The 56,980-nt window shown below is 37.8% G+C and overlaps 2 protein-coding genes across 6 annotated transcripts; one reads left to right on the forward strand and one right to left on the reverse strand.

The window, feature by feature from the left end:
- Window positions 1-11,666: 11,666 nt before the first annotated feature.
- Window positions 11,667-27,804, reverse strand: TMEM33 (transmembrane protein 33). Its single transcript, XM_090266937.1, has 7 exons — window positions 27,742-27,804; window positions 24,755-24,849; window positions 24,110-24,297; window positions 23,327-23,394; window positions 22,235-22,368; window positions 17,021-17,104; window positions 11,667-13,168 (listed from the first exon to the last, which is right to left on the reverse strand). The coding sequence occupies exons 1-7, from the start codon at window positions 27,784-27,786 to the stop codon at window positions 13,039-13,041; spliced, it is 744 nt and encodes a 247-aa protein (XP_090123063.1). The 5' UTR covers window positions 27,787-27,804; the 3' UTR covers window positions 11,667-13,038.
- On the forward strand, window positions 27,634-51,171 carry LOC150020193 (uncharacterized). Of its 5 annotated transcripts, XR_016509115.1 has the most exons (6): window positions 27,798-27,998; window positions 30,564-30,693; window positions 39,720-39,805; window positions 40,267-40,434; window positions 42,315-42,425; window positions 50,189-51,171. XR_016509115.1 is itself a non-coding variant. In XM_090266939.1 (4 exons), the coding sequence occupies exons 1-4, from the start codon at window positions 27,785-27,787 to the stop codon at window positions 50,195-50,197; spliced, it is 420 nt and encodes a 139-aa protein (XP_090123065.1). In that variant the 5' UTR covers window positions 27,634-27,784; the 3' UTR covers window positions 50,198-51,171. The 5 variants fall into 5 exon arrangements, 3 of the variants coding, with proteins under 3 accessions (XP_090123065.1, XP_090123064.1, XP_090123066.1); XR_016509114.1 differs by lacking the exon at window positions 30,564-30,693 and having other exon boundaries at window positions 27,634-27,998; XM_090266939.1 differs by lacking the exons at window positions 30,564-30,693; window positions 40,267-40,434 and having other exon boundaries at window positions 27,634-27,998.
- The last annotated feature ends 5,809 nt before the right edge of the window (window positions 51,172-56,980 follow it).

Below are 56,980 nucleotides of genomic sequence, written 5' to 3' on the forward strand. Positions count from 1 at the left end.
AACATCAAGTTTTTAACTAAATTCAGATCTGACATAGGAATTTTTTTAAATGATAAAACTCAGTGCCAATGAAGGACATTTGTATTTTGTGGCTGCCCAGCATATTTTGAACATACTTCCAATATCTGGGGAATTGCCAACCTTGTGGGTTTACCTCTCCATGGTAGATGTTTGGAGTTTGCTTTCCCAGGCTCCTTTGCAGCTAGAGCCCACAGATGTGACAGAGGCTCTAAGAAACCATCTTCAAATTGAAAGAAAAAATGGGAAAAGCAAGGCATCTCATGGAATACACTCTGGCGAGGGAGGAGATGTAAGGCAAAGATACATCTAGTTTCCAGAGGTAATAGGGACAGAAGTCCAGGAGAGTGTCCCAGTAATAGTGATGACTGTCTCCAATAGAAACTGCAATAAGAAGCTGCATCCTTCCATGCCTGATTCTGCCCTCCTGGATTTTGTTAGCCATCCAATATGTTTTTTCAAAAAGTCCTTTTCTATTTAACTGACTAGAGTGGGTTTTGTTAAGTAATCCATGAGCATTCATTGAGTGTCTACTATGTTCTAGGAACTGGCTTTTAGCAATGAAAAAACAGAAAATGATTCTTGTCCTAATGAAGCTTACACTCTGGTGGGGGAGACAGATGATAAAATAAATAAATATATGATAAGTACCATTGAGAAAAATAAAGCAGGGGGGAGAGAAGAAATGTTCCAGCTGGTTCTGCTATTGATAGCGGGCAGGTTTCAGAATTTGAGTTTGCATGAGGTGGGGGAGGGGAGTCCTCATGGGGGTCAGAACCCCCCGATAAAATATCTAATGCAATTAAATCTTTCCTCATTACACTGATACTTTTTCTACTGCCTCCTGGATCCTCCTGGATCCTCTCTCCCTCGCCGACTACTGAGCAGTAAATTTATTCGGCACTGTTTCTGGTGCAATTGTCCATCCAGTGCCGCCCCCACCCCCGTATTGCTCTCGATTCCTGAGCCCTGGAGCAGTTTCCTACCATTCCCTTCTAGCTGCTTGTTTTAAGTTGCTTTTATGAGATATCCCCCACCCCCAATTTTGGCAGCTGCTCTGTGGAAGTCCGCAGGTTGTCTGACGTTGGGTTAAGTTTGGATGACTGGTACAGTCCCTCCCTGCTTCTGGATTTTGTAGTTCCGCCATCTGTAGCAGGGCCCCCACCACTGTGGTCCGTGATCACTGTGCTTTGCGCAATGTACTTCCGCTCATAGTTTTCCTCAGTGTCCGGGGCATTTCTGTGCCTCCCCAGCATGGCTGAGGCTCTCGGTGGCCTCTAGACTTTCCCCGCCTCCCAACATGGGAGAATTGTGAAACTTTCCACAAGACTGCCTCCCTGGCCTCATGACATGTCCTCTAAAGCTTCTGGTGAGCCTACCCTACCCCGACAGCCCGTTTTAGTTAGACTGTGTCACTGTGAGGCCACCAGGCCCTTTTGTTTGAATTCTGTGAATCTCCACTTGGCCTATCTTGGAGTGGACCCTGGACAGTACTGTTGTCCTCGCCCAACCTCTGTCCCCCGCATCCCTGGCGCTGGTTGTTTTCTGTGCAATGAGTGAACAGGCTCCGTTTTGAACTGGCCCTCAGGAAATGGTCAGGAGTTGTTTGGCAAGGAGGAGGGATGAGAGCTGTTGAAGAACTGAAAGTTAATTATTTTTCTTTTTAACTTATTTTATATTGATAATAAATGCAGTGGAAATGAAAAAAAAAATCAACCAATGAATGCATAAGTGGAACAAGAAATTGATATTTCTCTCTTTCGAAACAATAAATGCACTGGCTGGTGGAGCTCAGTGGATTGAGCACCGGCCTGTGAACCAAGGGGTCGCCGGTTCATTTCCTGGTCAGGGCACAAGCCTGGGTTGCCGGCCAGTCAGGTCCTTGGTTGGGGGGATGCGAAGGGTGGCAGAAGGATGTTTCTCTTGCACATACCACTCTTTCTCCTTGCCTTCCTGTCTCTCTAAACACAAATAAAATCTTTAAAACCAATAAATTTAAAAAATTTTTTAAAAAGCCCTAGCCTGGTAAGCTCAGTTGGTTAGAGCTTTGTTCAGATATGCCAAGGTTGCAAGTTCAATTCACAGTCAGGGTACCTATAAGACTCAACCGATGAATGCATAAATAAGGAGAACAACAAATGAATGTTTCTCCCTCTTTCTCCTTTCCTCTCTCTCTAAAATCAATGTTAAAAAATTAAAAAAACTAATAATTATAAAAATAAAAAACAAATTATAAAGTTACAGTACCTGGGTAGGGGAGAAAATGGGACGTGGTCATTATTACTAAACAGTACTTGGAAAATTATGAGTTATTTTCTCACTGTTTGGGATATAAATAAGTAGGAAATAATGATACTCAATTTATTCAGCAAAGCACTCCACAGAATTGTTCTAAATGACAGATGATAACAGCCAAAATGTTTTGAGTCCTTTTATATGAAGCACTATGCTAAAACTCCGTGTGCTGGCTCATTTTGTCATTTTATAATGTATGGGGTATTAGTACCATTTTACAGGAGAAATAAGAGATCACACAGCTAAAGAGGGATTGAAACCAGGTCTGTCAGACTTCAGAACCCCAGCGCTTGGCCACGCTTTACTGCCTTCCTGTGATGATGGTCTTACTTCCTCCACTTGGTACGTGTCTCACTTAGGATAAGAATCAAGTCATTTCCAATTTTTGGCAGATTCCCTAAAGAAGACAGAATTGTAATTCTGGGCCTCACACTCTGCACATTATAGATAATTTTAGTTTTGAGCATTTTGTAGACTCTTTTTGCATCCTTTTTATGCATTCCTTTGGAAAAGTTTACAAAGAGCACGTATTGGAGGGGACTTTTAATGAGTTACTGATTTTGAAGATGTACTTCTGGGAAGAGCTCTTACAGTTAGAGGCTGATCTGATTTTACTAATAGCACTTCTTATTTCTGTCCCTGGAATTTACCTGAAAGTAAAAAAAAAAAAATCTATCAACACAGGGTTGCGTACTTTACTGAGGGAAAAAAAGAAAAAATTTTTCTAACAGGTCCAAAGTTTCTTTTTATGCCCAGAAAGGTGATGTAAAGAATAGCAACATAAATTTTAATCAATACCAACTCATGAAGTAGGATCTTGAGGGAAGTTCTTTAAATTTCAAGGATCCCAGAATCTCCTAAGGTAAAATGAGAAGCATAATATAAAATGCAGCTATTTGTTTATACAAACCTTTATAGTGTACAAATATGTTCACCTCAAACAATCCTCAACACAATTCTCTACCCATTCGACAAGTGAAGACACTGAAGCCCAATGAAACAAAGACAATGTCTACAGGTTGGAAGGGCTATTTGTGGACTTCCTGACATTATCCTGATATGTGTTTGTAACTCCTTGATCATCTTAACATTTGAGCTGGTATATCAATTGAATCCATCACCAGAAAGGAAACCAGAGACATTCGAATTAAAAAAAAAAAAAAAAAAAAAAAGGAGCCCAGAGGATGTGGTGAAACATTTATTTACTTTTCCCACGAAGTTTCTCTTATCAGATCAGAGTCCAGTCAAATAGACATTAGGCACCTTTCTCTCTTGGCTCCTGTCTCTCCACAATCTTCCCTCTATTTATCCTTTCTCTTAAATCTTTCCCTGTCCCATCTCCCATTAGGTTCCCACCTCTATCTTGATGGGCAATAAAGGATTGTTCAGGTCCCCTCTATCTTTGGAGAAAACTTTGGGTCCTTTAGATTCTTCAGAATAAAACTCTACCAAACAAATCTTTCTTTGAATGTTGACTGGTTCTCAAATCTCAAAGCCTAACTTTGAATTGGTTTGTTTCTGTTGGTATGGCCAACTAGACACACCTGAAATAATCCTGCAGCTAAAATCAACCTAAAAATGTTATACAGTAAACATACACACATACCTTAAAAGCAACTTCAAGAAGGCAAAATGTTAAGAATTTTCAGAATGAGTGAATGCTCACAAGTAATCTGTTCTAACTACTAGTAAACTTGGGGTAAGGAGAGGACATTGAATGCAGGAGATACAGAAGGCCCACACAACGTGGGGAGTCCAATAGGAGACATTTGCATAACCACTGCATTTGAAGTCTAATGAGGCAGCAAGGAAGGTTGCCTTTGTCTACCTTGGTGCCAGGTGGAGAGAAGAAAAATCTCCCCTAAGAAGTCACAACCACAAGCCAGTATTCATAACATTGTGCCCCAAAGCTATACTTCCTATAAAGGAAAAAAACCTAGAGCTAAAATTTTAGTTTAAAGTGGTCCCAGTTTTATTGTGCCCCACAGCACTTGGCAGAAGCACATGTAAATCCTGACCTCAAACATTAAGTATGCACCTTCAAATTTCTAAAGCTTAATGAAAAAACAAAAACAAAACAGTAGCAACTGTGTATAAATTCCAAAATGGTAGAGGGGAGAAATGGGATAGAAAAATCCAATCAAAATAAAACCCAAGCAAAGATTAAACAGAAATGACACTGACATCTGTGAGTGATAAAGTATCAGTTCAAGGAAAGAATGTATTTGGTATAAATGGTTATACAATATTTTTTTTCTTGACATGGTAGATTCATTTATAAAAGAACTTATTGATAATCAAAAAATGTTCATTTACATTAGCATATCTCCTCTTATCCTTGCTCAAAACTTTGAAGACATGTAAAATTTTAGGATAACCTTCTGAGGTTGGGCAAATGTATGGAGGCATTTCCTAAGTATTGAATCATTTATTCCACAGCTGTGAAAAAGAATGAGCTTGCTGTATGAATACCCATTATGATGGTAACCCCCAAAACACCCATGGCTGCTGTTTCCTAAGACTGTCACTTACAATATAAAATGCATCCTCAGTGAGCATGGTTTGAATGAGGGTTGTGCTCTGTAATGATTTCCTTCGTTAAGTCATCAGTCAGGAATTCCCACTGACTCCTCTGTGGAATTTTGGTTTCTCAGTCTTAAAATAGAGGCAAAAAGTCTGGCTACTTGTTTCACAAATATAATGGAGGAAATTATTAACTTACTTAGGCATCTTGAAAATGAATAGTAGTGTTAATGGTCTAAAAACTTTTATAACATTAAACAGTTGAAATCATTATAAGCCCTTTATAACCTTGATTAGGTGGTTAATGTAAAAACCAACTGGAAATAAAATCAAGAGCTCAGCACTGTGTCTTTCCTCCCCCACCCCTGTGGTTTATTACGTGCAAAATGACAGTCACCAGAATTATTTTTCAGAAAGCTTGCCACCAGGGGGCAGTTTGCTTATAAGTAAGATTCCAATATCTTCAAATTTGAGAATCTGCTAACAGTATATAGAAAATAGACATTTTAGAAACCTGCTTCAAGGTTACTTGTACATTTTAATGTCAAAGCATTAAAAGATACTGATATTATTTAAAGCATATTAGTACTATATAAATATGTAGTTAATTATAACTTCCACTACCACAAAACCTTTTTAGAGCAGGTATAATGAACATAAAAAACCAAGAGTGGTAATAAGCCTTACATATCCTTTGACTTTACCACAATATTAAAAGGCAAGGAAAAAATACCCTCTGGTAGGTTTTAATTATTAGGGTAAATATTTAATTAGTACTCACTTTGAAAAATACTTTATTCCCAGAAATATATCCATAACTAAAAAAGGACACAAATTAAAATATTTTTCTAAAAGTTGTTCTAACATTATAAGAAATGTTCTGCTTTCATTTTAAAATTAAGGATTGTCCTCAGGAAAGGGAAATAAAAAGTTCATATAAAAAACACATTCAAAATAAGCCCAACAGTACAATAAGCCCAAAAAGGAAGATTAGCCTTTTAGATAAAGGGACAAAGTGTAATTTCTAAGGATTTCAAAAGATAAATCATATGCTTTGGATATTACTAAATTGAACTACAAAACGTGAACCTGATAATTCAGTGTCAAGGACCATTACTTCAGATTGGAGAGACCTGTTCATACAACTGTATCTTTTATGTTAAAAAAAAAAAAAAAAAAAAGAGAGACTTGGAACTCTAGGTACTAACGGTTGTAGAGTTCCAAATTTTAAGAATTTTATGAAAACTATACTACTAACTACTGGGTATTTTTTAACGAATATAAATTTGAAAATAAAACTGGGAATAAATTGACCTAAATCTCACAATTATTTGGAAATATTTACAAAGCAATTTAATGAGAACAATGGTTCTAACATTAAATTTCTTTCTTAATTTAGTGTCGTAGCCCCAAATTACTCATCCCCTCCTTTGGCTAACAGCTCTCCCTTCCTTTGAACTGACCTGCCCCACTATTTCTGATAAGACCGCCCAAGTCCCACACTTCCTTGTTTTTAAGGAAAAATCATTGGACAGTTTTCCCTTTAGGAGAGTATAGTGTGGCAAGGCAAAATCTCCCTTTCTACCACTTTGCCAAGAGGATGGTGGTCTCCTTCTCTGAGAGCAGAAATACAGGGAGAAGTCTTCCTTCTACTGAAAAATACTCGTATTTCCCCCTCTTCATTTTATGCCTTATAAAATCATGTATGCCTTTTCATATCAGGGCACTGTTCTTAATCACTTCTAGTCATCCAGTCTAAAAGACCTATTTATTGTTTTAATATTAATCTTAAAGAAGATTCCTATCTGAGACAAATAATGAAAATTTTACTAAGTGATGTGAAATTACTTAAACCAGAAGGGAAAGTGAACACAGGTGAGAAGGCAAGGTTGGAGGACTGGTAAGGCTGTGTGATCAAAGGAAGTTTTCATACCATTCTATTTTTATATATGTTCAAAACTCACCATAATACATTTTAAAAAGCACTTTGTTGACACATCGCCTGCTTAGACTAACAACTCTGAAGGATCCAGCTGACCACTTCGAGGCGTCTATTACACCAGCCGTGAGGATAAAGGAAAGAACATATGAATCAACAATGTATAAGTCCCCAAGACTCTACACCATTAAATCTTTAGGAAATCCGTTTTCCTAATACTCTTTTCCCCTTATGTGGATAACTCATTTATTAATTCAATATTTACTCAACTATCACAATTGTCTTTATACAACTGATTTCCATAATACCTCTTAGATTATAATCTCTTGTGCTGTGTTTTGCTTAGTTCAAATTTTTAAAAAATCGCCACAGAAAACAAATATCTGCCAACTCTACACACCTAGAAGGAAAATAAATTTTTTTGTGTTGTTTTACTACTTTGGACATACTGTATATTGTGAATCATTTTAGGATTTTAAGTAACTCATACACTAGAGGCTGTCAATCTCAGTAACTGAGAAAGTATACAAGGAAGCAGGCAAGCAGCTGAGAAATCCACTATAGTTTTTTTTCCACTTTCACCTTAGACCATTATTTTTTCCAGTTTTCTATTAGACCACAAAATTATACCACTTTTATTCTTTGTGATGAACTGCGGACAACAGAAGTGTTCACAGTCTCCTTATTCTGACAATAGGCAATAAAGTTCATGGAAAGCTGAATTCTAACTGTAAATGTTTTCTGCAACATAACATTTTCAAATCTGTTTAAATCCAGAGAGGTTTTTTATTACACAATTTGATTTTTACATCAATAAAATCTTAGGTATAACAATACAGATAAGGGAACAACAATTTAATTTGTACCAAAATAAATATTAGATACACAAAGCACATACAGTGAGAAGGGGCACAATAAATTACAAGTGGAGATATTATTTTGGTCAATCACCAAAGAAAGCCCTTGCCACGTTCAATTTCACACCATCAAATTTATCATTCTTGCTGATTTAAGCAGAACACAAAACAAATATGGATCCCAATGCTTACTTTCACAGGTACCAGCATGGATAATTTACTACAGTGATCCAATTTGGAAATCAGTAGGGACCAGTAAATCGCTGCATAAAAGAAAGAGCAAATGAGGTCCTTTTTCCTTAGTGTCAGCAGGCTATGATTATTATGTTTATTAGATTTTCTTGAAAGGACTTCACATTTTCTCAAATATTGAGGAGAAATATATTTCCCCTCTGAGCCCTACATTAGCATTTATGTGCTTTGGTCTTGAATACAGGGGAATGATGAATTTTTCAATTTATTTTATAAATTTATACAGTCTGGATGGTATTGGCCCGAAGAGTATAACTCCCCAACCTATACAATATTAGATATTAAAAATGGATTCATGAGAAGTTACTAAGAAATGCTGACATACTGTATATACAGATTTTTTAGCTCAGTATATCCCATTATATAGAGCACCAGAATAACGCATTTATAAATCAAGCAGTTTTTTTTATGACTCTAATCCTTGCGACTCCTGTACATTTGTTCCAATATAAGACATCACAAATGTCACCTGCCCAAGACTTTGCCCATTTGGTCTCAACTTATGTAAGCAAAAATTCATGTCAAAAGCAATTATTTTATTTTAAAGTTTTGTCTTTGTTTTTAAGTTAAAGTTTGGAATTAAACTGTCATGACCCAAGAGAAAGAAAAGTTTTAAAAATACTGAGCACATCAAAAAAGTAGCTTCAGAAGCCTAGGAAGGAAAAAGTGAAATGATCTGGGGGCCTTTTTCTCCTGGAATACGAGCTAATTTCTAAATTCCAGAAAAGATATCCATCAATAATTTTTTACTATCACTTTCTAAGAAAAAGAATCTGCTTTAGATTTTAAAAAATACTGTCCTTTATTCTCCTCTCACATCAACTAAGTCAATGTAGGTCAGTTTTCCTAGTTGCTCTGCGAGGAAGACAACTACCCTAGAGTTAATCTCTCACACAGGAATGTGCTACCTTTTAAGAACCCACTTGAATGTCACCTTAGAAGATAAACATGTCCTAGAATAATTACTACTACCAGGAAACCACCCCAAATTTTTACTGAATTTACTTGGGTGACACTGGGTAATAAAATTTTATAGGTTTCAGGCGTAGAATTCTATAACACATCATCTGTATATCGTATTGTCTCCAAGTCAAGTCACCTCCCCAAATTTTAGTTACTCCTTTTTCACTCTTAATTCCAGAACCCATAACAACTTTCCCCCCAGAATATTACAAGAGGACTTCTCATTAAAACAATCTCTGGAAACAAGTCCCGGATATATAAAAACATATGCCTTTGGTACACTATCTGTTGAGCTATACTATCATAAAGCTTCTGAAGAATTCTCCTAATCCTAGAAACTTCAATGAAGTATTAAGAAAAACTCGTTGTCTCTGCAACTCAAACTGAACTTACGAATCTAGATACCATGCCTAATATACAAAAATTTCATTATGTGTTTGTATTTCTATAAAAGTTGAAATTTTAAGCAGCTGAACTGCCTATACCCTCTAATACCTACAAAATAACCATGAAAAAAATTTTAAGTATCATTTTTCTACACACCTGAAAATAATAAGGAATAATTCTATAATTGATGTGTTTAGGTGATGTAGAAACTTACAATAAAAAGAAGAAAAAAAGGAGACCATGATATGAATGATGCCACTCACAATTGTGGCCTATTTTATTGTTTACCTAGAAAACTGATATAAACAGGATACTTCTTCCAGCTTTTGAACATTTCAATATTTTAAATATGTACTTGGAATAAATGCTTGCTAAATATTTGTTGAATATTGAGTTATTACATATTTTAAAAGGTCATGGAATTAAGATCCTTAAGTTTTGTGGCTGACTCAGCTCTGTTAGTGACTTTTAGCGTTCCCACATGGCACGTAAACTTGGGGGCTACTTGGGGAAAGAGTGCCACCTACTGATCACAAACATACCTACCTGTCTGTGGTTACTTTCTCCCTTGAGGTTTTTGTGACAGAATAGGTAGCAAAATCAGTTGAGATCTAGACAACAGCTTTGAGGCTAGCAGATCCTGAGGGGGTTTGGGCAGGGAAGAATCTTAATAATAATTATATTAATCAAAATTCCTTAGCATTAGATAAAAGTATCTTTACCACAATCCTTCAAAATTAATTTCATTAATTCTGATCTCAAACTTTTAAAAAACTAAGTCAGTTCTACTTGTCTCATTACACATATACTCATTTTCTTTTCCAGGATGAATAATACTTATGTCCTAAACCTACAAACCTAATCTGAATGTGTGGTCCTGACTTTTAGGAAGAAAGGAAGTATTCTGATAGTGTTATAATTCTTAGTTACACAACAGAACTCATAAATCTTTCATAACTTCTGGTTCAATATTAACATGTCTTGATTCTCCCTGTAAGGAAGATTCCTAAATATCTAACTTTTATTTTTAAAAAACAAAAGGCTGTCATTCTTGCTTACTTCCATTTAAGTACAAATTGTTATTTAAGAAATTTCTCTTTGGAATAGAAAAACAACTAAAAAAGTGAGTACTCATTTATTAGTAATAAACTCAAATCCTATGGCATGTGAATATGAAAAAGAAGAAATTTCTATTTGGAATGATGTCAAATAAAAGTTTAAATTCACAAGGAATCAAGTATAGAAACAAAATACAGACTCACTGCTAGATAAAGCAGGTTTTGTATGAGGCTTCCACCTGTCCAAGAGAGTGTAGTATCTTAAAGTGCTAGAAGAATAGCACTATGCCACCTGCTAAAGTATTAGATATTCTGGATAGTAAATCAATTTGTTAAGCCTATAAGTAAACGTAAGTCCAGCTATGGCAGCTATTTTTCCTATTGCATTCATTCTACAAATTGCTATAATATTTCCTTAATTTTAATTTGATATGGTATACATGTTACACAATAATTTCAGATGTTATATCAGCTGGTTGTATGTATTCATATCACAGAATCTGTGACTATAAGTTCATGCAAACTAGACATCTAGTAATGTTCAAATTGTGAAATTTACTTTTTCATGAGTGTAGGAATATTTAATTTATATATCAAGCCTTCCTTTAAAGAACAGCCAAACATGAGCATGTCAGAAATATAATCCTGTTTTTGATTAAAAGCCTCAATTTTTAAAGCATGGTGTTTTACATCACAAAAGTCTAAATGTTAAAATTCTTTCTGTTAGAACCAACATGAATTTTTTTCTTAGAAAATCTGTTTAACTAACAGCAATTTTCAAAAGAAAAAAGAAAAACTCAAAACACAAGCACATTTACAGGTCATTAAAAGTATGTAATAAATAATCATGGTAAAAACAGAGCACATAAAAAGAATATTAACAAATATAAAAACGGGTGAAATCTGAATAGATCTGTACTTTAGTTAACAATATTGTACCAGCGTTAATTTCTTAGTTTTGATAAATGTTGTATAATTATATGTAAGATGATAACAAAGGGAATCTAAGTAAAGGGTATACAGGAACTCTGTACTACTTTTGCAACTCCTCTATATATCTAAAATTAACTCGAGATTTAAAAATTTGTAAATAAACAAACAAAACAACAACAACAACAAAAAATACCCTAGCAACTTAGAAATAAATGTGTCTTCACTGCCAAAATTTCTCAATATAATTCAGGACATAAATTTTAAAAACATCTTTAGATATCAATAACATACTGTTTATCTAATATTATAGTCACTTTATTGCTCTAGAAAATTTAGTTCTTAAAATCATCAGATTACATATATAGTGATAATGAGGCTAACCACACATACACATACCCACACAAATAAACAGTTGTATATTATGAGGCTGCTTCTCTTAGTAGAAAAATATTACAAAGAGAGCTGGTTATGGTTGAACTATCAAGTAAATATCACATTTCAATAGATTGGAAAGTTGAACAAAAAAATTGATGTTACTAATAAGTTACCTTTGAATGTATTTGAGAAATCCAAATTACATGCAGACAGAAGAAAATTGGTTACAAAAACCATTGTATTACTCTGCACTAGAATTTTTGCTATGTTTTAAACATTTCTAATCATGCAACAATAAATATCAAAATAAATTTTATAGCTGATAGAAGCTCAACAGGATTTAACATATTATACAACTCAAATCACAGCTGCATAATATATCTAATTCACCCAAACTTATCCATTATGAAACTGAAATGTACACTATTCCCTTAAAACCCCTCTTCAGGCACCATTCCCAATAAATTACCTTACCTATAAACATTTCCATTTAACCTTTAAATCAGATTTGATGGGTAAAGAATCTACAGGATAATCTTCATTATTATTTCAGAACAGATACTAAGTATAGCCATATGATCCATCTTCGGTTACAATCCTTTCAAAGGTACCTGAACTGCTGCAATTGTCTATGAAAATTCAAGGCTAAGAAACTGAGAAAAACGGTGGTCAAGAATTTGATATAGGTAGTTGTGTAAACTATAATAACACTAATAACCTATGTGTTCACACTGTAGAAGAAGGATTTCCTAGCTAAGGAAGCTGTATGACTACTGCTTTCTGGTGTAAAATGGTTAGGTGATCTCAAATATTTACCTAATTGGCGAATAACAAGCTTACAGTTGAGCCTTTTAAAAAATCTTCAAATCTACAGAAATATTAACAGAAATAAAATTTTGGAAGGTAAAAGCACAGACACATACAGAATTCCTCTTATAACAGCGCATCCAAAATTACAACAATTTGAAATCAAATACAACAGGAAATGTTGTTTAAATCATCACCCAAATTCATAAATGGCAAAATACTGTCTCAAAATATACTGAATTCACATATGTAGATGTTACCATAATGAACTAATGCCAGACAGAAATAAATTCAGGTTCCCAATTAGGTTGAAACAAATTTTAGAGCTATTGTTACAAAGAAATAAACATATATGATAAAGGCACAGCAGCATCTAAAAAAAATTTGATACATTTATTACAAAATACAAACTTCCTTAACCATTAACAACACAACAGGGTAGAATTTTCTTAGAAACTTTTTTTATAAAGGCTTGATTGAATATGCCAGGAAAATGTTATTTTTCCATCAAGATGAATTTATGCAAATTGGATTGAGGTCAGTTTTACACCTGGAATTAACAACCCCTAGCAGAAGTATCAGCTGCTAATAATGCTTATTTATATTATATTTAACTTAGCTGGATATTAAACTACGCAACTGTTGGTGCCAATCTGCTTATAAAGGCAATGCTCTGGAGACAAAGTCTTCTCACCAACAGTGGGCAAGCAGGTTTCATTATTATATGTTCAACAATAATCCTCAATTCATTAAACAAGGTCCTGCAAGATAAAATAGTTTTCTTTCAGAAACACAAGAAAAAAAGCAACAGAATGCAAAGCAAATGCTGAAGGAATTTCCCACAGACATTAAAGAATCTGAAGTAAAAGAAATAACTAGAATGAACTGCCAACAGTTTTCCCTGGAAAACACAAAATAAAATTCTCACATCAACACTTGTCTTTTTGGGGAGAAAAGTTCATTTAACAAAAGCATTCAATAAATGGCTATCTCTGAAGGGCTGAGGTTAGGGATGATTTTTAGTTTTATAGTAGAATCACATCATCTTCACATTTAACTCAGGCAAATTCAACTAGTTCTAAAAAAAAGAGGGCAAGAAAGTGAAAATTATATAAGATGGCAATCCCACACACTTTTTCCTTAAATGAACATACTGCCTCTTAGAGCTTTCATTTGTAAAATAGGAGTATGTACTTCACAGAGTAATAGTGAAGTTTAAATGAGAAAACACAGAAGATGCTCAATGGATGTTACTTTCCAGTTGGATCATTCCACTGATCAAACTGACACTTGTCTGCCTTCAGACTAAAGCCCTCCAGAATCTGGTTTCGTTCAAATTTTCGGCTTCTTCTCCTGTTCCTCTCTGCCATGACTCCCATGTTTCAGTTATGTTGTATGTTTGTGCCCAAAATAGATCATAGACTTTGCCTTTGCCTTAACTGTGCTGGTTGCCTACAAAGTACTTGGTGACATACTGTACACATCACACATATATTGTACAAGCTAGTAGACACAATATCATATATACTGTAACTGATAAGTAATTTGAAGGAGCAGCAAGGGTAATTTTTGACTATTCACAGTTTTCACCTATGAGCTGACTCATCCTGTATAAGACAACTCTTGCTCTATCTTTCTGTATCCTCTGTGTTATTTCTATGGTTAGGAAAAAGAAGTCATCTAGTGTTTCAAAAAAATAAAAAGGATGTAATATGAGTTCATGCAAAGACAGGAAAAAAAATTGGAAATACTCATACTTATCCAAAAGCCTGCCCCTTCTTGTATGTCCTCTCGTCATCACTGCCCACTACTCCCAACTCTCTTAGGTTCCCAGGCTTGAAACCTGGAGATCTTCTTTGTCTCCCTCTTCTTCCCCAGACCCTACCTTCCTACCCTCCTAAATATCTTTCACATTTATCTCCTTTTCATTTACCAGGGAATTAGTTCAGGCTCTGGACTACTCTAACAGCCCCCAAACTGGTCTATCTTTTTCTCCTCTTGTGAACCTGTAATCCATCTTCTGGAATGATATTTCTAAATCAGAGTTTATCATGTTCTTAACCCCTCCACATTTGAAATTTCAAGTGCTCTTCCTACTTCGAAATAAAATTCAAACTTTCACGATCTACTCCACCTACCTTTCTTGGCACAGATCTTTATTATTTTCCTATATATTTCTCCTCAGCTCAAGCAACATGTAGTACTGCTATGCCAAGCACTTTCAGGCACCCATTTGCCAGCAGTAATACTTCAAAAGACTTGACTTATATTATCACCTCCTCCATGAATTTTCATCCATCTCCCTCTGTTCTCCGTACTTTCACAGCAGCACCTTCATCATCATATTGCCATATATAGCTGTCTAATTCACTTAGCTTTAAATTACTAGAAAGCGGATATTTCAATAGTACAAAAATGAGTTATCACTAACACACAATCCTGTCTTCTGAATAAATGAATCTAATGAATAAAGCTAGAAGGTACAGGAAAAATACTCTAGTCAAATCAGTCCCCTCAGGCTACAGATGTGGCTGAAAGAGGCTGGCCCAAAGTCACATGGCTACTTCCTTTCTTGGTTCTATCCCTGACACAATCTAAATGAAGCCACAGAGTTACTTGGGACAGGCACTGACAACAGAACTTTCAGTGATGACCAAAATGCCACCAGCCACAAATGGTTTTTGAGCACCTGAAATGTGGTTAGTATAATTCAAGAACTGAGTTTTGAATTCCATAAATTTTTATTTAAACGGTCAAACATGGCCAATGGCTATTGTATTAGCACAGCTCTGGACAGTCTACACTAGACATCTGCAAGTAGTGATACCACTAACTTGAGAATAAATATCATGATAGTTAAAAATTGTACCAACTGGCCATAGAGACAGTCTCAAAACCCTTAACAAAGTGTAGTGTGAAACTGCGGTTTTACAGCACATATATCGATATCTATAAGCGCAAATATTTTCCATTACCTTTCCACTGTTTTGTTTAAAATGTGTGCTTATGTGCGATGTCTGTTACCTTGATCCACTGCTATCCTTTCTTTTTTATTTCACTGGACACTTCTCAATAAATATTTGTTCTGATCTTATTTAAGAGGATGTGGGAAACTGTGAGTAGAGAAGAGGCATAAGAAGCAGAGAAACAAAACAAATCTGTTGATAAAAACAGACAGCAGGGAACCAGAAAATGTCTGAAGTGAACACACGCACCAGGAAGAAAAAGGGCGAACACTCATGGAACCAAGTAAAATGGAAGGTTTATTTGTGACAGGGACTCATTAAGAACCTATGACTAAAGTAAATAAACTTTATTTTGGGAAATATTGTGAGGATATTGCCTAAGAAAGCATAAAAACTCTCAAAGGAGAAGAATCAGAATAACAGAAAAAGGAAAATAAGCTATTAAGAACCTAATAGAATCTAAGCAGTTTTTAAACATTACTTTATTTCTCCCCAAGTTTTCTCCTCTACCAATGAACAAATTAAAATGTAAATAACTTGTCTAAAGTCACACACCTGGCAAATGATGGACCACAGCTCAAATTTAGTTCTTTTTACTTTGCATGCAAAAATACAATAGAGATCATGCTATTGTACTCACTGGATTTCTGGCTTAATTCTGCTACATGCTTAATTTATTTTAAACTTGAAAACAAAAACTATGTTAACAATGTTATCTGAACAACACATTTAAGATGCTATTAAAAACAGCTACTCCTTTTAGTTTTACTCTAACTTTTGAGATAAACATGCATAATTTACTGTAAAATAATTTAAGCCTCCATTCCTGAATGCTGGAGTAAGTCACTAAAATAATTTTCTTCTTTAGTTTTCCATTCCAAACTGTTCTGCACAAGGCTACCTGAGAAGATTATGATGATCACATCAAAACCATCATCCCCATCTTCTAAAAGATAATTTCCATACTTCCTACTGTGACACTCAGGAAATTTTTATGATATGACTCCAAGATACCATTTTATTTGTTGCTCCAATCATCCACCATTCAAAATCTCCATTAATAGTCAAACAGGTCTACTCATGCCCTTTAGACATGGCTGTACCTTCTCACGTCTCAACTTATACTCCTACTGTCATCTTACCTAAAATGTTCACCCATTCTCACCATCTATTCAAAGGCTTTATTCCTTCCAAACAAATTAAAGTCTCTATCTTGTGAAACTCCCCTGGACTCTTCTATATTCTGGCTCAATGATTTCTCCCTCCTGTGGACTACAGTACTGATATGGTAAGTAAACATACGACAATTAATCATAAATTGAGTTATGAATACTACATCCTGTACTATTGCTTCCCTCTTTTATTATCTGACATGTGTTTTGTTTCTTCAACTAGGAAAATTCCTTAAGAGTGGGACTTATGTCTTACACATCTTTAAATTCCTTACGCTTCAGTACTCTTTTAGAGGTGGTCAAGATAACTCCAGTCTCAGTTTTTGAAAAGAAATACAACCAACCACCTTCTCACCAACCCTAGATAGTTCTAAGGCCTTGAACTTAAATGTACAAAAAAAGTGCTTGCTCCTAAATTCTAACATAAAAGCTAAATAATATAAAAGTCACAGGTTTTAACTAACCACCAGCTTACCGACAATATGGATTTCTTCGAGAGGAGTATCGGAGAGTAAGAAATCTGTAGTATATAAAAGGCTGGAGCAAACTCCCTTGACCACTAAAATAAACAAATACAAAAGTAATAAATATACATTATCAATTCATACACATACTCTCAAAACTTAAAGGCAATTTAACTGGAGAATGTGTCTTTACTCATCAAATGATCACAGTACTACCGATCATATTTAAATCCAAGTTATTCTTAAAAAGGAAATACAAAATGTATATATGATCAATAGAGTAAAATGTTACTGTTTAAATTTATATAAACATGTATTCATGCATGTTTTACTTTTTAATTTTTAAAAGCTATTAAATAAACCAGAAATTTATATAAATGCTCTATATAAATGCTTCCATAATTACTAATAATTGATAATCAAGTTTTAAAACTTTGTAATGTATTAAAATGTAAAAAGTCATTCCTTTTATATACACAACAATAAAAAAACACTAATAAAAATCACACAGGCTCACTTATAAATTTACATACCCTATTCTAATTATTTTCCTTAGTTAAAAAGCACAATTAGAGTACTTCAAGAGTCATATATATGTCTATGAAATTTTAAGCCTGGAATTCTTTCCTAGTAAAAGCTACCTATATTAAGATATTTACTCAAATAACTACAAATAAAATACAGCAACAACACAGACACGTAGCAGAGCTAAGTAAATTATACTATGCTAATTAGATGGCTTTAGTATGCAAGTATTTAAAATCCTGATTCTGAAAGCTATACAAGTTTGAAGAAAGCAGACTATAGGACTATATATATGGCTATATGTTTTTGTGAGGAAGTACATTATGATGCAAAATGTTTGGTTCTTCGGTTAATTTTTTAGCCTCTTCTTCTAAATTGCGTGATATTATTACCTTCACAGTAAAAGTAGTTCACACAATTACAAATGTATCATTAATTTTCCCCAAAAAATCCTGTGATCAATCTTTAACTTTTAAAATTGAAGAAATAAATAATATACATACTATAGAAGAAAAGATAGGAAAGAATATTCAATGAACAAACAAATTTTCTATCATCCAAGTTTACAGCAGCATCTCTATCCCTCAAGAAATTATATACAACAAGCATATCTAATAACTGACACTGATACAGTGCTCACTTTATAACTCACTGAATCCATTTTAACAACTTTAGGAAGGAAGTGGTATTATCACTGCCACTTTATTTTTTAAGATTTTATTTATTTATTTTTAGAGAGAGAAGGGAGAGAGAAGTAAGAGAAACATCGATGTGCAAGAAAAACATCGATCAGCTGCCTCTCACTAGGCCCTAACCGGGACTGAACCTGCAACCCAGGCAGGTACCCTTACCAGGAATTGAACAGGTTACCTTTTGGTCTGTGGGATGACACCCAACCCACAGTTATACCAGTCAGGGTTCATTCCCATTTTAAAGATGAAGAAACTAAGGCAGGAAGAAATATATATATGCCCTCAAACACATAAACACTCCCCAAAATATAAATGTGGAACACCATACAGTTCTTAACAAACTTTTAAAATTTATTATATCTTGGAGATCATCCCCTATAACAACACATCAATTTTACCTCATTCTTTTTACAGCTTCAGGTATTCTATCTTACACATGTACTATTACAGAACAAGCTGATGAATAAATAAAGCTATGATGGTCATTCTTTTGTCTCTGAACATGTGTGCATGTATGTGTATGGTAAACTCTTATTTTATGTTCATTCAAAAACTCGTACAAAGCTTTAAGCATTACTACTACAAATTTAACTTAATAAAGCCTTTTAATATTAGGTACTGCTTCTACCAAGGTTTCACTTAAAAAATAATAATTTGCCCTGGCTGGTGTAGCTCGGTAGATTGAGCACCAGCCTGTGAGCCAAAGGGCCACCAGTTTGATTCCCAGTCAGGGCACATGCCTGGGTTGCGGGCCAGGTCCACAGCTGGGGGCACGTGAGAGGCAACTACACATTGATGTGTCTCTCCCTCTCTTTCTTTCTCCCTTTCTCTCTAAAAAGAAAATCTTAAAAAAATAATTTTTTTAATGGTTTTTAATTTTATAGTTTGCATTATATCCAAGTGACATACTTAACATCATTAATACCTTTTCCTATTAGGGGTTAAATAAAACTTTATAACTTTATTTTAATTTTTTAGAATAACAAAGTGATTTCTCTATTTTCATATTTCTGGTAAATTCTCATCACCTTTACAGTCATCTTGAAAGGTTAAAATCACTTTGTACATAAGCAGTAGTTAAATAAAAGATTAAGTAGCACAACTGAGTTAATGTACCAGTACGTCAAAACATTTCACTCCAAAAAAAATTAACTGCAGTTTCCAAAATGAAGTGTTTGTTTAAGGGCGCATGACATCTCAGCATTTCATTATATTAAGCTGATTTAAGAGAATAAATTATCTTGCTTGTTAAACAGAATTATCAGATGTAGGTATTAATTATCTTCATACAAAGTAGTTTTGGTATCTACATTTTAACTCTCATCCAGTTACATGAAGCAAATCACAGAACTTGGTGACCCAAGACCAAGAAGTGAACCAAGAAAAATAAGAAAGAGGGCAAAAAAACACCTTTACTAAAAGTGTTTATTAAGTGCCTCATCAGAATCACAAAAGAAAGATGAACTAACTCTTAGGGCAAAAGTTTGAGAGTAGAATACAGACAAATACAGCTGCTCAAATCTTACATTCCACATGAGTTGGAAGGATTTTAGGAAATTAATTATTTCAACTACTACTAGTATTTTAAATGTGGAAAATCAAGGCTCAGAAGGTTAAGTTAATGGTCAAATCAACTAGAATCCAGGTCCCTAACACCCAAGAGTAAGTCTTTCCCATTATACCATTCCAGACTTTATTTAGGTTATATTATCTAGCTAGGACCTCACAACTTAAGCAATATCTGGTGATGCTGGATTTTTCAGAGGAAAACATTACTTAAAAGAATGGAACAGATACTTCTATGAAGAAATCTATAAAACTCTTACTAGTTTGAAAAGAGATTGCTAAAGAAAGTAGTAACTGTCAGGTATTTTCCTCAGGCAATAAATATTAAGATATTTCATAAACAAAAATGTTATAAGATTATGGAAATTAGTAAGATTATGGAATACAGATAGAATAAACACTTTAAATAACAATCTCTCAGTGGTCTATTAAATATAATAGACTCAGCAAAATCAATTCAGGTATCGATGTTAAGAGAAAACACTGACACAAAGTATTTTGAAATGAATGTCCATCAACAAGGGAATGTGAAATAAAATGTAGCATACTAACACGATAGAACACTACAGCCACTAAATTAAACAAATAAGAACTCTGTATGTCAACATAAATAAGTCACAAAAACAAGACTATAATAGAGCAGAAAAAACAAGATGCAGACAATGCATTACAACTTTTGATATACAATAAAAACAAAACCCCACACCCATAATATATATTTTCTATTTGCATAAACATTTTTTAAAAAAGATTTTATTTTTAGAGAACGAGAAAAGGAGAAAGAGAGGGAGAGAAACATCTGTGTGAGAGAAAAACATTGATCAGTTGCTTCTCATATGTGCCCCGACTGGGAACTAACATACATTCCAGGCACGTACACTGACTGGGGATCGAACTGGCGACCTTTCACTTTGTTGGACAACGCCCAACCAACTAAGCCACACCAGTCAGAGCTGCAAAACCATTTTTAAAGGACGACATACATGTACACATTATCAAACTCCTTACCCTCTAGGTAGGGGAGGATAGCATTACTACTGGGATTCACAGTCAAATGGTATTTTAGCTTTTATTTGTAGTGTCTGAATACTTGTGAAACTAAAAATTGAAAAAAGCAATAATCCAGGCAGAAATGTAGTTTTAAAACTTAAATGTAAGAAACAACAAGTGCTGGCGAGAATGTAGAGAAACGGGAACCCTACTGCACTGTTGCTGGGAATGCAGACTGGTGCAGCCACTATGGTGAACAGTATGGAATTACCGCAAAAAGCTAAAAATGGAACTGCCTTTTGAACCAGCGATTCCACTGCTGGGATTATACCCAAAGAATCCTGAAACCCCAATTCAAAGGAACTTATGCACCCCTATGTTCATAGAAGCGCTGTTTACAATAGCCAAGTGCTGGAAACAGCCTAAGTGCCCATCTGTAGATGAGTGGATCAAAAAACTGTGGTACATTTACACAATGGAATACTATGCAGCAGAAAGAAAGAAGGAACTCCTGCCATTTGTGACAACATGGATAGAACTAGAGAGAATTACACTTAGTGAAATAAGCCAGGCAATGAAAGAAAAATACCATATGATATCACCTAATACAGGAGACTAAGGAACAACACAAACAAATGAACAAAATTCAACAAGGAACAGAATAACAGTTATCAGGGCAGAGGAGGGAGGGAGAAAGAGAAGGGGGAGATGTAGGGGAAGGGTTTAGTCAAAGAACATGTATAAGTGACCCATGGACATGGACAATGGGGTGAGGAATGACTGTGGGAGAGGGGGTGGGCTGGGGAGTGGAGCAATGGGGGGAAAATAGGACAACTGTAATGGAAAAACAATAAAAAATAAATAAGAAAAAAAACCTTAAATGCAAGAATATTAATGGAGTGGTTGATACTCTACTTTTCTAATATTCTCATTTGTAAAAATACTTTCTAGATTCATGCGTTAAGTTCTTTTTTGCATTACTCCTATAATTAAGATACAAAAATGGAGGTGGTAATAGGCAATAATTAATACCAGTCTATAATTTTTTTAGATTTTTCTCTGGTATAAGAAAAAACCATCTCGATAATAGAAGAATGGACTAACCTAGACTTCCCCAGATTCTTTCAAAGGTAGTTATTCTGAAATTAAATTTCTAAATGTTAAATGATAAATCACAAAAAATGAAAATAAGTCATGTACCTAGGTTTAATGTGTCAGGTTCTCCACTATAAAGTGAAAAGAATTGCTATGCTCCATCTAGCTCTACACATCAGTACTTACTTCAACAGATTTAAGCAGTATAAAATTTGATTTAACATATTTATATATATTATATACTTACCATATGATATATATTTATTATGTATTTAATATATATTTGTTATGTTCACTTGAGTTAATATATTTATTATATTTATCAGCCTCCCAAAGTAAATGTATTTTTATTCTTACCTAAAAAGCATAAAAACTGTAGCAGGCATCAAGAGTATTTCATTACAAGCAATGAATTTCAGAATATTCTGTTGATTAGCGCTCAATTTATCCAAGAGGGACCTCAGCAGAGGTATACTATTTGAACCTTTTGCCTAAAACATAAGAAAACAAATGTTAAAATAACAAAGCACTTCTGATCACTCAATTATTTTCTTTCTTTTGATAAACAGTATATTCAACAGGCCATACAACCAAAAGACAATTATTTGGAAACGATGATATAAAGTACAGAAACTATTTAAGGACATAAGTGAGTGTGTTTTCCTCCATGATCATACTTTGTGTACTGGAAGATTTAAAAAGAAAAACTTTAATACAAATCCTTTTCAGTCTTAGAGGCTTCATTTTTCTAAGATTAGATTATTTCACAAACATGGTAGTTATTTCTCTCTGACCATAACGAAATCTGACTACCCAGTAATACAGTTAAAGTATCTGTGACTCCTTAGCTAACCACAGGTAGAAATTACCAAGTCCAATTAATTACTCCTGGGACCAAAGAACTACAGAGATAAAGAAAAAGGCCAACACAAGGCAAATTTGGATACTTAAATTCAAATTTCAGTGAATATGCAGTTAAGCTAACTGGCACACTTAAGTTAGGTTTAATGTTCCAACCCAGGAATGAGAAATTTTAGGAAAGTAGCAGTTCTGAACATCAGAGTAAAAGAAATTCAGTATACTCTACTTATCTCACATATTAAAGATTGACAGAACAAACGTAAGATTTGATTCATTTCAATAATGAAGAAATCTATTTCAAATTTCAGAAAAATTGCTGGGGCAACTGGGGGGGGTGAGTAATTTTAAGTCAAATTTGTTATCTATAAAATGTACTATTTTGTGAAATGTAAATAAAATATTCCAAACTTAAAACTTTCAAATCACTAAATAATTTAGGACAAGTGTGTAAGGATTAGAGAAACTTCTGTGACAAAAGCCAAAATGTCTCAGAGTTCAAATTCATGTCAACTGGCTGTAATCTGGGAGTTAAAAAAACAGAAACAAAACAAAACAAACAACAAAAAAAGCTAGCATAGTTTAACTTACATCAAGGACCTTTTTTGTATATGTGGCAGCATGAAGCAAAGAGAATAACAAGACTGGGAAAATACTCACTGAAGAAAACAATTAAGGAAAACATTCAAAATTCATCAACAACTTTGCAAACAAGCCACGTATTATGTCCAAATATACAGATCTGAAATGGCATCTGCTAAATGAGTTCAGTGATAATTTTTTTCCAGTGTTGCAAGACTAAATGTCAAATTTGTCTATAATGTCAAAACAGGTGCTCAAAAAACTTCAGTTTCCTCCCGTTCTCTTTTAAGAATTATTATCTAAAATAGGTGATATTTAGTCTCAAAGATACATTTTACTGTGCTTCCATTATGTATAATTGTATCATAAATATTCAAGAACTCTTTTAAGAGCAGCACTTCTCAAAGAACAAAACACTTTCTTTCTGAGGGATGATCCACAAGAGGAAAATAACAATTAAAAGAATTAAGTTTAGGAAATACTAGAAGTCTTTAGTCTCCCACTGTACCTTAGCATATCAAAGGTCCTACAGCATAAAATCCTATTTAACAGTTCACCTAGTGCTTCCCCAACCTACTATACAGCCCTGCCCATCTCCATCCCTCCCTTCTATCATTTTTTCTTTGTAGAATGCGTATTATCACCCCACAACACTACTGAAATATGTAAACATACAAATTCCAAATGAGTGATTTCATTCTCACTGGCTCTAGAGATTATCCACGTGACCTTATTTTCTACTCTATCCATAGCAATAGGCAATTTCATTGTCAAAAAGGTACCAAAGGATACTTGTAACAGGGTAGGAGTTGACAAAGATGAGTGAATACAGCAGGTAGTGGCAGCTGTCCTCTAACAAAGCTTGGGCCAGGAATGCTCTGCTTAACTGGAAATGCGGTAATCTTTGATGCAGCCTCAGAGCACTGGTGAGAGCATTTGCCAGCAAAGCACGCTGGTAAAAGCTTGCTGCTTCGTGCAACCTGCAAATTACCAGAGAGGTTATCGCGAGACGCAAACAACTACCATGCCTCTTCCTCCTTTGTGAATTGCATCATAATTGCACAACACTTAAATCAATTCCTTAATTATAAATAGAAAACATTACTAGAATCTATTGTACCTTCTTAGAAGCATCACTTCGTATATAGTCACAACTGAATTCTATAAAGCAGTCATTCTTAAGTTCAAAACTCAAACATTCAAAAAATATGAACTCATTTCCACATATGCATGTTCTCTCAGATTTTCAATGTGATGTTAGTTTCCACAAAGCACATAATATAAAATATTCCTCCAGTTAGTAACATTGTTATTAGTGCCTTAAAGACAAGACTTGTGTTTAATCCCACGTAGTTTAATAAGTCTTGAACCTCAAAGATATTCCATAAGACCTGACTGAACAACTGCATATCAAAGGCAGCAATATAGAATACATACCCAAGAAGAGGCAGAACGAACAAAGCAGAGCAGTAGACTGTGAACAAGCGAGAAAGCCACATGGCTGTGTCCAGTTTATTGGTCATCATGAATTGCTGAATTTAAAAAGGAAAATACTGTAGTAAATGAAGGCTGCAAATTATATTTTTAAGGATGAAGATTACATAGTTTTATTCCTACTCAAAATGTTTTAATGATTCTGTAACAATACAATTTTTTGTTTTTGTTTTAAGATTAAATGAAAACTCTTAAAGCAATTGTTTCACCCAACAAGTCCCAAACACCTCTTAAGAGTTTTGATATGAAAAGCACAGAAAGTACTTAAACAAAAAATACCAAAAAGACTAATTAGGGAAAAAAACCTGACCAGAAGTTTAACTACAGTTGTCTGTATTCCTTCTACACTTATAATAATGACTTCATCTATTTTTTAGAAAGTTATTAAGAACCAACTGCTCTCAATTGGACTATAATGCCTATTCTTAGAAAAATCTCAAATTCAAGTATGTCTCAGATCTGAATAAAAAGGTATTATACAAGGCCACTTTGGAGTAAATAAACCTTACAAAGGAGAACTGTAAAACCATGCTAACAGCCTCTCACCACTGAATCCAGCTTATGGATGACTTGCCTACGCACACACAGGGCCTGAGGTACTCTAGGTGCTCAAAACGTGGCTGTCAGGTATTACATGGCATCTGCCTCTGATTTTATGACTTTCTCATCCCCTGGGAGCTCCCCTGCAAGTCTTTTCCTGGTTTCAGTGGCCCTAGATTCAACTTCCATACCACTTTCTTCTCCAGTTTTTCCCATTCTCTGGTTCTTTGCTGCTTTTTTGCCAATAGATGTGGCCATCTCTACTAGTGCAATAACTTAAAATCTGTTCCACGTTCAAAATCACCTTCAAATTCTAAAGTGGTTTTTATATTTTTTGATAAGACCTACATAAATAAGTTTTACATCAAGATCTAACACTAACAGCCCCGGATGGTGTGGTTCAGTGGACTTGAGCGCCTGCCTGAGAACAGAAAGGTTGCTGTATTGATTCACGGTCAGGGCACATGCCAGGGTTGCAGGCCAGGTCCCCTGTTGGGGGAGGCAACTGATAAATGTTTCTCTCACACATCCATGTTTCTCTCCGTTTTTCCCTCCCTTCCCCTCTCTCTAAAATAAAATAAACTTTAAAAAGATCTAACACAAACATATGTGGATATATAAGCAAAAGTTTCACAAAAATATATTTATCTATACTACGTGATAAGATTTTGGCATTTTGTATTCTAGCTATTTTTTTTTAAAGATTTTATTTATTTATTTTTAGATAAAGGGGAGGGAGAAAGGAGAGAAACATCAATATGAGAAGGAAACATCAATTGTTGCCTCCTGCATGAGCCCTGACAGGGGACAGAATCCACAACCCAGGCATGTGCCCTGACCAGGAATTGAACCAGAGACCTCTCGGTCTGCAAGACAAAGCTCAACCAACTGACCCACACCAGTCAGAGCTAGAACATTTTCTTTAAAACCTATTTGTTCAGGGTGTTTACTTTGTGATTAAATCATTGAGCTGTGCATTCCATTTTGTACATTTTTATGTATATTTTATTACACAATAAGAAATTACTTAAAAAGGTGCATTGGTTTCAATTTTAAAGCATGAACTGCCCAATCCAGTTAAGAGTGTCCAGGGGAAAAAAAAAATCAATGAATCTTTGGGTGAAAAACTATTCACAGTCTCAAAGTACCACATCAGATTATTTTTAAATAACGAAGGCAAAAAAGGTATCTTTACAATGGAGAATCCGGCAGATACCACCTTAACCAGATAATCAAATTTAGTACCTCTGATGATGGAGTAAATCAACATAAAATGCTTCCTAATATATATAATGCACTGAAAAGGACAGAATATCACTTATGTAATATTCCTGCTAAAATGTTTAACCTGAATCTAGTCAACAAGAGGGTAAAAATAAAATCAGGCAACTCCAATTTGAGAAGTATTCTGGAGAACAACAGGTCTGAGCTCTTGAAAGACAATAATGGGAGAAGGAAGTCATGGGACCTGTTCTAGATTTAAAAAGGCTAAAGGCCAGTAAAGGTAATGCATACTTTCTGATTGAATCTTGGATGAGGACAAAGCAGCTTTAAAGGACAACTGAGGAAATTTGAATATGGATTGAATATTAGGTTTCAACATGTATCAACATTAAATCTCCCAAATTTAACTCCAAAAACTGCAGTGATGACTGTATTGTATTTATGGGTTACCAATCATGACAGATGCAACTAACTCTCAAAAAGTTCTGCAAATTAAATGAAAAATCAAGTGTATAAATAGAGATGCCGAAAATGTTTTAAAAAAAAAAAGTGACGCTCAATTCACAGACTCATATAGTATTTAAAATTAGAGGGCAATATAATGCTTTAGGTACAAATAACTAGTAAAGTAGTAGGTCCGCATCTTAGGGATAAAAAATTTACAGAAGCATAATATTTCCCTTTGTAAAGAATGACGAAAGGAAAGAAAGAAAAAGATCACTCTCCTCCCTTGGCGCAGTTTCTATGTAACAGCATAAAATGGGCAGAAACGTTCTCCTGCCGGCACGCGTGTACGGAATGAGGGAGTGCCGCGGCACAATCTCAGGTGGCACCTTTACCCTTGGGACCTAGGAATGAGGATAGAGACCGAGGGGTGGAAGAGGCAAGGCCCGAGTTCCACAGCACACAGGTGTGGGCCACCTGCTCCCGGCCGGCCCGCCCACGGCCCTGACGTCGCTTCCGAAAAGGAAAAGTTGTAGCTGTCGCTAAATCTTCGATCAAGGTCCCCCCCTCCCCCGACGCCCAGCCCCACCCCACCCCGCCCAACTCACTATTTCCAGTCCTGAAAGCAATGAGCTTCTGGAGTGCCTCAGACCCTAGCTGCAACACCGCCTGCTCCTTACAAACTTGCAAATCGAGCCAGCCCACCCTGCCCGCTCACTTACCACTGCGCCCGCCCCTTGGGGGCCATTCGAGGTCGTATCCGCCATGGGGGACACACACGCGCGCGCGCGTTTGGGACGCTTCAATGGGGAAGAGAAAAGAAAGAAATGTCAGCGCAGGGGCCACAGCTCCGGTAACCGGCTTTCCTACCCCGAGCCGCAAGCTCGGAGCGCCCTGCGGGAACGCCAGCCCTCTACGGAGGAAGATTCTCCCCAGCACCAGTGCAGCGGACCGCCCCCGCGGACACCAGCACTGCCCGGTAAGTACCTGTTTGGCACCGCCAAGAGCAAAACTGGGTTTCTAGAAAGACCTGAGCGAAGGCGGAGCTACGAAACAAGGCCCAACGGGGTTGCTCTAAAGCCGGCGCCGGGTTATTGCCGGAATCGGAAGTGCTCCTTTCACTTCCGTGGGGAAGGGGCGGTGATGAAGCGTGAAACCTGGAGCGGTGCCCCGGGGCGCAACGGGAAATGTAGTTCTCGTTTCAATCACAAGTTAAAAAGCGAAGCCGGCGAAGCTACTTTATTCTCACTCCTAGCTCACAAAGGGTCTCTTCTGCCATGTCCAGACCACGAGATCTCTCTACTCCTTAATGTGGCAGGCTCAGGAAGGTCTTCTTTGCTGTTTTCCTCCTGGGGTTCATTAAGCTCTATGCTTCTCCGTACTTGTGAAATTAATTCTTTCAACAAGGACTTAAGGAGGCCTGCTATGTGACAGGAGCCAGGCTTCGCATGGAGGATAAAACTATGAATATAACACAGACTGCGGGAGGGACGGGCAATTAAACCAAAATCACAGCACAGTGCTTTAGTATCACAGAGGCCAAGTTCATTACAGGGAGCAAATAGTGGGGACCTAAATCAGAGGGATCTGGGAAAGGTAATTCTGGCCCTAAGTTTTGAAGGGCAAGGAGATGTTGACTAAGTGGAGCGGGGATTCCAGATAGCACCAGAAAGTGCATGAAACAACAAGACAGAGTCAGGTGTGTAGTTCAGTGTGGCCAGAATGGAGGTGCCCGTGAGGGAGACTGTGAAAGATTTGAGCTAGAGAATCAGGCAGGTGTGCTCGAGAGACGGTCCGAACTTAACCCTGCAATCCAGGTAACCAGGGTACAATTTCAAACGGAAGTGTGACATTGTGAGATTTAGATCATTCTGGTAACCGGATAGAAGGTGATCAAAAGGGCAAACTAAAAGCCAGGAGACTAATGGGGGAGCGTGTGGGGTGGGGAGCGGGGCGGGACGGCATTGCAAATGTATAGAATATAAAAGTGATAAGATTCTAAACAGAGGCAATGTTCTGGGGGAAGAGAAGAGGAACGATGAGTTGAGGCCATCCAAGATTTGGTGACTGACTAAGGTATGAGTGTGTTACAGAAACAGGGGAGTCCAAAAATCCCCAGAGTTTGCTGCTGGGGGATGGGGAGAAGTAAGCAGCTTTTCAAATGCTTCCACATGCCTGAGGCTGGTGGCTACTGTCTTTCTTATGCAAATGGCTTTAATGCATCCAAAGCCTCAGGCAGATGGGAGGAGTCTTGAACCAGGGGATGGTATGGAAAGCACACAGAGCCTACGTAAGGGTCTGTGAATGGTCAGAAATGTTTGCAACGCCCACTGCGTCAGATGACGCAGTCAGGGATATATAAGCAGCTGCAGACATTTTAGCGGGGTCTCTCAAGCTCTCGTTCCGGCTCTGGCTCTGGCGCTCTGACTCTCGCTTGTGCTCTCACTCTGGGACTCTCTCAAGCTCTCGTTCGGGCTCTGGCTCTCACTGGCACTCTGGCTCTCACTCTGGCGCTCTGACTCGGGCTCTCACTCGCGCGCTCGCGCTCGCTCTCGCTCTCTTGCTCTCTCGTGTGCTCCCTCCACGTGGCTTGGTGAAGGGGCCTGCTCCATGTGGCTTGGAGAAGGAGTCTCCAGGCTGCTTTAAGAGGCTCTCGCCATGCAGTTCTGAGAAGGAGAGAAGATCCACGTGGTTTGCAGGAAGAAGGCAGTTTGCAAGGAGGCTGAGAATCCAGGCGATCCTGCATTGAGAGCTGGAGGGCACCACAGCACAGAAAGGACCTCCCCAATCAGATTGAATGATTGGCAGCTGCTGGTAAAACTGAACTGTGTTTGGAAAGTAGGGAAACGGTTTCTGTGACTTCCCTAAAACTAGCCTGGTTTGGAAGGGGGGGGAGGCAAGGATATGTGTTTGTGGGTGTTTTAAAGAGCATAAGACTTAATAACAGAAATCCGCAAGTAACTAAATCTATATAACTGTTAAATAAACAATTCTTTTTTCTTTTCACCAAACTCTGGTATTGAGAGTTATAATTTTGGCGGCGGGCAATCGGGCCCCTAACTAAAGAGTCCATGGGTTTGTTTTCAACTGGAGCAGCCCAGGGGTTCTGTAACAAGTGTGCTGGAGAGGGAAAGTTATTGTGTGAGAGCTAGAGAAGAGCTTTAAAGAAGGGGGATTGAGAAAAAAAAATCTGAGGAGCACGGGGAGACAAAGCTGACTAGAGATATACAGGAAAGCTGGTACCCCACTTGAAAAACATGGACCTATATAATATCCTGGCTCTCTTAGATATGTGGTTTTCTGCCAATATCCACGGGCACCCAGGTGTCAGTTAGCTGTAGCTGACAAGTCAAATGGTGCCCTCTTGAAGCCACGTTAACCTCTGTGTTTGTAAGACCACTGACCAATCTCTAGCCTGGATTACCTATCTGCCTAGCTGAGGTAAAATACTACCTCCTCTGCACTTCTCACTATCATCTACTTCCTAGTTTTAGAGCAGTTACCATTCTATGACACTCCTTGTTATTATTTCTATACCTACCAGGAGTGAGTGTGTGTGTGTGTCAATGCTTGGGCTGCCATAACACAATACCACAGACTGGGTGACTTAAACAACAAGGATTTTTTTCTCACAATTCTGGAGCCTAGGAAGTCCAAGATCAAAGTGCCAGCAGGTAGGTCTCATTCTGAAGCCTCTTCTCTTGACTTAGGTGGCTACCTTTTCATTGTGAATACATGGCCTTTCCTAGGTGGGTGTCTGTGTGAGAAAGGGGTTGGGGGAGAAAGAGATATTTCTTCCTTTTTTAATAAGACCACTCATTCTTATCAGACTAGGGCCCCACCCTTATGATGACCCTTTATTACTACTGAAAGACTACAGTATTCCCTCACTTATCGAGGGTATTATGTTCTAGACCACCACCCCCCCGCGATAGGTGAAAATCCACGAAGTAGGAACCTTACATTTATTTTAGTCTTTATATATATATTAAGGCTTTATAAACCCTTCTCACACTTATAAACCGTTCCTAGTCCCTTATTAACCTTGCCCAAACTTTTATAAACACTACTTATGTTCTTAAACACATTCTACACTCTTAAATCTACGTAACTTTAACAACATACATATACAGTACCACAAAATCCCGCGATATTTTGAAAAATTCACGATAAATAATTAAATATATTTTTAAAAATCCCGTGATACAGTGAAGCCGCAATAAGAGAACCGCGATATAGAGAGGGACTACTGTACATCCAAACATAGTCACATTAGAGATTAGAGCTTCAACACATCAATTTTGGAGGGACACAATTCAATCCATAGCAATATATACACACACACACACACATATGTAATATGTTTTACTGATTTAAGGAATATTCTTATTATAAAATATCAAAATATAAAGTGTCCTCTATCGTAAATTCCATATAGCCAATTGATTCTCACACAATACTTTTGATTTTTGCCGACTATTGATTCTGTAGCAACATGTAGTTGCCATTGAAGAACCAGTGTAATTTCATGATTATTGCTTGACATTTTTGTTAAGGAATAAAATGAAAGCGAAACAATCAAGACATATATTGAAAGTTCAGCCCTAACCAGTGTGGCTCAGTTGTTTGAGCATCATCCTGCAAAGCAAAAGGTCACCAGTTCAATCGCAAGTAAGGGCACATGCTTGGGCGCCAGGACCATCCCCAGTTGGGGTGCATATGAGATGTAACCTATCAATGTTTCTCTCTCATATTAATCTTTCTCTCCCTCTCTTTCTCCCTCCTTCTCCCTCTCTCTAAGAATAAATAAATAAAATAAAAAAGAAAGAAGGAAAGTTTACTCTTCCAACATTAATGTGATCAACTTTTTTGTTGGACTGAATACTAGTTTTTGAATACTAGAAAAATATTTACTCAATTTTAAAATGCTCTTCACAGTGTAACACTTGTAGGTTGAATCTGTGCTGTTAACATTCTCTCTATCATTTTTGAGTCTAAACGATCAAAAAGAAACAATAAATCAAGTCCTGGTGTGTAGTGTTTGCTGATATTTCCATGGTGTAAATGCTCTTAGCATAACTTATTTCAATTACTAACATAATGTTACTAAACATGGAGTGGGGAAGAGATGTGCATTGCATATCATTATATATTTCCATTGTGCAGATACAATAGATATAAATAACATCAAGAGCATAAATAATGGTAAGATGTAGTAAAACAATAATTAGGAAGTAATGAGTTTAAAATATTTATTTTTTTAATGTAACTTATTGGAAATTTATACAAATTTTAATAATGTCTGTACATAACAACTAGCTCACAAAATTCTTTTTAAAAAATATGTTTACTGATTTTAGAAAGAGAGGAAGGAAGAAAGAGAGAGAGAAACATTGACTGGTTGCCTCTTATACATACCCTGACTAGGAATCGAATCGCCAGCCTTTCGGTGTACAGGACAATGCTTTAACCAATTGAGCAACATTGGCGAGGGCCTCACAAAATTCTTAAAACTTAATAATCAGCTCTTGCAAGCCAATATGAGCTTACTCCAGCATATTTCTATGTGCCTTTGTGATATTCTCTGGCCTCCCTCTCCTTCCTATAGGTATCAGAATTCTCTTTAAACTTAGATGCTCTCAGTCCTAGTGCCCAGTGACACTATTGCCAGTCTCTTCTTTTCTCACCAGAAAAATTCCCTATTAAAATAATTGAATGAATGTATTGCTATTCTAGGAGGGCACCTATTTAATCCACTCTTGTATTATAATCTGTTTTATATTATCAAAGTCTTAAGTTTCAGGAAGGAAACATGAGAAACTGTTAACAATAGGGAGTAGAAGAGGGTGGAGGACTTTTGGTTGATAATCTTATATATGCTATTTATAATTTAATTTTTAACTACTCAATTTAAAAAATAAATTTATTAAAAAATGGTCAGAGAGACTTCCAGCCAAGATGGAGGCTTAGACTGACACGCTCTGTCTGCCTCCACAACTAAGAAGGAATACAACTACCGCAAAACCAGAAATAACCAGAAATTCCAGAAAATAAAGCTACATGGAAGTCCAACGTATGAAGTTATAAACCAGTGGTGCTCATCGGATGGGTAGGAGGGGCGAAACCGGGTCAGAGATGTCGGGCTGTGCTGTCCACGGCAGCAGCAGGGATAGGGACGGGACTACGAAAAATGCCAGGGGAGCAGTCCTGGCTGCAGTCGAGACCCATCAGCTCGCGATTGTAACGCTGGGGAAGGCAGACCCCCATTGCCTCAGACTGTGAGACCCAGAGGGCGCAGGGATGGAGGAAGAGGCTCCTGGTCTCTCAGCAGGGAATATCAGCAGGAATCAATCTTGGACCCCCGCCCCCACACAAAGCGCCACAGTGTGATAAAAAAGGTCGCCGCCGGGTTGTGATGAGTGCTCAGGGCGCTGCACCTGATAGTGTAGGAGGTGTGACAGCCCCACCCAAGAAGGAAAGATAAACAAAAACGGTCAGAATGACAGGAATAATGATTGAGATACCAGTCATGAAGCTAATCAAACAGCAAATAAAAAAATTAACCGATGAATAAATAGAAAAAGTTTCTGAGGCTCAGTTCAGAGCTATAGTCATAAGGCAGCTTACAGAATTAACAAAAGATATTGAACAAGACGAGAAAGGAATGAAGGCTAGTCCTGCTGAAATGAATGAAAACACGTACGAGACAAGTGGTGAGGAAACGAAAGCCAGGGATCAAGTCAACAAATCAGAACATAGGGAGGAACAAACAGTCAACCAGTGCAGAAAGAGGAAACAAAAAGTGAGGAATATGAGTAGAGGATCAGAAACCTCTGGGACAGCTATAAGCAAACAAACATTAGAATTACAGGGTTGCCAGAAGGTGAAGAAGAAGAACTAGAAATTGAAAAATTAAATGAAAAATAATGAACCAGAACTTCCCTAACTTGGGGGACGAAACAGACTTACAGATTCAGGAAGCACAGAGAGTTCCGGAAAAACTGGACCCAGGGAGAACCACTCCAAGACACATTATAATTAAAGTGTCAAAAATTAAAGATAAAGAGAGAATCTTAAAAGCAGCAAGAGAGAAGAAAAGAATTATGTATAAAGGAGTCTCAATTAGACTATGAGCTGATTTCTCAAGGGAGACCCTACAGGCAAAAAGGGACTGGCAAGAAATATTCAAAGTAATGAAAATCAAAAACCTACAGCCACGAATACTCTATCCAGCGAAGCTGTCATTCAGAATAGAAGGGCAGAGAAAGTGCTTCCAGGAGAAAGTAAAACTGAAGGAGTTCATCAGATCCAAACCACTGTTATATGGGATGTTAAAGAGACTGGTTTAGAAGAAGGAGGATCAAAGCTATAAACATTAAAATGAAAACTGCATCACAACACCCAACAACAGAAGCTAGGGAATCGAAACAAAGGCAAACTAAGTAGGCAACGAGAGTGGGAAAAGAACTATAGGTATGGGGAACATATTGAGGGGAGGTCAGCAGAGAGGGGGGAGGGAGAAAAGGGAGGGAGATGGTACAGGAATTAAGAAGCATAGTAGGAGGGAGTGGAGGAGACAGGAAGATGTTGAGAAGAACTATATGCACAACCTATGGACATGGACTAAAAGGGTGGACAATTGGAGGGAGGGGGTCACTGTGTGGAGGGGAGCAGAGGGAAAAGAAATTGGGACAAATGTAACAGCATAATCAATAAAACATATTTTTTAAAATTGTAAGAAAATAATACTAATAATGGACTCTTCACTGGATGCTAAAATCTTTGGTTGAAATGTTGATAGGGTACAATATTGACACGGTTCCAAGGTATTACTAAAGATTTTTTTAAAGCTAATTACAAGGGAAAAATGAATCTTTCGCATAAGTGGCATGGAAGTTAAAACCTTAACCAAGAGGTCAAATTTAGCATCACAAACATAGTGGGTTATCCTGACACTGTCTCCTGAAGTGATGTAATACTATAGTCACACATCCCCTATAAAAAATTCTTGGCAGAATATTTATTCCAAATCTAATCAAGCCCTTCCAGACCTAACTTCCAGCTTACAGAAAATGTGAAGAGACAAGGTAACAAGTAAAACAATAACACGAGATAAATAAAAATAAAAATGCAAGGCTTTCCACAAAATAACTGGCCTGTACTCTTACACTGTACCATCATAAAAGGTGAGAGAGCCATTTCAAATTAAAAGAATATACAAAGTCTTAAAACCAAATGCATGATTTGATTGTGTAAGTTCTAGACGGGGAAACAGCAATAAAAGAAATCTGGGGGACAATCATATTTGATTATAGTATATTTTTATATTCTTTTACATTTTTCATAGATGGCACCATACTTCATGGATCCTCTTGCAACCTAATTTCTTCAGTCATCATCATGTTTGAGATGTATGCACATTAGTACACCTAGGTTTAATTCATTTATTTTAGCTATCCTATAATATTCTATTAATGAATTACAAAAATTAATGTCCTGTTAATGAGAAACATTTAGTTTTTCACCTTTAAAATCAATTCTGCAAAGCACAGCTTTGCATGAGAGTTTACCTAGAGTAAATATTTAGAAGTGAAATGGGTAGAACATAGGGTATCTTCAACTTTGCATATTAAGGTAATTGTAAATCTTCTCCCCTAAGTGTTTCTTCATGTGTTAACTTTAGTTCTCACCAATCTTATGTGTATGAAATGGTATATCATTTATGTTTAAATCTGCATTTCCCTGAGTTGCAGCGAGGCTGAGCATCTTCTCAGAACTTTATTGGCCATTCTGGTTTTTTATTCTGTAGCTTCTTTGTCTGTTGTGTTGTTTGCCTTTTATTATTCTCCATTATTATTGGTTGGTTGGAGTTTTAAAAATTTATGCTTAAGGGTTAAAATTATGTTTTGATGCTAGTCTTTTTTTACGAGTTGAAAATTTTCCTTTCCCTTTCATTTCAAAGCAGAAAAAAAAAAAAAGCTAAGTGAATATATGAGGGAAGGATGGAGGAACAATCAGTTCCACAACCTTAGACCCCACACCGATGTAGAAACTGCCAGGCAAGGGCTCTACGAAGCTGCTAAATGAAGATAAATGAAAAAGGGACACAAACCAGCTCGCTTTCCAAAAGGTCCAGGGTTTGCTTTCCTGACTTATGAAAGATGATGCTCCCCATTAAAACTCTTTTTAATAGTTTGACTTCATTTTGCTGACTGAATCACCTTAATCATATTATTCTAATAATTGAGTTATTTTGATTTCATTCTCTCTGCTTTTTCTGCATTCTCAGATGTGCTGAAGATAGACTAAAAGGGACTGCAGATGTAGGCCTACAATGGAGATTCTAGAAAGGTTTCAAAGAAAAAAAAGTCATTTGTTTTAATGGATAGAAATAAGGGGTAACAAATTATCAAATTGTGCTATAGTTTTTCTTACAAACTGGGCTCATTTTTAGTAACAGCTAGATTTTCTTCTTCTGTAGCCTCTCTCGCCCTTGAGCAAAAGTATCTCAAAGGCAGACTGTATTTTCTCCATTTCTGTATCATCCTTGCAGGCTTTAGATGCTAATGGATTGCAAGACATTGTTTCAGGCAATTTAGGGACAGTGTAAAATATACCTAGATCATAATAGAAGAAGTTGAAGCCACTTTGCCAAGATATTTATTTCTGTAAGAGCTTTTAGTGATTAGTATTAGCTATTAAATACAGAGATTATCAAGACACATTGCAAATAGTGTTTGTTTGTATTACATTCAATGTATAGATGATATTTAATCCCCCTTTCTTTTTTAGTTTTTGTTTAACAACTGGAATTTGTCTAACCCCCACCCCAACCTCCCACCCCAGGTATACTTCTTTACTCTCTTCATTGATGAGCCTGTTTGGGAGGGTTAAATTGATTAAACATGGAAGCCATTAGACTGAGGTGGTTCTAGTAACTTAGCCTATGTTAGCCATCCAGACCTTATTCTGTAAATGCCTCAAGGTTAAGAAGGCAAAACCTGAGGACAACCAGTCACAAACAGCCAACTAGACTTTTCCAAATAAAGCAAATGTTTAAGGTATAGCTTATCAAATAATTGTGTTGCTTTGCTTCGGCCTTTTCTTTTTTAAAGTCTCTCCTCTAGCTCCTATCAGTGCAGTGTGTTTAACCACTTCTGGCTTGGTGCTGCCTGATTTGAATTGATTTTTGCTCAAATAAACTTAAAATATTTGATATGCCCTAAGTTATCTTTTAACAGTAGTGAGACAACTTATCAAATATACATAGTTGTCTTAGTCAGGACTTCCCTGATGCCACATAACAGAAACTAAGCTCAGATAGACTTATGAAGGAAAGGGGGCAAAATAACTGACCATTTTGAGAAGACCAGAGGCAGATGATCTCGCAATAGACATGTCTAGACTTAAGAGTACAAATGATATCAAAGGCATCTGTGTTTTCAGTTCTGCTTCTTTCTGAGTTGACTTCATTGTCAAGCTGATTCTCTCTCAACTCCAGTCTATATTCCACCACATTAGCAAGACTAGTCCATAGAAGGTGCCTCTTGCCTGATACTTTTAAATAATGATCTGAGCTTGATTCTCAGTGGGTCAAATTTGGTCCCATAAATTCTTCTTCTTCTTCTTCTTTTTTTTTTTTTTTTTTAAAGACTTTTCATTTATTTATTTATAGGGAGAGGAAAAGGAAGGGAGAAAATGAGGAAAAGATACATAGATTGGTTGCCTCTTGCATACTCCCAACTGAGGACCTGGCCTGCAACCCGGGCATGTGCCCTGGTTGGCAATCAAATCAGTGACCCTTTGGTTTGCAGGCCAACACCCAATCTTCTGAGCCACACCAGCCAGAGATGGTCCCATAAATTCTTAAACCTATCATTGAGACAGATGGGCCAGGCTTGGGTTAGTCACCCACTCTTGTCTGAATGGAGTGGTAAGAGGAATCAACTTCCTCTGAGACTCTAAGTCTCATGCTATGAAAAGAATGATGTATGGATGCTACTTTAATTTTCAATTTTTATCTGATGCTTTTTATATTTTTTCCCCAGTGTCTGTCAATTTCTACTTGATAAGAGTTTTCATAGGATAAGAGTCAAGTTCTAAGTATTACCCAGCTTATTTTAATTGAAGGAAAGAGAATTCTGTTGTAACACAAACCTTGAAGGTGAGGCAGTTGGATACCAAGAGGCTATTACTCCTTTTGGCTAGAAATTGGCTGATGGAGCAGAATTGATTCCACAGTTATTGATGATTTGGCTCTCCCCAGTTTTCAAGCGAGATTCTACTGAAACATCAAGTCATCAATTTGCTCATTTCTGCTTCCATCTGTGATTAATGATCCTGTGGTTGGATAGGGCATCTTTGTAATTGCTAAGTGCTGAGTCATTCATCTCATTAGGAGTAAATTCCAACTTTTATTTGCTGCCTGAAAAGTAAGCTCCATAAGCTCTGCTGATATAGCATGAATATGAGGTCTTAATTATATGTGTGTGTGTGTGTGTGTGTGTGTGTGTGTGTACCTTTGTCTTTGACAAGGCTCTTTTTAAATTCTGTAAATCATAGGTAACTGATAGAAAGCAATTCTTGTCTATTATGTTATTCTACTGCTGCTTTAAAAAATTACCGCAAATTTGGTGCCTTAAAATAGCGCAAATTTAGTATAATATAGGTCTGGAGGCCAGAAGTCCCACCCAGGTCTCACTGGACTAAGACCAAGCTATTGGCAAAGCTCCTCTTTTTTCTGGAGGGTGTGGGGGAAATTTTATTTTCTTGCCTTGTTCAGCTTTTAGAGGCCACAGCATTCCTGGGTTCCTGGATCCCTTTTGCCATCTTCAAAGCCAGCAATCTTGCATCTTTCTGCCCTTTCTTCAGTGGTCACAGCCCCCTTTGTCTCTCCTGCTTGCCCTCTTCCACTTCTAAGATCCCCTGTGATCACACTGGGCCTACAGGGATAATCCAGTATAATCTCACCATAATAAGGTCAGCTGATTAGCAATCTTAATCCCTTCTGCAACCTCAATCCCCCTTCACCTTGTAACCTACCACATTCACAGTTTCTGAGGATTAAGATGTGGACATCTTGGAAGTGCAGGGAGGGAGGCACTCATTCTGCCTTTCATATCTATATACACACAAGTAAATTCTACCTGGTGGAGGCTGAATTGACTTCTCTGATCATTCATTCCTGTAGAAAAATCCAGTTTTGCTTTTATTTGTAAATTTATTTCAGCATTCCTTTACTCCATATGGATTTGATTTCTCCTTTGAGTTGATTTTAACAAATTTTCCAGTTGTCTCATTATTTAATGAGTTACATAAAATCTTTGACATGTTTATTTTATACATACTATAAAATCTCTTTGTAAATATGTAATATTTATAATACATGTCATAATTTTACCTTGTTTTGAAAATTTATCATAGACTTAGCTACTCAAGATAGCAAGATATATAGATACACTATACATATGTTCTAGGGCTTCAGAAAATGAGCATATTTTGAAAGGCCCTTACATATTCTTATACTTCATGCATCAAAAAAATTTGTTTGAAGTTTTCTCAAATTTGCCAATAATTCTAAAAGCTTAATTACCAATAATGTTGTGTGAGCTGAAAGAAAATGTTCTAAATTACTGGTAATAATTTTTTCAATCAATCATGCTAAAGGAAAGACTGAATGATCTTTCTGATCTTTCCATAGAAACTAAGTTTACAAAATGGTTGTCTTCTGAAGAGGAGATCAAAGAGTTTGCAGCCAAAACATGTACGGAAAAATGTATTATAGAGGTGAGTCAAACAATTAATTAATAAACATACCATGTTATTTTCCTAGACCTTTTTGATATTTGTCGTATTTTAGTCCTAAGATCTTCTAATATTTTGAGAATTTTTTCTTGGTCTAAATAAATTTTTATTTTTGAGACTTTATTTATATTTTTTTAGAGAGAAGGAAGGGAGAGAGAGTTGGAGAGAATCATTGATTGGTTGCCTATCACTCAAGCCCGTTCTGGGGACTGAACCCGCAACCCAGATTATGTGGCCTGACAGGGAATCAAACCAGCAACTTTTTGCTTTGTGGGACAACACCCAACCAACTGAACCATACCAGTCAGGGCTAAATTTTCATTTTTGTAACTTAACTTTGAATTAGTAATGTGGGAGCTATTTTTCTTAAAGAATGTTTTTTCCCTAAATATGTATGAGCTTCAAGCCCCTTAAAACCTAGTCTTCATTCATTTATTAAACAGATATTTGTAGAATACCTACTGTGTGTCAGCCATCAATTTCTGGCCCTCACTTGTCAAACTGGAAAAACTTAAACAGCTTCTGGTGCAGAAGAGAAAATAGATGATTTCAGCCATCTTCTGGGAAAAATTTTTGGCCATCTTCTGGGAGAAATTTTTCTTCTCACTCAGGTAACATATTCCTCAAGGGTCAGCTGTGGCTCTGCTCTGCGTTATCTTCATTCAGGTTGCAGGAGCTGTCCCTTGTGGCCCAGGAAAAAGAGTTGGCACATTATATGATGGTTCTTAAAGCATCTGCTCAGGATGGTATATGTCATTGCCACTCACATGTCATTGGCCAAGGGAAGTCACATGACTTAGCCTGAAGCCAGAATGGTAGTTCAGTAGGAAGGACTCCAAATATGGCTATGACTATACAATAATACAGTCTACCTCATAAGTCCTCTGGGGTTGATTAGAGATAAAGATTAGAGATAAAGATATTTGAAATGTTTGTAAGATACATTCGAATATCCATTCGTAGGATATTTTTAGGTGTAATTAAAACTTACATATTACACACATATGTGATAAGATTGTGTTTACTGAAGTGCTTTAAAGTAGGTTATAGATCAGAGCTGTCAACAGAAAAATAATGTGAGCCATGTATACAATTTAAAATACTCTGCTAAAATAAAAAGTAATGCATGAAATTAATTTTAATATGCTCATTTAACCAATATATCCAAAACATTATCATTTTATGATGTAATCTGTATAACAAAAATTAATCAGATATTTTAAATTCCAGTGTATGTTAGAGCACACTTAGAGTACCCCTTAGTTTGAACAATTCCCATTTTAAGTGCTCCTAACCACATGTAGCTAGTGACTATCACATGAAACCATCCGTGTCTAGATAATTCAACCTTTGAATATTCTCAAAGAAACAGACTGGTTAGTTGCTAGATAGACCCTTAATGACTAGAGGTCAACATTCTTCTTTGTAAAATTCAGGTTCAATACTTTTCAGGAGAACCCAGCAGATTTCAAGTTTAACTTTTTTACTGTTGCGTACTTAGCTATATCCTCTTTCACCTCATAAAGAAATACATCAAAGCAAACTAAAACTTTGTTCCAACTTTTATTCACCTTTCATCAGCCTTTGATTTGGTGAGCTGGAGCCAGCTGGACCAAGAGTGTATAAATTTATTTGGATTTCTGTTTTTTAATAGTTCTGCGAAATCTATTTTCTAATACCATCTACTAGGTATTACCGAAACTAGTGTGGGCAGGAATGGCCTCTTGAAAGATCACATTATTTTAAGTGTGATTATAAATAGTGTGTCGTGAACACCACTTCCTTTTAATATATGGTAATAGCTTAGTATCACTTTTGGATGAAAGGATGGAAACATTTACCTTCTCTCTTGAAATAATAGGAGTGCGCTTGTAAATCTGATGAAGTTCATCTATTGATGTGAATCAGCCATAGCACTACAAGACAGAATTTCCAGTATCAGTAAGATGACAGGATCATCATTAACTGAAAAAAAAGAAAGCTAATCATCATAATAATAAAATACATTTAAAGAAAATATAAGTTAGTAGTTCTTTAATTTTTATGTGTTCAATGTTAAATGAAGCTACGCAGCAGGTCCATTTGTTCACTTCACCCAGTGGAGTACTGTGTGGTTAATTCATATTGGTAGGTCCCTATTTTAGATATGCTGATATCCCTAACACCTACCACAGTGCTGGGTACATAGTGTGCAGTCCATAAATATGTACTGAATTGAATTAAAGTCAGATATCTGGAAGCCTGTGGTGTGTGTATCTGAGGGAAAATATATACTGGAGAAGGCAGGGAAGTTGAGACTGAGCAGAAAACTCTCAATAGAATGGCAAGAATCCTGGAAACATTCACACAGAATGCTGAGATAGCTTTAAAAGTCAGTCAGAAATCCTAACCTTCAAAATAAATACTATTTGATAATAAGAAACCCATTCATAGCCAATACAGAGAGTTTAAATATCTTAAATATTAAAATTCTATGTGTTGTATTTTGCAGATTCAAGGGAAGTTTCACTCCATCTGGTCTTTCCCCAGCAGTGATTTTAGCATTACTCCTTCCAGAGGCCTAATGTCTTCAGAAGCAGCCCAGCGACGTGAAATAGTTTATGTAAGTCCCCAAAAGGGACACATTACTCCACCAGCTGCATTCCCTCATGTCAGGAAAAAGAGAGTCCAATATATTTCTCATCTAATACAAAATCTCAGAAGGCTGAAACACACTAACACAGAAAAGAAAATGCAATTAGGATTCAACTACTTGCTGTCATGAAAAGTATCAGTAGTTAATAATGTTGAAAATTCATAGCATGTTAGAGACAAAAGAGTCCCCACATATCACCAGGCACAATCCCTCCCCTTTTATAAATAGGACAGCTGAAGCCAGGAGAAGTACAGAGAGTCCAGACTTCAGTCTCATGATGTGATCTGACAGCCGTCTTAGAGCTCACTGCCAGGCAGGTCCTTCTGACCAGCAGAGCTCCCTGACTCCATGAGGGAGACACATCCTTTTTTTTAACTACCAGTTGACACATTCTTTTTTTTTTTTTTTAAACTAATAATTTGCACTTCTCAATTCCTTCACCTTTTCTGCCCAGTTCCTCAAACCTCCTCCAGTCTGGCAACCATCAGTCTGTTCTCTCTCTATGAGTCTGTTTCTGTTTTGTTTGGTTATGTTGTTCTTTAGATCCCACTCTAAGTGAGATCATATGGCATTTGCCTTTCTCTGTCTGGCTTATCTCACAGAGCACAATTCCCCCTAGGTCCATCCGTGCTCTCACGGGTGACACATTCCTGAAACTTAACTGGAACATTAAGATATTACCAAATGCCTTTTTTTCCCCACTTTTACTCTTCACTCACCAGTTATTAAGCACTTTATTAACTTTATCATAGCCCAGAGAGTTCTGACAATTGTGTGCACAACTCAAGTTCTAAGATGTACACAAATGGTCATAAATACGTGTGTATACAAATCTGTGCATATACACACATACATGGATACATATATACGTGTGTGTGGCTATGTACATCTTACACTATGTATGTTAATATAGCAGCTAAATACATAAAGAAATGTCATCAATAAGCAGCATTAATAACATACCTATGTACAATAATATAACCACTGTTAAATGTATTGGAAAAGAAAGAAAGGCACATTTGCTACTTATCAATATTTCAAGGTGTTTGTAAAAAACTGTAGCACTCAGTGCTTCTGTTAGGTTCAGTTGTCACTTAGACTTTGTACCATCTAGTACTAGGCCTTAGAGCAATTAGACTATTGAAAAATGATCCAGCCTGAGATGTGTGTTTAATGTGAATAATCCAAGACTGCTTATGAAAGAACATCAACTTTTGCAGTTATCTCTTGTCAAATGTTAATGACATAAGTCTAACTTAATTATTTCTTTAACCCTAACCTCCCCTCCACCTTTTTTTAAGGAAAGTGAGTATATTCATTTCCCTATGCAATACATCAGATCCAGACAATAATGTAAAGAAACCCTCAGGAAATTAATTTGAAATGAATTGGATCTGCTTCAAAGTATTTGTTTGAATTATGACGATTTTTGGTGATATGTGTTGGTTTCTTGTTTTCTTTTGTCTTTTAGAGGCAGTAATGCTTTTCTTCAGTAATACAATTATACAAATAATATAATAATGTACAAATATTATGGTATGTGTTAGCTAAAAGATTGTGTGTATTTGTATTATTACCCAAAAGAAACATGTTACTGAGGAAAAGCACTCTAATTATTCCCTAGAGATTAATGGTTTGACTCTCAAATATGAAACTTGACCTTGTGGCAATGTAGCAGAGTAATTAAGAGGCCTCAGGACCTTGGCTAAACCTGAACACCTCCCAAGGCCCCATTTCCAAATATGACCACATGGGCGGTCATGGCTTCAATATGAATTGGGGGTGGGGGGGCAAAATTCACTCCACAGCAACCAAGAAACCCACATGTGCCAGATTTTACTTTCTTCCAAATATTTGTAGATGATGATGTAGCCATGAATAGAGAGGAGAGAAATGTATGTCTTGACAAACTTGATTCTGCCTCTTCTTGGGGTTTTGCTAAACCACATTTAAGCTTTCCTCTCAAACTGCTAAATAAACCTTTTCTTCTGACTCAGAAGTGCTTTTAATAATATAATTGGTGTTAACAGAACTATACAAATATTTGCTAATTTAAAATAGGAAACTAGTTGTTATAGGTTGAATGCATGAAGACAGAGCCCCAGGGAGAATGCCAAGAAGTGAATGTGACTACTGGCTATTGGAGTGATGCATCTACAGGGAAGGCCAGAGAGTCTGACAAACCACCAAAAGCTAGGGAGAAGCAAAGAAGGATTCTGCTGCAGGTGTCAGAGGGAGAAAGGCCCTCTGAAACTAGCACCCAGACTATTGGCTTCCAGAACTATAAGACAATAAATTTTTGTTGTTTTAAGCCACTGAGTTTGTAGTGCTATGTTATGGGAGCCGTACAGAATGAATGCAGTGATCTGTCTCCTGGAATTGGATTGTAACAGAATATAGTTAGAGGCATTTTATATTCTTATTTTGGATTTGTACATATTTTTTTTCTCTTTTTCAAATACGGTGAGAAAACAAAAGGTGATCAGAATTTATTCTTTATTTTTAATGTTCAGAGCTGGCAAAATGAATCAGAGCAAGTAAAATCCAGACAAAGATAAAGGTAGCTATGTGTGTTATTTAATCCAAGAAAACAAAGAGCATTTGCTGCATAGAGTGACTTCTTGCCACAGCAGTTGTGGGGAAAACAGCTGTAAGTACATTAAAAATGACATTTACAGAATCCTCTATCAAATTATTTGTGCAATACATTTAAAATGAAATTTTCATTCCCAACTCCAATATCAAAGAACATTCTTAATATTGTTTACAATATTTATTATGCAAAGTAGATGGAGGATATGAGATTCACAAATAAATTGCCAATTTCGATAGAAACTACTCCGAAAAGTCTAAGAGGTGTCTTTGAAGTGCTGCTTACTTCAAATACAGGGAAGATATTGGAGATTCATACAGGTTTCTAAAGCCTTACTGCCTACCAGAATCATTTTTGAAGTTACAACAATTCTTTACATCTTGTCACATCATAAAACAGAACCTACTGACATACATGGAAAAATCTAAGAATGCCCAAGTCAAGTTCCTCTGGATATGCATAAGCTCTGTGCTCAATATCAAAAGCCAAAAATCCTAAAGGGAGAAGCGATGTGCAGAATAAAACAGACTTTATTGAAGTGTGACTTGCTGGTTAGCACTCTTTTACCTGGAAATGGAGGGGAATGGAGACTATACAATAACATGTTTTACCCCCTAAAAATACTCATTGATAAGGGTTTGCTGCAAAGACGTGGCCAGGATAGTAAGTAGTATATGATACACACATACACTCTCTTCTTCACAAGTTCTAAGGAATTATGTATGATCTCTTCTTGTTAAACAAGCTTAATCTAGCACCTACTAGGTGCTGGGGACACGTGTGCATTGAAACAACCAAAGGAACTATTTTCATGGAGCTTGCTTTGTACTAGAGGAGATAAAAAAAAAAAACGTACCATATATTGTTCTATTATATGTTCAATTAAGTTGCTTAAGGACTTAAGCTTTGCAACTAAAATGATGAACTGCCTTCTGTGAGAAGGTGAATTTGTTGGTTTCATCAAATTTGTAAGTTTAGAGCCATGTTTTAAAGTCTCTCTTTGGGAGACACTTATGGCAGTAATGGATGGCATTTACTGCTTGTGCAGTTCAGTTGGCAGCGTAACTTAAAAGAACCCACCGTGGATGTTCCTGAGAATTTTTCTTGTCACACTGAAATTCCTACCACCTATGGCAAATGTCAACACCTGCTTCTTGTTCGGGCCTCTCTTGTTTTCGCCCCTCCACCCAGATTTTGGAGTCCAAACAAGTACTAAATGAATACAAGTTGAGCAATCCATTTTCCCATAATGCAGCAGAAGAGTCTGAGCCCTCGGCCTACCTTTTACAGCTCCATGAAAGGCCCACGGGGGGAAACACCTTGGATTTGGGTCATTTCATACATAAGGATCTCCTCATTTTCTTTACATTTCTCCTGACAGCTGTCTGATAGGCTCCTCAGCTTCAGGCCTAGCTCTCCACAAACCTCATCATCCAGTGATTTGGGAAGTCAAGACAATGGCTGCGTTTTCGGTTACCTGTGCAAGCTCACTTGGTCTTCCTATAAAGGGGAGCGCTCCCTTCTGAAATTCTTGGAGGCATGCCCTCCATTCTCCATGATCCTGAAAGAGCCAGGATTATTCATTGCAATCAAGAGAAATTAAAGTTTGCTGTTCAGAGGAGAAAATAAATTTAGTGAATGAGAGTGAACAGCTCACCTGAAGAACTTAGTAAGAGCGAGGCCCAGATCACGCTCTGGAGCTGGTTCCATGAAGCCACCACTGCCACCGCCCTGGGCTCAGGTACCACCATGGAACCACCTCCACCACCCGCACAGAAGAGGACACCCTCGAGCTAAAACCACAGGCACTGACAGCTCCTCACACTGGGCTTCTGCCGTCTCTGCTGCAGTTCTCTTCTCATGGGTTCTCCTCAGATTCCACTTCTTTCAACATTTTCTTCTGACAGTGATGTCATCCCATGCCTTCGAGGGAGGCTGGGAACCTGAGTAACCGATGCCAAGGTGAACTTCCTCCCAAATGGTAGAAAATGCCTCCAAGGAAGGGGGTTCACGCATGCAATGGTGAATATCTCCCTTAGTGGCGAATCTGAAAATTGAGTCCCCAGGCTTTGATGAACCAGCACGTGGACTTGAGATTTGCTCTCTTTATTATGTAATGTGACAAACGGAGCTGGCGCTTCCGAGGGGGCGGCTGCACTTCCTGCTGCTTCCCTCGCTTGCCCCTCTGAGCACCTCAACTCGTTACATCAGATGGAACTGAGACATGTGCAGAGCCATGCCTGACCCACGCTGGGCCCACAGCCTGGGGGGCCACCTGCCCCTTAGCTACCTGCATGACCCACACAGCCTGACTCAAATGCCACTTCCTCCAGGAAGTCTGGAAACTAATTTGCAAAGCAGATTCCTTATGGCCTCACAAGAATTGCTGCTCTCCGGGCTCTCAGGGCTTGCAGAATGCTGTGCTTTTACCTTCCAGGGTACCTACCCACCTGACAGTGCTGCAGCTTGCAAACTCACACAGTGTTCCCTGCTGACTCCAGAGCCTCCCCCAGGAGCCGTTAGTGCAGGAGTCAAGGTGGCGGTGGTGGGACCTTGGAGGCGGGAGCCCTGCGTCTGCTTCAGGCTTCACGTGGGACTAGATGTAACGAGTCTCATCATGAAAGAGGTTTTTGGGGAGTGCAGTGTGGCCCCCTTCCCCCAGCAATCACCTTCAGCTCTGCTGCGTTCTCCTGTGGGGCTGAGAGCCCAGGCTGTGCAGCCAGCCCCTGTCCCTGCCCAGTTGTGTGGTCCTCCTGGTTGTATGGTGTTTGGACAGTGACTTCTTGCATGTTCCACAGGTTGCTGTAGAGACTAACTGTTAATACTTGTAAGGAGCCAACAATGGGGCCCGACACCCTTTAGCCCCACATTAGTTATTAGTTTCACAGCCTTCCAGGAGGCAGAGACTTCTTGGTTCTCTCTCGCACTCACCTCTGCCCAGCCCCTCTCCCAGGTCATTGCTTATAGGACAGGTTTGTCCAGTCTGTTGAGGGGAGATTTGGCACCAGGAGGGATCTGGGCAGAGGCTGGGGAGCCAGGTCAGCACAACACAGTGAAATCCTGCCATGGCCATAAGAAGCCTGAGGTAATCTATGTTAGGGCATCATCAGGCTTCAGGGGCAAAAAAAAAAAAAAAAAAAGGAGGGTGGGGTGGGGCGGGGCTCAGACTCACAATTTGCAATATGTCAAATAAGTGAACTTGGAAGGAAAAAGAAGTGTCCACCTCAGTTCATAGAACTTATTTCATCATTTTGGTGAGCTATTACGTGGGGCCTGCTTGATTTTGTTGCCAAGAAGTTCATTCTCACCCATTTATTCTGTTCTGAAAGTGGCTGTTTTTCATCATATGCATCTTTCCTGAGCACAGGGATCACCTAAAATCTTGGTCAAGTTCAGATTCTGGTTCAGTAGGTCTGGATGGGCCATGAGATTCTGTATTTCTAATCAACTTCCAGCTGCTGCTGGTGGTCCACCCTTTGAGCAGCAAGGATGTACTACAGGGAGGGAAATGCCTATAACTTGTTCTTAGATCATTGCAAAATAGCAGAGGTTCAAGGCCTAAGAAAGCCTATTCTAACTGAATTGTTTCAAGATAGGTGTGATTGCGGTAGAATTTCTCCACAAAGTATATCCTCTTAGCCTCCCTGTGCAGGCGACAGTTGAGTGGCCGTTTATGACTATATGACTATGTACAAAGGAAATAAAAATTACTTATCCAAACCTTGAGACAAATTAATCTCAACAAGACGAGTCAAGGCACTTTGACAGATGGGGATAATCTGAAGACTCAGATTAGGTGAATATGAAAAGTGGATAAAAGAGGTTAAGACAAGTTCTTTATTTCTTCATGGGTCCACCATTGGCCACTGCACAGGATCACCTGGTTTGTTTGTTCAGATCTGGCTTCTGGGTTCTACCCCAGATGTAGTGAATCAGAATCTGCAGGGGTGGGAAGTGTGCTGAGAATCTGCATCTTGAATAAGGAAACATCTATCCAAGCAATCATTACATGCATTAAAATTTAAGAGCCTTTGAGCTCTCTGATAAGACTTGGTATCATTTGATGATCACAGCACATTGAATTGCTAATGGTGTGAGTGCTAGTAGCCCCAATCCTTATCTTGCCTGAAAATGTTCTGTGATTTAGACCTTGGTTTCATACCTACACCTGGAAGGAATCTTTCGGTTCATGTAAGTGTCCTTAGAAGCCACTGATGATCTGGTCCTAGTCTTGGTGCTTTTGTTGATATTCAGTACATGCACATACAATATAGGAAGGTCAATGTTATTTTCACCACTCGTACACATAATGGAGTTTTGAGTACTCTCATCCTTTATGTAGCAAATGCAGAGTCCACTAGATGAAGTAAATTTCCACCAAACCCTACAGTGATTTATCTGGAAATATTTCCTCCCCCAAAGCCATGGAGAAATAAGTGCATCTAACAAAGAAAGGGAAGTTAAATACATGATATCACTAGAATGAATACCATCTTTGACTAAGTGACTGTTCAGGGAAAACAAAAGCCACTTGGGGGTCTTTTTCAGGCTGGATAAGGTTGTAGTCTCTCCAGTACCCACGCTACTGAGCTACAATTGTATGTATAATTGTGTCATATCTTAAAGGCATTTTCTGTGTAGTTTTATCAGAGAACAGCAGAAGTTTACCAGAACCAAAAATACTTTTCTTCACATTGTTAAGAGGACTTTCATGCATTTCATCCATTCTTTAGAAAATGAAAAAGCTAATGCCATGTAATCACAATTTCCTGGGATTCTGAAAAACCGTTAAAGAAGCACATTGATGCTCTCTGAATGGAAACAGTGTAGCACGTTTTGGATTGGCTCTGTTGTGGGGGTTCTTGACACTCATATGCTCAAATCAGTTTTCAAAGGTTTCTTTTGTGTCCAAAACATGCAGACCGTCTGATTTCAACCATGAATGCGCTTCTGGGTGAATGCAGATGGTAAGTATGTTTTTTCTTTCAAAGGGAAAAAAAGGACACTTAATTAAAGCCTATATCAATTATATCAATACTTCAGGCTTGAGAAGTACTCGAATTTCATTTTCATATATGTAAAAATTAATGTTTTAAAGGTGCATTGTCAACTGAAGTGTTTTTTTCTTTCTTTCTAGATTTATTGAAGACCAACAAAACACCGTATTTAAAGAAAAGCTTTCTGAGAAGCAGGGATAAACAGGAGGATTTCTGGGTCCCTTAGTATTTAATTTAAAGACAAAGTAACATGCCTGTATTACTAGAAATATTAGATTGTATTCTGAACCATGTTATTCTTCTTTGGCCACTGAGAGAGCATCCTCTGCTTAGTATCTTCAGAAATATTTTTGAAGTATATGGTTGTAAATAATTTCCTGAAGCAGTTTCCAAGAGCCTCACTGATTCCTAGAAAAACAGTTGTATCAAAACAAAATTGGTTTGTGGAGTGCTCCCAGGTATGCGTGACAGCCAACATCATTTATGAACGCTTTTTGCATACTGAGCAGGTGCAGGGATACCCATAGTGTTAGACACAACGTGATTCAACAGTGTGGCCTGGGAAATGCCAAGAGTCTATATTTCTGTGTAATGGGAGATGTCTTTGGTTTTCTGAATAGCACATGGCTCTTGCTACCAAAAGGGAGATCAAATTGCTTTGAAGATCAAGGCCACAAAGCAGTCAGGTGGGAAACACAGAGAGCTGCAGCCCCAGCCTGTCATGCTCTGGGTGGGTAAGCAAGTCCAAAAAAGCTGGAAACAAGAGCAAATATCCCAACAAAAATAACATGGGTCACTCAGAAAAGCTCATCCAGAATAGCATTCAGGACTGGGCATACTCCCTGGCCACCCTTGGCAGAGTAAACCACAGGATATTAAGAGTTTGTTTTATATATCTCATGCTGGAGTTCAGTGATTTTTAATGATCACTGGTATCAGAGATCCCCTTTAAGGGGTATGTTTAGAAATGTGGCCCTGGCCCTGGCTGGTGTGGCCCAGTGGGTTGAGCACCAGCCTGCAAACCCAAGGGTCACCAGTTCGATTCCCAGTCAGGGCACATGCCTGGGTTGCGGGCCAAGTCCCTAGTTGGGGGTGCGCAAGAGGCAAGCACACATTGATGTTTCTTTCCCTTTTCCTCCCTCGCCCTCTCTCTAAAAATAAATAAAATCTTTGAAAGAAAGAGAGAGAGAGAAAGAAAGAAAGAAAGAAAGAAAAAGAGAAAGAAAGAAAGAAAGAAAGAAAGAAAAGAAAAGAAAGAAAAAGAAAAAAGAAAACTTGGTTTATGTGACTTGAACAAGAAAAATTGCCGTGAAAGGATGAAGCTTCCCTTACCAAAGGCCTGTTTTGGTCTGCATGTGCTACATGGGATTCCAGCATGTATGCAGAACCTAATTTGTTATCTTGTTATCTTGAATTAAACAGTTAAACTACCAGATTCAGTTTACAGAATATAGGACCCATCATGGTTTTGTGAAATAGAAATGAGTGACAAACTGAGAATTGAGATTTTTGAAGAAAGACCGAATAATCCAAGCTCATTGATAAGGGATATTAATTGCACCTCTACTATGTTTCTCTGATAGGTGTCACAGCGGTGGGGGTCATGGAGATTCAGGAAGGAAAAGGGGATGTGTGTCTGCCATAGGTTCATTCTAACCTTCAACAGTGTCTACATTGATAGCACAACCTGATGAGCAGTAATGCTCAGAAGAGAGACCTGTGGCATCCTGCAGTGTGCTGTGGGGCTAAGAGGGTTAAGAAGATGCTCCCTGGAGCCTGATTACTAGGATTTTAAATTCTGGTGCTGGAGCTGGCTGGAGTGGCTCCATAGACTGAACACTGGCCTGGGAACCAAAAGGTAGCCGGTTCGATTTCCAGTCAGGACAGTTGCCTGGGTTGTGGGCATGTATCTCTCGCACATCAATAGTTCTCTCCCTTTCTTCCTCCCTTCCCCTCTCTCTCTAAAAATAAATAAATAAAATATTTAAAAATTCCAGCTCTGTCACCTCCTACCTTAGCTGTGGTGGCAGGTCTCAGTTTCCTCACTTGCATAAGGATAGCAGCCACATCTATCTCATAGAAAGGAGGAAAGTAAAGGAGTTAAAATACCTCAAACAGTGTGATTTATCAAGTACTGCTGAAATTGACATTTAGCAGTCTATGTATTCCATTACAAACTCTGTAATAATATTTTTGGCAAATGATTGTCTTATGTAAGCTGTATCAGTGACTGTGAGACAGCCTACTAATTGCAATTCACACTCAGCAATCACTCCAGAAAACTGGAAACTTACAAAGACTAAGAAAGACCCTGTCCTTGTTCTTGAGGATGTTACAAGACTATTTGAAGTAACCTTAGAGTCTTGTATTTTATTGAAGTTGAGATATTATGGATTCAATTCATAATGTTCAGGTGAATATAATCCATATTAATTGAAGGAAAACAATTCAGACTGTTTTTACCCGAAGAAGCAAAAGCACTAGTTCTCACATGAGCTGACAGTTCTTGTCCGCCAGGGGGCAGTCCACTCATTAAAACCGAGGACATAAGTGACTACATAAAATTCTTACCTTTTTTTAAAAAATCACATTTTAAATTAGTTTATGTTTCTTTTTACTTATTGATTTTAGAGAGAGAATAATTATACAGGGAAAAAGAGAAATAGAGAGAAACACCCTTTTGTTTTTGCACTTAGCGGGACAATGCTCTAACCAACTGGGCTACCAGGGCCAATTTCTATTTCAATAAACCTTTTACTAGAGCTACAACCACATACCAGAACAGGTCTCTGTCCCTGCCCCCTGTTAGACAGACAGTGAAGAGTCAGGAGGAAGCAAGAGGTAGTGCTGCTCTACAATCCAGTCTTAAAGCCAGGCAGATAAACAAGGGACCAAGGTGTACTCTAGGAAGTTAAGTGGACCCAAACTAAGTTTACTGTATGGAACAGGATTTATATGTAAGAGAACTAGTGACAATTAGTGGAATAATCAAGACTTCAAGGACATAGTACATACATGTCCATCAAGGGATGTTTTATGTCTCCTACCTCCTCCAAAATGTGGTGAGAGAAACTATCTGTAAAAGCAGAACAATGATGAGTGTCTCAGTTAAGAAATCCACCCTTAAGTTCAGGATTACTGGTACACATTTGGCAAATCTGAAAGACTTCACATCCAAAGAAAGGACTGTATTCTATTTGCCCAGAATTGACATTTAGTCCTAGAATAGATGTGCCCCACTGCCAGGATATAGAAGCCATACTTAATGCCATTTTCAACTCTGAACCTTCTCTGGATTTTGGTGGAGCCAATGCTACATACAACTCCAATGATCACATTTTGAATAGCAAGGCATTTGCAATTAACCGGGAAGCAGTCAAGTATAGTAAAATATCAATTGTATCACTGTTAAAAGAACCAAATGTAAATCCTTACCATCTTTATTTTTCAGTTATGTAGACTTGAGCATAGATATGTAAAAGAACTTTGGAAAACTATGAAGGACTAATACTTAAAAGCATAAAAAAGGGACTTCTGGCCAAGATGGAGGCTTAGACGGACACGCTAGGTCTTCCTCTACAACTATAGAGGAATACAACTACTTCAAAACAAAGGATAACTAGAAATTCCAGAAAACAAAACTACACGGAAGCCCAACATATGAAGTTATAAACCAGCGGTGCCATTTGGGCAGGTAAGAGTTAAAGAAGGCAAAGCTGTTTGCGGAGCGGCGGGCGGGGCGGCGAAAAATCCCGGAGGCAATCAAGCCCCTGGCGTGCGCGACTCCAATCAAGCCCCTGGCTTGCGCGACTCCGGGCGCTGGGGAGAGCAGCCGCAGCATCGCCTTGAACAGTGAGGCCCAGGGGGGCGGGAGGACGGATCCCGGTCTCCTAGCCGAATAACTGTGTGAATCCATCTTGGACCCCCGCCCTCACAGAAAGCACCACAGGGCTGCGAAATAGGTCGTGGACAGGCAGGCGCCGGCCGGTCGCTGATTTGTGACGCGTACACAGGCACTGCCCCCGACAGCCAGCCCAGGAAAACAAAACGCATCTGTCAAAATGTGGCAGACAAATATAGAGATCCCGGTGGCACAACTCACCAGACAGCAGATAGAGAACCTGACAGATGAACAGATAAGAAACCTGTCAGAGGCTCAGTTCTGGGCCATTGTTATCAGGTGGCTTACAGAATTCACAAAAGAGCAGGAAAAAGATATGAAAGAAGCGAAAAACTTTCATAACGAAAGGAACAAAACCACATACGAGACAGATGGTGAGGAATCCAGAGTTCATTTCAACAAACTGGAATATGGAGAAGGAACAAGCAGTCAACCAATGCAGCGAGAGGAAATAGGAAGCAACAATGAGAGGATCAGAAACCTCTGGGACAGCTATAAAAGGCCCAACATAAGAATCATTGGTTTGCCAGAGAATGAGGAAGATGAACTAGAACTTGAAAAATTGAGTGAAAATATAATAAAGGAGAACTTCCCAGACTTGGGGAAGGGAATAGACATGCAGGTCCAGGAAGCAAGGAGAGTTCCCAAGAGACTGGACCCAGGGAGAACCACTCCAAGACACATTATTATCAAAATGTCAAAAATTAAGGATAAAGAGAGAATCTTAAAAGCAGCAAGAGAGAAGAAAAGAATTATGTACAAAGGGGTCCCAATTAGACTATCAGCTGACTTCTCAAGGGAAACACTACAGGCAAGAAGGGACTGGCAAGAAATATTCAAAGTAATGAAAATCCAAAACCTACAACCACGAATACTCTATCCAGCGAAATTGTCATTCAGAATAGAAGGACAGAGAAAGTGTTTCCAGGACAAAATAAAACTGAAAGAGTTCATTAGATCCAAACCACTGTTATATGAGATGTTAAAGGGACTGGTTTAAAAAACAGAAGCTAGGGAGATGAAACAAAGGCAAACGAAACAGGCAACGAGAGTGGAAAAGGAACTGTGGGTAAGGGAAGCATAGTGGGGGGAGGTCAACAGGGAGGGGGAGTGGGGAGAGGGAGGGAGATGATATAGGAATTGGGGATCATGGTAGGAGGGAATGGAATAGACGGAGAGAGATTGGGAGGAACTGTATGCACAACTAATGGACATAATCTAAAAGGGGGGGGACAACTGGAGGGAGGGGGGCCACCGGGTGGAGGGGAGCAGAGGGAAGGGAAATTGGCACAAATGTAATATTTTAATCAATAAAACACATTAAATCTGAAAAAAAAAAAAGCATAAAAAAGAAATAAAGTCAAGTCAGATCCGTACTTTTTTCCAGCATGTGGGCCACGATCATGTCATACATGCGTAAAGCTTTCCCAATTACAAAGCACTTTTCAATGCACTGTCTGCCCCTAAGACTTTTCTCGGATCGGATTTTGCAAGAGTGGAATGAGATAATTCACACAAAGCCCTCAGAGTGCCTGAGCATCAGAGCAAGCACGCAGTGAGCGGCAGCTGTTATTTGATCCTCTCATGATCCTGTGCACTAGAGATTGCCATCTCCACATTGCCAGAGTTTGAAAAACCATATTCCAAGAGTAGTAAGTGACTTGTCCAAGGTCACAGAGCCTGAACTTGAGCTCATGCACATTCTCTCCTCTTTCAGTGCATGTTCTCAGATACTATTCACAACAAATATGAACAGTATTGTAAGGAAGAGGGTGTTTTTCCCATTAAAGAATACAACAGAGTGAGAGTCCAAGTGAGAGTCCCCACTCTTGGCTTTCCTGCCCTTCCGGCCTTGTAATTCTTGGACCCCAAGTGCTATGTCCATGCATTTGAGCTAAGGGGATATCCATGAATTTGACTAGTAAACTGTTTTGATTAATGAATTCTCCTGGACATCCTAATTTAGATTTAGTCTCTGTTCCATATTACACTCTTATTAGGTACAAAAGAATGTATCAAACCATTCTCAGCCTCAGAGGCACACATCTCTGTCCAACAGTACAGAGGTTCTTTTTTTTTTTTCATTCTCCAGCTTTATTGAGATATCATTAGCATATAATATTGTGTTTGTTTAAGGTGTGAGCAGAGGTTCTTAACCTTCACTTTACATAAGAATACCCCGGTGAGTTGTAAAAAGTACTGAGGTGCAGATTCTAAATAAGTCAAATTAAATCAGAATGTTCTGTAAGAGATTTATCCCTCTTCTACTCTATGCAGTGAGAATGTGTGAAGCTGGAACTCAAAGCCAGTTCCTCCAGCTCTAAGTCCAGTGCTCATTCTGCCTCCTATCAGTCCATGTCTGTAGACTGCCAGCAGTCTACAGAAGTGAGGCCACAGTTCCAGCTGGGCACCAATTACAAAAAATAAAAAAAATAGAGAGAGAGAGAGAGAGAGAGAGAGAGATGAAAAATGGAAGATGGTCAAAGAAGTGGAGTGACAGGAAAATGTAAAGTTTAGGAGATCCCTTTTCATTATCTTTCAGTGACAACTCACCCAGCCCTCTCCTTATCCAAGCCCTGTGGCTCAGAGGCAGCAGGATTGGAACCACTGCTTAGACATCACTCCCGGAGGCCCAGGTCAACTGTCAAGGTGATTGGCTTATCCAGAGGCAAATTTTCTGGCTCTCCTGGCCACGGATTATTCCCTCCCCTCAGGGCTCATATTGGAGGTAGAATCTCCCTCCCCAATCTAATTCCTCCAGATTTGGTAGCAAGTTTTCAAAATTTGTCTCAAGTGGGTAAATTACAAGTTCCGTTCCTGTTAAAATACATTTCTTCCTTCTGTTTGCAAAACCCCAATAAGAAAACACCACTCTGTAAACTCATGGGTGTATTTCTGGACCCTTGCCAGGCTTCCCATGGCTGGGCCCTTTTTCTGGTTGGTATCCAGCTGCAGCAAGGCTCTGGGATCTGTATACTTCCCTGTCCTGAGTTAACCATTGCCTCTTATGTAGAATGCTGCCTCGATGGAA

This window comes from Furipterus horrens, unplaced genomic scaffold (genome assembly GCF_987537825.1).
Source record: "Furipterus horrens unplaced genomic scaffold, mFurHor1.1.pri manual_scaffold_2, whole genome shotgun sequence".
Lineage (NCBI taxonomy): Eukaryota > Metazoa > Chordata > Mammalia > Chiroptera > Furipteridae > Furipterus > Furipterus horrens.

What these genes read in the sequence shown, in the direction of transcription:
- LOC150020193 (XM_090266938.1), top strand. Translation starts at nt 27,785, where the DNA reads ATGGGGGACACACACGCGCGCGCGCGTTTGGGACGCTTCAATGGGGAA. An exon ending in CGGAAAAATGTATTATAGAG is followed by an intron (nt 39,806 to 42,314) that starts GTGAGTCAAACA and finishes TGTATTTTGCAG; the next exon opens with ATTCAAGGGAAGTTTCACTC. An exon ending in AGCGACGTGAAATAGTTTAT is followed by an intron (nt 42,426 to 44,519) that starts GTAAGTCCCCAA and finishes AATTTAAAATAG; the next exon opens with GAAACTAGTTGTTATAGGTT.
- TMEM33 (XM_090266937.1), bottom strand. Translation starts at nt 27,786, where the DNA reads ATGGCGGATACGACCTCGAATGGCCCCCAAGGGGCGGGCGCAGTG. An exon ending in CCCAAGGGGCGGGCGCAGTG is followed by an intron (nt 24,850 to 27,741) that starts GTAAGTGAGCGG and finishes TTTTAAATTCAG; the next exon opens with CAATTCATGATGACCAATAA. An exon ending in ACAGTTTTTATGCTTTTTAG is followed by an intron (nt 17,105 to 22,234) that starts GTAAGAATAAAA and finishes TGTTTATTTTAG; the next exon opens with TGGTCAAGGGAGTTTGCTCC.